This window comes from Vigna unguiculata, chromosome 1, assembly GCF_004118075.2.
Source record: "Vigna unguiculata cultivar IT97K-499-35 chromosome 1, ASM411807v1, whole genome shotgun sequence".
NCBI classification, from domain to species: Eukaryota; Viridiplantae; Streptophyta; class Magnoliopsida; order Fabales; family Fabaceae; genus Vigna; species Vigna unguiculata.
The window spans coordinates 932,788-1,004,876 of NC_040279.1; the positions used below are offsets into that span (position 1 = coordinate 932,788).

General features: G+C 29.6%; 9 protein-coding genes and 1 non-coding gene across 14 annotated transcripts in view; 5 read left to right on the forward strand and 5 right to left on the reverse strand.

Moving 5' to 3' along the window:
* LOC114177567 overlaps nt 1–255 on the reverse strand; it is a 4,434-nt gene extending 4,179 nt beyond the window's left edge. For 2 of the 4 annotated variants that reach the window (XM_028062971.1, XM_028062963.1), the window contains exon 1: nt 1–149. This exon is cut by the window's left edge and continues 168 nt beyond it. Coding sequence is in view for 1 of the 4 variants with exons in the window: in XM_028062963.1 (XP_027918764.1) it covers nt 1–117 (117 nt within the window). In the remaining 3 variants the exon portion in view is untranslated. The other 2 variants (XM_028062981.1, XM_028062988.1) reach the window with 2 other exon arrangements.
* A 1,408-nt stretch (nt 256–1,663) lies between these two features.
* Nucleotides 1,664–4,116, reverse strand: LOC114179232 (protein FAM136A-like). The gene is made up of 4 exons (XM_028065498.1): nt 4,004–4,116; nt 3,222–3,360; nt 2,673–2,810; nt 1,664–2,057 (listed from the first exon to the last, which is right to left on the reverse strand). The coding sequence occupies exons 2-4, from the start codon at nt 3,348–3,350 to the stop codon at nt 1,869–1,871; spliced, it is 456 nt and encodes a 151-aa protein (XP_027921299.1). The 5' UTR covers nt 3,351–3,360; nt 4,004–4,116; the 3' UTR covers nt 1,664–1,868.
* A 4,770-nt stretch (nt 4,117–8,886) lies between these two features.
* On the reverse strand, nt 8,887–10,684 carry LOC114185297 (DNA damage-repair/toleration protein DRT100-like). The gene has a single exon (XM_028072956.1). It carries the CDS (start codon nt 10,494–10,496, stop codon nt 9,054–9,056), a length of 1,443 nt encoding a protein of 480 aa, XP_027928757.1. The 5' UTR covers nt 10,497–10,684; the 3' UTR covers nt 8,887–9,053.
* Nucleotides 10,685–15,546: 4,862 nt separating this feature from the next.
* Nucleotides 15,547–15,618, reverse strand: TRNAD-GUC. Its single transcript has one exon. It is a non-coding gene; the product is annotated as a tRNA-Asp (tRNA).
* A 3,812-nt stretch (nt 15,619–19,430) lies between these two features.
* On the forward strand, nt 19,431–28,090 carry LOC114179639 (probable glucan 1,3-beta-glucosidase A). Its single transcript, XM_028066056.1, has 8 exons — nt 19,431–19,709; nt 20,166–20,285; nt 20,370–20,567; nt 20,664–20,825; nt 26,279–26,448; nt 26,563–26,712; nt 27,425–27,765; nt 27,905–28,090. Exons 1-8 carry the CDS (start codon nt 19,527–19,529, stop codon nt 28,084–28,086), a joined length of 1,506 nt encoding a protein of 501 aa, XP_027921857.1. The 5' UTR covers nt 19,431–19,526; the 3' UTR covers nt 28,087–28,090.
* A 6,240-nt stretch (nt 28,091–34,330) lies between these two features.
* Nucleotides 34,331–35,164, forward strand: LOC114164417 (21 kDa protein-like). The gene has a single exon (XM_028049120.1). It carries the CDS (start codon nt 34,388–34,390, stop codon nt 34,955–34,957), a length of 570 nt encoding a protein of 189 aa, XP_027904921.1. The 5' UTR covers nt 34,331–34,387; the 3' UTR covers nt 34,958–35,164.
* A 17,668-nt stretch (nt 35,165–52,832) lies between these two features.
* On the reverse strand, nt 52,833–53,544 carry LOC114179090 (pectinesterase inhibitor 4-like). The gene has a single exon (XM_028065307.1). The coding sequence runs from the start codon at nt 53,519–53,521 to the stop codon at nt 52,871–52,873; it is 651 nt and encodes a 216-aa protein (XP_027921108.1). The 5' UTR covers nt 53,522–53,544; the 3' UTR covers nt 52,833–52,870.
* A 4,534-nt stretch (nt 53,545–58,078) lies between these two features.
* On the forward strand, nt 58,079–60,229 carry LOC114179081 (pectinesterase-like). The gene is made up of 2 exons (XM_028065295.1): nt 58,079–59,055; nt 59,410–60,229. Exons 1-2 carry the CDS (start codon nt 58,143–58,145, stop codon nt 60,102–60,104), a joined length of 1,608 nt encoding a protein of 535 aa, XP_027921096.1. The 5' UTR covers nt 58,079–58,142; the 3' UTR covers nt 60,105–60,229.
* An 844-nt stretch (nt 60,230–61,073) lies between these two features.
* Nucleotides 61,074–63,619, forward strand: LOC114164858 (pectinesterase-like). Its single transcript, XM_028049633.1, has 3 exons — nt 61,074–61,965; nt 62,102–62,398; nt 63,234–63,619. Exons 1-3 carry the CDS (start codon nt 61,080–61,082, stop codon nt 63,617–63,619), a joined length of 1,569 nt encoding a protein of 522 aa, XP_027905434.1. The 5' UTR covers nt 61,074–61,079.
* Nucleotides 63,620–67,428: 3,809 nt separating this feature from the next.
* Nucleotides 67,429–72,089, forward strand: part of LOC114179857 (NAC domain-containing protein 7-like) — a 5,221-nt gene continuing 560 nt past the window's right edge. The window contains exons 1-4 of one of the 2 annotated variants that reach the window (XM_028066339.1): nt 67,429–67,994; nt 69,890–70,073; nt 70,164–70,435; nt 71,689–72,089. The exon at nt 71,689–72,089 is cut by the window's right edge and continues 559 nt beyond it. In XM_028066339.1, coding sequence (XP_027922140.1) covers nt 69,914–70,073; nt 70,164–70,435; nt 71,689–72,089 — 833 coding nt within the window. In that variant the 5' untranslated portion in view covers nt 67,429–67,994; nt 69,890–69,913. Of the gene's footprint in view, nt 67,995–69,889; nt 70,074–70,163; nt 70,436–71,688 lie in introns of those variants that run through there. The other variant, XM_028066347.1, reaches the window with a different exon arrangement.

Here is a 72,089-nt window from a genome sequence, read left to right on the forward strand (position 1 = left end):
TACAGAGTATGCAAAGATAAAATCCACGAACTGAACCCATGATAGTATCTTGTTTGTTCTTTGAAACCAAATTGAAATTTCACACCGACGTGTTGTAACAGTGAAACTCATTAACATAGTTTCGGTTTCATTGAATGTGAAAGAGAGAAGTTATCACCTGCGAAGGGCTCTACGGCGAGACTCTGCTGATGCAGCTGTGGCACTGCCTTATCTCTGTTTCGCTTTGGGAAGTTCCAATTTTAAACAACTTTCTTTATGACTTAACTGCAAAAAGAAAGAAAACGTTGAATAATTTATTTTTTAGAACAGGGTGTGTTTTTATTTATTTTTTTTTGGAAATTAATATCTGTTTAATTCTTATTAATACACTTTAAATATTTCTTTTAAAATATTCATATTACGTTATATAATTAATTTTAATTTATATTATATAATATATAAATATATGCAGCGTAAGCAGATAATTTTAATTTATATTATCCAATACCAGCATAAATACATGCGTATAAAACTTTATATGATAATCAAAAATAAAAAAGTATAATTAAATAATTAAACATATAATAACTATTAAAACAAAAATATCAGTAAAATTTATATGGAAATAATAAAATAATTTAAGTGATTAAAATGTGTATAGAAACGGTTAAAAAGTTGTTATTACTAATAGTTAGATGAATTTTTTATAAATAATAAAATAGATAAAATTGGTTGTATTTATAGGAGTAGTGTGTAAACAAATATTGGTGACAACAATTTTGATTTAGTTATAAACTGGCCAAATAAATGTGTCCGCATTTGTGCTCACTGTCCACACTTTTTTCACTAAATATAATGTATTGTAAACTTATCTTATTGTATTTAAAAAGTATTGATATTAATACTACTTAAAAAAAAAACTGAGTGAATATTTAATAATTAATAAAAATGTCATTCAGAACTGTTACTCCACATTAATACCTTATTTAATCATTAGTTATTTTAAATGTCCACACTTTTTTCACTAAATCTAATTTATTGTAATCTTATTGTAATTAAAAAGTATTGATATTGATTCTACTTTTAAAAAATAAAAACAGAGTAAATATTTAATAATTAAACATATTGATAAAAATATCATTCAGCACTGTTACCCCACATTAATACCTTGTTTAAGCATTAGTTATTATATATATATATATATATATATATATATATATATATATTAAAATATTTAATTATTAAGTATTAACAACTTTCACATTGTGAGACTAATCACTGTTTTGTACAGTAAGTTTGTTATAATTTTCTAATTCTAAACACTGGTGAAATAAAAAAGATATTGCCCTTAATTTATAAAAAAATAAATCATTTGAAAGTTTATTAACATGTTTGAAGGAGAAAATGTTTCAATTCGTTGTTTCACTTTCCTTTCCTCTCCTACACCTTACACTCATTTCATCTTTTCTTCCCACTCATGAGAGAACACACATGGTGTGGTGGTTTACAGAAAATAAAAGAGGAGAGAGAACCATGTTTAAGTCTTCCACCCTAACCTAAGTGGGATGTTCTATCTTAAAACCACATGCTTGGCTTATACACACATCCTTTTTTTTGATGACTACAACCTGTACTCGAATGTTAACCATATATATATATATATAAAATAAGAGTCTATAGGAAGTGTTCAGCTAAAACTCATTTTGCAAATTACAGCATCCATCAGTTGATTGAATTTCTCAAGTATTGAGTAAAATACCCTTATGATTTGTTTGAGAGGCAAGATTTAATTGCACCCAATTTGATTCGCATATGGGATTAAATGTATGGATGAATAAAGAAGCTACAAGGAATCAACAACAAAACAATAATATCCCACTAGGAGTACCCTACATTAAGTCATTGTCCCTAATTCCAAAGGAAGATTTCAACTTGTTGGCAAGATGTGGCAGAGTCTCGATACTTTCCTGGATTGCTTTGTCAGCACAGGAAAGCAAATCATGCTTAGCCTCGGTACGCTGGAGCTTAGCTGCCTCATACTTATCTTGACACACCATCAGAGATCTATTCAACCTTTCCTGCACCATGTTCAAAACACTGTCAGACCAAAGAGGAAGGTATTATATGTCAAAATGCTTTCAGGATATAGAACATGGTGCGGATATCAGATAAGGAATTCATACAAACAATTTGGAGCAACGACTAGCAGAGCAGATAACCTAATCGGGTGTGAGGATAACACACCAGAATCCATTCTACCGCGCAAAAATCACAGTAATACCATGAAAAAGTAGAAGCAAATATTTTTTGCACTACCTTTACCATGAAAGAACAATCGATTATTTGTCAAGATATTCAATAACACTGTAAGCAGCTTGAATTCATAAATAGTTAACCATAAGCCTCCATGTTGATGCAATCTACAACTTTGAAATGAGGATTAGGATAAGGATAAGGATAAGAACAGAATCCTTAATCTTCAATAAAAAAAAATGTGTACATGCCATTGACAGGTAGTCTTGGTTTTCCTATGCATATTGCCCAAGATCTTGAGGCTATCATTCTACATTTTCAACAATTTCATAAGACATTCCTTAACAATTTTATACATATTAAGGAAGTTTAAATAATAAATTACAGATAATAAAACACACACACACAGAGTAAGATAACAAAATCATGGGGTAGCTCACCTGAAACCTTCCCATCTCAGCATCAAATGTCTGTTGAGCATTATTAAGAGGTATGTTGCAATTTTCGACACAATTGCTTATCTCTTCCTGCCTTTTGCTTCTATCAAAGCACTCGTGGGCGCATTTAAAATAAGCTTTCTGCAACAATTCAACCAAACAATGAACTACATGGAATTGAAAGTATGCTTTATCACAGAAACCAAATACCACCATTTACCAATTGTCTGCAAAACTATATCAATCCAGTAGAACGAAAAATATAGGACTCAGGGTACAAAAAGTCAACTCCTTTGATACCAAGAAATTTAAAATCTATGGCAACTAATATTTTGCATTTATGACTTATTATACCAAAAGAATATCATGGCATAATGATTTGAGCTAAAACTAGAAATGAAGATATAATGTGAAACAAAAACCAGCTAGTTATACAATTTGTTATCAAGACATAAAACCATTTTCAAATCTTCTGATGAAATATTCAGTACTGCAATCAAATAGCAAAAACAAATACTAAATTACTTGTTACAGAAAGGGACCAGAAAGAACCTGAAGAGTAAAATTGACATAGTCTTGCACAGGGGCGAGATTAGTTTGAGCAGCCACATTTACTTCTTCAAGTTTTTGCCTCATTCTCTGGGAAGCAAGTTGCTCTTCTTGTGCTGCAAAGGGATCCATCTGATATTCACTGTCAACAATGAGGTCAGCATCCTTAGTTTGGTGATGACAAACTACAAAATTTGGTTTGATTTGCATTTTAAAAGGGATGTCTACCATAGGTAACAGAAATTCCTAAAGCTAGGCTTCGAAATACGTAATGCAGAGTCGTGTCATACACCACAGTTTTGTGCAAAGTAAAGACATACACCGATCAATTTCTCTATAAGCTCTTCTACAATAAGAAAATTAAATTAAAAACAAAAAAAAACTTCGTATTTTCTCTGAAAGTCCATTTCTTTTTTGTCCTATTTTCTCGTAATGATATTATCCAACTGTGTATACTCCTAAGAAAAGAAAAAAAAACATTTAAGACCTAAAAATATAGTTACACGAATCTCAAATGTCCCAGAAATCTTTCTTCTCTGCGCATTTAATTTTTTTCCAATCACCTAGTCAGTAACAACATGCAATTATAGAGAAGAAACCCGAGAGAGAGGATGAAAAAATTAGGAGCAAAGAAGAAATCAACGAATCCAGTATCAGAGACCATGGATATAATTGAAGCTCTTGCAATCATAAGAAAATTAAAAAGAAAATGAAATTGAGAAAAAAAGAAATCGTTTTAGCGTAATGAAGAAGAGAAGGAAGAAGCAGGGAGCGATGATAGTCACCTGAAAACGTGGATGGCGTTGGTTGTTGCAAATTCTTGAAATCAAATCGTTTTGAGAAAACTCTGAATCTATCTATGGTGACTATTGAAACTGTTTTACAAGGGTTTAGTGCTATTTAGGGTTTAGGGCTCTTTTAGGGTTTATCCTCACGATTAAATACCATTAAAATATAACAAAAATAATAGTAAAATTATTAAATAACGGTAAATTATGAAATTAATAATAAAATATAAAGTAGTATTTAATTAAAATTATTTATATTGACAAAAACAATTTGACCGTGTTATAAATATATTATCTTATATATTTTTAAAATTTATATGTTTATAATTATATATGAAAAGTAAATTTTTTATAATTATTTATTTTTATTTTATTTTTTATAATATAATTATTTATTAATTTTTAAGATTATCAATTACTTTTATATGTTATTTATAAAACTCTGTAAATAGTTTATATTTTTTTTTCATTCATCAATAATTATTTTTCCACTTTTCTTTTATCTATTTAACTTTGTTTTTAATAAATAAAAATGTGTTTTATATATTGATTTAATAATATTATAATATTATTTTTATTAAGATAATATCATAACACAACAGCAACACCTGTATTTATATTAATATTAGTAAAATAATTATACTTATTTTATTTCTAGTTACTTTTTAATCTATTCTCCATCCTTTAAAACACGTCCATTAAAAAAATAAGTACAATGGAATGCAAACTTTTGTATTTCTTTTTTTTCCGAAATACAAAATGGGATTTTTGTATAAATTTTTAAAATTTGTTAAAATTATTCTCTGTCTCACTTGTTTAAAATTTATAAAAGAAACACTTTATTTTAGTATTAATTGCACCGAATTTTATAACATTAATAATTTTTATTTATACATTACATAAATAATTATTTTCTTATAAACATTTGTTTCTAACGTTTATCTTTTCAATAATAATTTTTTAAAACTAAAATAATCATTTTACCAATTACATATATTTTTAAAATTTAACCATTATTTTCGATTTAACTGTTTTTCAATTTAATATTTTTTAAACTTAAATAATTATCTATAATAGAACTATATATAAGAAAACATTGAATTATGTTTTAATATAAATTATAATTTATTTTCAAAAATATAGTGTGATGATTTTGATTAGGGATGTTAATGAACGGGTAGGGTACGGATACTAGTTCTCTCCTACTCAATCCACAGGATAAATATTCGCTTCGTACCTGTACTCATATTAATGTGGGTATTTTTTAGACTAGTACATGCACATTTTTTAATATTCATGGATATCTACATGTATCCACGAATATGGATATTTACAAAAAAAAATATTTAATAAGATATTTTAACCATAAATTCAAATAAAAATACAATGCAAAACATGCATAAATTTCAAATAGAATGCAAATAACCTATTTAAATAGTGTTAAAATGATAGTTTATAAATAAGTGGAGACTTTTTAAAACCAATCAATAAAAGAAAACTCATTCAAAATCAATGTGTTAATGTTTTAACATTTGTTTTAATTTAAATTAGAGTATAACGGGTATACGGGTACGCACTGTCCCGTTAACATGAGGATATAAAGAATACTCGTACTTGTTCCCTGTGGGTATCCATTCACAATATTCATTTTCTACCCGTTGCAGATTTTATATGCGGATATTCGTAAGTACAAATTTTTTTGACATCCCTAATTTTGATTTGTGTTTATGTATATATGTTAATACGTTGTGTGTTTGAATGGTTCAACAATAATTTTAAATTAATATAGAATTTTATATATAAAATTTCGATGAAAAAAAAAATGTTGCATTGAATTATAAATATATTTAGTATTCTAAAATGTATTTGGACGAAACATTTTAAAAGAAAATGGTCCAGTACTATTTTTTTTTTCAAAATTATATTGAGATGATTTTATATGTGTGTGGGTGCGTGTTAGTGTCTATGTGATTAAATGGTCCACTAATAGTTTTAGGGTAATATAGTTATGGATACATAATTTAGGTGAAAAAAAATGTAGTGTATATTATTGTATGTGTGTTGTAACATCCCAATTTGAGCAGCTTAAAACTAATAAAAATAAGGAGTTTCATCATAGTTCCAAAACAGATAATCCAGTGTACCTAATATATTAATACAGTCTTACAAAAGGTATGACTATAAAAATATATCACTTATACACTTAAACTAAACTAATAAACTATGTACTACTGACCACTGCTAAAGCTCCCACTGGAAACCTCCTTTTCAACACTAACACGATGGCTCTTCATCCTCCAGAAGTGCCTTTGACACTGCAACCACATCTGCTCCCACCGAATAGGTGATCATCGCAAAAGGAAACGTACAACACAAGACAGGAACACAAAAAGCAAGGGTAAGCTAATCTGATTAAGGAATCATGCAGTTCAATTATAAACAGAAACCACGCAATCTTTCTCATTATCACCAGAATCATATAGACCACCACAACACATTTACATGACTCTAGACTCAATATCCGGATGATGTAAGCGACATCGGATCTCTTGGTGGCTTGCACCTATGATGGTTCCCAAACTCCACAAGGGGTTATCACCCAACCACTCCCAAGGTAAGTCCCATCACCTCTATGACGGATCGGGTCCATAGACCAGGACCTCCTGCTACTCCCCCCGACGTAATCCATCATACTCTACATGAGTCTTAATGGTTACTAGGAGCGTCAAGATACCAACCAAAACCGAGTCCTTATGTCCTTACATACACTAAAACATTCCTCTTAGAATTTCCCTTGAAATCCTAGTTCAACCACTTCTTCTCATATTCCAACTTCATGCAATTTCACCGCACATATTACCAGTCATAACAATTCATGCATATCATACTAAGTTCATATTTTAACATTCAAACATAGCTTCATCCATTAGAAACAGAGAAATAACACTCAGTTGCAGAAGTTCTCGCCCAAGCTAGAAGGTCTCGCCCAGGCGAAAAAGGCTCTCTCGCTTAGGCGAGTCATTCTCGCCTAAGCGAGGCTCGAAACAGAGAACAACCCAAACTCTGGGCGAATTCTCGCTCAGGCTAAGTTGTCTCGCTTAGACGAGAGTGACTCTCGCTCAAGCGATACTGGCTCGCCTAGGCGAGATCTTGCACAGAAACAGGGGATGAGTTTCTGGTGTTTTCGCTCAGGCGAGAGCTGCTCGCTTAGGCGAAAATACCAGATTCCCAATATGTTCTCACATGCAACAGTAAAGAAATCTAGCACAATCCAAGCATACACTCAATTACACAGTTCAAGCACTCATACAACAATCAATCATGCAATTCAAAGTCATCAGAATGATTTCTATACGAAATTCAAGTAAAACAGTTAGCTTCCCTTACCTGTTATCCTGTTTAGACAACTTTATAAACGTCAACGCCTTAAAAACATCAACACCTCTAACTCCACAGGATGCTCTATCTACACATAGAAACATCACAAGAACGATCAGGACATACCGTTATAATCACTGATCAGCAGAGACTCATACTGATGATTAAAACGTCGCATGCAAGCGGAAGAGGGCCTGCATGCAACAGAAAACAGAAAAAGACTAAAATAAAGAGCGAAAACTCAACTTACGCGAACGGAGAAACTGATCGGTCCAATTTGAAAAGCTCGCCGAGAGGATCAATCCTACGGTCTCGGTTCTTCAATCAGACGACCAGAGAGATAGAACCTCTAGAGAGAAGTCAGAGAACTCTAGAAAAGTGGTTTCTAAAGAGATGGTGTGTTTTAAAATAATGAAACTCGTTTATAACAATTCTATTTATACTAAAGCCTTTTAATATTAAAATATTTGAGTCTCACTATTTTTAAACCACTATCACTTTTAAAACGTCATTTTCTAGGCTAACGTCTCACCAACCCTTAATTAGGCTAGGTCTTTCCTAACCTTGGTCGAATTGGGTATGATTTAATCTTGATCGAATTAAGATCCACTTTATTTTGTGTGGGCTCAACTCAACTTGGATTTGGGCTTACTCATTTTGATATGGGCTTGAGCCAACTTGATTTAACATATACCTTAACTAACTTGGTTAACATGAGTCTCATCTAACCTAATTCAAGTACCAAATATACTTAACTTTAGCCTAGTTAACTTGAATCAACATAGACCATGACCAATTTACCTTATTTAACTAAAGTTAGATCCATACCAACTTAAATTAACCTTAGTTTAACTTTGAACTAATTTAACTTTGGCTAACTTTACATACCCAATTATATCTTACATGGATATAACTGGATTTAACATTTCATAACTTAAAAAATAATCCCATTTAATATTATTTGTTTTTTCTTAAATATAAAATAAAAAATATAGAAAAATTGTAAAAAAAAATAATAAGATTAATTACAACTACAATATATTATCACTATCAATATTTCTTTTAATTTCTAACAATTATTTGATAATTTAATAGTTTTTGATGGTGATTATAATAATTTTTAATTTGGTTACTAACATATGTTTTATAGATATCATAATTAAAATAATGTTGTGGTAAAATGTATTAAAAATCCCAAAATTCAACAAATGTAGAAAAGTAATAATTGAAAACAAATTATAAAATTTATATATATAAAAAAGGATTGTTCTTATTATTTAATTTTATTAATGTCTTTCCAGCATTAATAAATGTTTGACTTTTATTTTTCACACGTGTTTTTAAACTAATTTACTAACAATATTAATAGATTGATTTTTATATATCTATTTATTTGAATGAAAATAACACACGCTTATTAAAATAGTACAGTCATTTAAAAAAAATTATATTTACTCATTTATGCGTGTTCAAAAGTCTTAAAAAAGAATAAAGTAATCAACTAAAGATACTAATTAAATTACAGCTTTTTAAATAAGTTTATTTATTTGCTTAGCATAGCAATATCACAGGTCTGGCTTTAAATCACCTGATTATTTTTAAACTAAAATAAAACACGTCTAAACTTAAAGCACCAACTTACTTAAGTGTAATACACTATTAACCAGGCTTATTTGCAAGGTTTCAGAGGAGAACCGCAGAGACAATCGTTTCCGACAAAAGCACTTGCCGGAAACGTGTTTTTCGGAATCTGACCACAGAGATGGTTGTAACTCACGTTCAACTTCTGAAGCCCAACGACGCTGTTCGGAATCTTACCAAACACGGCGTTATGCGACAAATCCAGATACCTAAACCTCTCCCCAAACCTCAATTTCCCCAAATCAAACTTCAAGTTGTTCCTCGCAGCCCAAAACCCAATCAAATACTGTGTGCTGTTCACCAAACTAATCGCGTTCCCCGATATCTCGTTTCCCGAGAGATCGATGAAATCGTAGAAGAAAGTCTCCGAAGGCTTGAAATCCTCGATTCTCATCTTGATGCCGCAGTTCGCGAGCTTCAGGGAGAATATTATCGGCGAAGTAAGCACCCACTTCGGAATCTTCCCCAGGTGAAAACTGTTGTTCGACAAGTCCAACGATTCGATCCCCTTCACGTTCATCACTGGAAACGGGTCCACGAGTAAATTGTTCGAGAGGTCGAGGTTGAAGATCTTGGTCAAATTCGCAAAGCTCGCCGGCACGGTTCCCGAGAACCTGTTCCACGACAAGTCCAGCGTGTCCAGCGCCCTGAATTTTCCGAGAAAATCGGGGATTTTCCCGGAAAGCGAGTTGTGCCCTAGCTCTAAGTAAGCCAAATTGGACGCCAGAGATGCAATCGAGGCTGGAATGTTCCCGGAAAATTTGTTCCGAGAGAGTCTGAGACTCCGAAGATTCGAGGAAAAAGCAGGTATGGTTCCTTCGAACTGGTTCCCTTCGAGGGAGATGTAGTTTAGGTTAACGAGTTTGTTGATGGCTTTGGGGAGCGTTCCCGAGAGCGAGTTGTTGTCGAGTTTGAGCTGAGTTAGCTGAGTCAACTCGGTGATCGAACTCGGTAGGGTTCCGGTGAAGCGGTTCCCCACTAAGCTGAGCGCGTATAGTTTGGTAAGTTTGCCAATGTTCTCGGGTATCCGACCCGAAAGGTCGTTGTTTTCCAAATAGACGAATTGGATGTTGGGAAGTTGGAAGAGGAAAGTGGGGAAAGGACCCGAAATGTTTTTGAGGTCGAAGAGGTAGAGTCCATCAAGAAGTCGGAGCTTTGAGAGGGAGGGTGAGATGGTACCCGATAAGATGGACCTGGGGTTTTCTTCGGGTTGACCCGATAGAGTCAATCTCTGGACCCGGGTGCTGTTGAAGTGACACTCTACTCCGTTCCACTTGCAGCAGTCTGTACCCGGTATCCAGTTGTTGAGGAGGCCGGACGGGTCGGATCGGATGCCGGATTTGAAACCCAACAGACCCGCTTCCTCGTCGGGGAGACACGTGGCGGCGGTGGCCTTGTGGGGTGTGAATGTGAAGAGGAAGATGAATAGGGTGGTGGTGGTGGTGGCTAAGGGAGAGTTGAAGAGATTCATTTTGGGGTATGAGGGTTTGTGAAAGTGTGGTTGTGTTGTGTCTTTAATGGGAAGGGTTGTAGTGTGAAGCCACCAAGTTTGGCTAGACAATACGGGTTCTAGATTATATGAATATGGTTTTTACGTGTACTACTAGATCACTAAACTTTGTGGTTGATTATGATAGATAAGTAGCAAGTAAATGTTCTGATTATAATCCAAGTAATCCAAGTTTCTCTGATGGTCATAGTTAGAAATAACAACTCTATTTTTAAATATTGTTTGTTTGAGAATGTCTGAGTTTCATTACAATTTTATTTTTAAAAAATATCTTGAAAGATAGAGGAAGATAAAAGTATTTATATTTTACTTGATCTCGATTTTTAAATGATGTAAAATTTATTGGGTCAACTTTTTAAATGATGTGAGATTTATTGGATGAACGGTAAAAAAGTAAACATTCATTTTCATTTTGAACATTATCTAAATCTCCTAAAAATACCATTCTATAAATAGTTATAGTATAGATAATGGTATAAACTTTACTTGTATTTTTGATTGTGGAGAGTATTTTATAGCATTTGTTTGTGGGTGGGTGATATTTATCTGGAAGCAGCCACCATATTTGACTCACCGTTCTGAGCATGTGCAATAGTTGTTTCCATAAATTTGGCACAAAAGTATATGTACAGATATGTATTAATATCATGTTTGTGTGTCATAACAAAAACTTAAACTTGTAATAGACTCCAAAGTTTATCACCGATAGGGTGTATTTGGATTTCATTTAGAAAAATTAAGTTTGTTTGATTGAAATTGAAAATCTAATTCAACATAACAATTTTATGGTTTTGTTTGGAAAATAATCCACATTTAAAGCTCAATAAAATAGAACAAAAAACTATTTCAAATATCATTTGTGATTTTAATGTAAAGTAAATTTGGATTTAACTCCACTCTGAGTTTGTCTGGATAATATACTTAGAGTAGATTATTGTATTAGAGATTTGTGTATATTTTAGAATTGAAGATTTTGTTATTGAAAAATATCTTAGATAGTTAAGAAAAAGAAAATGAATTTATAAATTTCACTTAACTTATGATGTTGATGTGAGTTTGTGTCTTATTTATGTTGTATTTTCTAACTGAAAGGACATGTATGTAAAGGATAGGTTATCGGAAATCTAAATATAAATTTAAGTTTGAGTAAAAAATATAAGAAACTTATGTTTTAAGATTTTGAAATTTTGGATTGAGATATGTGAGTGAATGCTGGTCTAACGAGTAAATCTTATTCATCAATATGTTATTACTTAATTTGTTTATTGATGTTTGAATAACTTCTATTGCATCACTCAGATAAATGTATGCAAATTACATTTTTTGTTTTTAGTGATTTATGTAATATATACATATATATATATATATATATATATATATGTAAAAGTAATCTTAATTTTGGATAAATATTTTAGTCAAAAAAAAAATTCTCTGATATTTTAGTCAAAGTTTATTGAATCCTAAGCTTGTGTTTTTAGATAGATAGATACAACTATAAACACTTTTTGAAGCAAATGAGAAGTGCGTGGAGGTTTCGCTTTCTACGGATCTCAATTTATTTTTCAGTCACATGTTTCTTAGTGTGTTTCACTTTTCCTTTACCTCTTTGATTATCATACATACTAATATATTAATTATTTTATTCATATATTACTTGAATATTTAATAGGATTAAATATATTTTTGGTCTCTCAAGATTTAGTGAATTTTGAAATTAGTCTCTCCTTAAAATTTTATATCAATTTAGTTTTTCATCTTTAGAAATACGTAAATTTAGTTATTCTTACCAAATTTTGTTAAGTTTAAACGTATTTTATGATAATATTTGAGTTAACATTGAAGCAAAAATGTGATGGTATAAATAATTCAAATACTATCATGAAATGTGTTTAAAACGTCATATAAACTTAACAAAATTTGGTTAAAACAACTAAATTTACATATTTTTAAAGATAAATAACTAAATTGGTCAAAAGTTTTGGAAATAGACTAACATCAAATTTCACTGAAATTTAAGGGAGCAAAAACATATTTAATCCTATTTAACATTAATAATCATGTATATGAAGTCTTGTTGTTGTTTACTTGATTTTTTCTATTTTTTTTAATGTTTCTCGAACTAAATACTTTTAATTTTGAATATATTTCTCTTCCATTAAAAACAAAATCAATACTTTATTTCTTATAAATTTCACTCACTTCGTTAGTTAAGTCATTTTCTATCTTGTTTTATGTCTTTCACATCCTTTTCTATCTATTAATGGTAGAGCTAATAAGCACTGACCAAGTTTGTTGTGTAGATATAAAGGGTATTGGTAGCTTGAGTATAGAACTTGTGTTAGAAACTTTAATGTGACTACTTTCTTATCAATTTAATCAACAAAACTTTTAACATAAAATTCATATAATTGAGTGGTAGGTTATCCTTAAATGCATATATATAAAATAGAAAAAGTATAAATTCTAATACAAAATATTAAAAATATTATTTCTTAAATGCATCTTGCAATATTATTTGCTAAAGTGTTAATACATGGTCATTATCACATGTATAAGGCACAAATTTATTAGGCTAACTTAGTTCACTTAAAGTTCAATTTTATAAGGGAATGATGTTTTATTTTAGGGCCCGTGAAGTTGGATTTTGAAGACAAAACAAGAAGTTTTTTAAGTAGCTATTTGTACCTCTAGCAACTTGTTATTCTTACCCCCTCTTCATCTCTTTTTTATTTATCTTAAAACTATATATTTAACTCAATGACTCAAATACCAATCATATTTATTTTATACATCACCTACCTTTATGGATTACGTATACAACATTAAACAAACCTTTAAACGATCTAAAGTTTTAACATATAGTAAACTTAAGGCTTAATTGCATATTTTATTATTCAATTTTTTTTATAACATTATTAATGACAAATGTTAATCAATAATTATGATAAGGTTATTTTTTTTATTCATTTATCTAAATTTTTAGTTAGAACTGAAATTTTATATAAAAAGAAAAATATTTTCACAAGAAAAACATAAGAAAAGGCTATGAGAAATGAAAAATAATGAGGAAAACGTTTAAAATTTTATCATTTGTAATTAGGAATGAAACATTAGGTTCTTCTGAATTGATTTGATTCAATATGCGTGTTTTGAAATCCATTTAAGTTAAATTTGATTAAACTTATTATTTAAAATATCCGAGATAGCCCGAGTTGGATTGAATTAACTTTCCATAATTTAATATTATAATTGAATTAAACTAAAATTGATTACTAATTGGGTCTAGTAAATTTGGTATATCTAAAATGTTTTATTTTTCTTAAAAGTATCGTATTTATATTTTATTTAAACATATTAGTGAACTATTATATTTGGCACAAATTTTATGTTGGTATGTCTTATAAAAGTAAAAATAAATCTAATATTCAAATTCAACACACACACACACATATTCTTAAAAAGTAAATCAAAAGAAAAAAATATTACGTGGTCAAAATGGTTACGTACTTCCAATTCGCATTAATTATGATACATAAACCTTTATTAACGTACGTGTTATATAAGAACTCAATTATTAGAACGTTTGAGATGTTGCTTTTGAGCCACACACGTGTTTATATATATATATATATATATATATATATATATATATATAATATTTTTATATAACTAGTTTTTATTATATTTTTGTAATAATTTAAAGTAAACAATAAATTATTAATAAAATAATAATAATAGATAATAAATAATAATAGTCATATAAATAATAATAATAAATATTTATTATAATAATAATCAATTAAATTATTTTTTTATTTATCAAACTTATCACATGTTTACTAATTTTCATCTCAAATTTCTTAATTTCTCACCATGTTCTTCTTAATTCAAACGATCACACTTTCACTTCATTTTCTTTAAATTTATCTTGAAATTCAAACACACCCTAAATTATGTCTAATCGTAATAGTCATTAGAAGTGATAAGTGTTACTTTTATTTTTGTTTAATTAGTAAATTAGTTTTTATATTTAAGTTTTTGATTCATTTTGATTTTTATATTTTTTTTAACTCAATACAATCTTTATTTTTTTAAAAAGACACGATTCGACCAATTTCGTTAAATTGACGGCAACAATATTTATAAGTGATATGTGTCAAAATCTAAATTTGTCACGTGTCAAAAACTGAGTTATAATCTACAATAAAACTCCTATGATATATCATATGACACACCTAGATATTGACACCAATATTCTTTTATAAAACTAAACTCAATTGAATGTTTTTAAAATATAGGAAATCAATTAATTAAAAAATTAAGAACCAAAATAAATCAAAAGTGCAGGACAAAATTCATAATTAAACATTTTTTTCGAGAATAACAAAATAAGTCATTAAACCATTAGCTGTTAATCTTTTTATAATTTTTAATTAATTAATTAGTGTAGATTATGTACTATAATATTTAATATTTATACTTACACAATTGAAAAATACGACTTTAACTGAAATTCTACACATGTCGACAATTTAAAAGTTATTATTGATATACTCGATGTTAAAAATAGAGGTTTTATAGAACAATTATGATCATCATCATCATAAGTTTTACTTACATCATTAATTTTGTACTCAATCATTATCGTACAATATATGTATGGAACAAATCTCAGATTCATTCATGAGAAGCATAGATATTTCAAGCAAAACATTGATGCAAAAGGAGATGAAAGTGGATTCATCACTGGCTTGTGGTGGTTGAAAAAATCACACCAGTTTCTTAGCATTCATTGCACTCCAACTTTCAACAATACTTTCTATTTCAATCACAGCCTGAAAAACCTTGCTCAGCTCTCATTGGCAAAACATCAAACCCATAGACTTCAACATTTTTTAGGTCAAAAAATTAAAAATCTATTTCAATCACAGCCTGAAACCTTGCTCAGCTCTTATTGGCAAAACATCAAACACATAGACTTCAACATTTTTTAGGTAAAAAAATTAAAAAACGCCATTGCCGGGGATCGAACCCGGGTCACCCACGTGACAGGCGGGAATACTCACCACTATACTATAACGACTTCGTTGATTTCAAACTGTGAATGTCTTTATTTCATAGTTTAGCTTCATTAAGTTTTCAAACATATTTTTGGAGAAATATATATAGTATTGTAAGTGAGTACTAAATTTTCTAATTTTAGGTCAAAATTATTTAAAATTTTAGTTATTCGTGAAAATTATTTTATATTTAAAAGTGATCTTGTTAATCTTTACATATAATTTTAATATATTTATTCTGCATGCAATTTTTATGTTCTAATTAAAAGAGACTTATAAAGTGGATATGTATATAATAAATCAATTACAGGAATCAAACAAGAAATTAATCGTTATTTTCACAAGTTAAATTAAATGAAGAGAATATGTATAAATTACATAAATATATAGCATAATTTTAGTTTCTAGTTTATTAGTTGGAAGGTATATGATGAATGAAGAATATTAGATATTGGGAAGTTTCTTCCACAAGAGGGAATGACTTTTGTGTTCTCAACCAAACAATTATTCTATCAACACCACCAACAAGGTCAAACATTACTTATTAGGGTTTTATTTTGACTATGTCTACAAAAGACTCTATTGAAAGATTGCAATAACCAAAAATAAAATATTCATTAATGAAATTAAAATTATGACATAACAATTGTGAATATGGACACAAGTGCCATTATTGTTATGTACCACACTCACTTTCATCCATCAATCATTGTTGACAAAAATACCTAATTAATTCTAATTGACAAAAAAAAAATATAATGAAAATGGTTTTCTTTTCAGTCATAGAAGATCTTAAAATGGATAATTATATTTTTCATGGTTGAATTTGGATAGAAAGAGAGACTTTCACAATATTATTCTTTACTTCGCATATCTTATTACTAGAATTTTTTATATTACATGAGACTTTTTTAATTTGTTAAAAAAAAGTGTAAGAAAGTATTGTTTTTTTTAAATTTTAATTAACAAATAATTTCTTTGTGAATAATTATTTTCTACAAAATTATAGAATTCACAAGTATTTTTTACGATTCTTTTTTGCCAAAAGTGTTTTATACAAAATATTTTGAAAAAAAAAATTGGTAAAAATTTCTTACAATTTTTTTTCATACCAAAATTTATAAATATTTCCTACAAAACATTTTTAAAATAAAATTGACAAGATATATGAGTTTTTTTAGAAATGCCTCCTTTGAAAATTTTGAAAAAAGAAATCTAGACTATATAAAAATATTAATAATTTAGACTATGTAAAAAGCCTAATGTACACTTGTCTTCTCTTCAAATTCTTGTGTTTTATGAAAATGAACTTGAAGGGCTAGTGCTAAATTCATTCCAAAACTTGTGTAAGCTATTTCTTCTCAAATACTTTGGTATGCCAACTAAAAGATTTAATGGAAAAATTACTTTTTACGAAGAATATCCTTGAGTTACTATAGTTAAATAACAACTCATCTGTAAAGAGGTTCTCTATCTTACAAGTCGGTTTTGTAAAATTGAGTTAGACTTGAAGTTCACCTCTTAACATGACATCAAAGTCATGGATTATAGTCTATTATAGCGAAATTTGTTATTTGTTGAATTTATTGTGAAACTTAGCATAAAAAACATATGATTAGATATTGTATCAACATTTGAACAATAGTAACTTCCTCGAAGGATTGTTCTTCCTAAATTGCACAATTACAAACTTACTTACGAAAATATGTTTAGATAAAAAAAAAGGTTTTATCGCCATTGTCAGGGATCAAACCCGGGATACCTGCGTGACAGGTAGGAATACTCACCACAATACTACAATGACTTGGTAGATTTTGAGTTGTGAACTGTTTTAGTTGATTAACTATCGATTTTGAGTTGTGAACGTTTTAATGTGTTAATTATTGTTTCATAAAGTTTTCAAACTTCCGTATATATATAAAATATTATAAGTGAGTATTAAATTTTGTAATTTAAGGTCAAAATTATTTAAAATTTTAATTATTCATAAATTTTGTATGCTTAAAAGTAATATTTTTAATTCTTACACATACATATTTTATTCTCTAACCAAAAGAGGCTTATAAAGTGAATATGAATATAATAAATTAATTAGAGGGATAAAACAAGCAATTAATCTTTATTTTCACTAGTTAAATGAAGAAAATATGTGTAAATTACATATATATATATATATATATATATATATATATATATATATATATATATATATATATATATATATATATATATATATATATATATATATATATATATATATATACCATAATTCTAGTTTCTAGTTTATTAGTTGGAAGGTATATAATGAATGAAGAATATTGGATATTGGTAAGTTTCGTCCACAAGAGGAAATGAATGACTTTTGTGTTCTAAACCAAACAATTATTCTTTCAACACCAACAACAAGGTCAAACATTACTTAAACATGGTAATAGGGTTTTATTTTGACAATCTCTATAAAAAACTTTATTGGAAGATTGCAATGACCAAGATTAAATATTCATGACTGAAATTAAAATTATGACATAAAAAATGTGAATACGGACACAAGTGTCTTTATTGTTATGTACCACATTCACTTTCATCCTTCAATCATGGTTGACAAAAGTACCTAATTAATCAAAAAACTCTAATTGAGTAAAAAGAATACTAATGAAAATGGTTTTTTTTAAATTCAGCCATAGAAGATTTGTAAAATGGGTAATTATATTTTTCATGGTTCAATTTTGATTGAAAGAGAGAGGCTTTCACAATTATTCTTTGCTTTGTGAATCTCCTTTGAATTTTGGAACAAAAAAAATATAGACTATATGTAAAATATGTAAAACTAAAAAATATTATAATTCAAAACATGCGAAATAATTTGAATGATAAAATTTATCAAATAATAGCAATTGAGTGATAAAATATATAATTATTTTTTTATGTTGATCCTCTTGTGTGGTTAATGTAAGAGCAACTTTAATTATATTAATTCTATGTTTGAATTTTTGTTAACTAACATAAATATGTATGTACCACCTCTCAAACAAATTTCCAAATCTCGTAATAGAGTTTCATAATGAAAAAGATAAATGAACATCTCCAACGCCCATCTTACATTTTTATTATAATAACAAAGAAAGAATGAACAAAAATTAAAAACTAATATATAAATTCTTATACAAAATATTCTTAGAATTTTAATAAAATGTTACAATCTAAAAAAATATTAATTTTCTTGTCTTTATCAATAAGACTCTTATTAATTAACACATTTAAACTCAATTTTATTAAAAATCTTATATGGGATAGAAAATATAAATAAATGAATACAAATTTTTTATCGTTTTTAAGTTAATTTTATAAAATTAAATTAAATTTAAAACTCACATTTTAAGTTAATATACGAATTTATTCTAATAAAATTTATCAAACCTATCGTACTATGTATTATCAAATTACTCTCAAATATCAACTTCTCAACATAACAAGTTATATACACATAGCTTCTGAATCAATTTTATTATATTAGGTTAAACTTAAAATTCTACCTTTTTCTTTTAAAAAAAAAATGTTTTAAGTAATTAATACTTTAAAAAATCTTATGCATAGCTATATGTTGAAATATAACTGAAAGTAATGAATGACTGGTCCCATATTTCATTCTAGAACAGTACATGTTAGATGTATTTTCCTTCTACTTTGGTTCAACTCATTCTTAGTCAAAGTCTAAGTCTTCTTCTGTCAAATTATTAGTTATTATTCAGTTCTTAGAAAATAAGAATGTTAGCGAGTGAAGAACGCGTAGAAAAAGTGGCAAACTTTAACGTTATAAATCTACAAACATCTATGCCCATAAACATCATTTTAATTCTTCCAAACTTTATCTTTCGATATCTAACAATCATTACTTTGTTACATCAGAATTGCAGCAAACTGTTTCATCAAGATGGGTTATGACAGATACTGGTTTAGCAGTTTCATGTTGAGTTTATTTCTGTCATGTGCTGTGAATGTTTTGCTTGCTCAAAATTTGCCATACAAAGCTGTGAATCTAGGAAACTGGTTGGTTGCAGAGGGGTGGATGCAAGAACCCTCTCTCTTTGATGGAATTGTCAACAAAGATCTTTTGGTATTATTTTTTCTCCTAATTTGAAGTTTTTGTTTGGTTTATAAGAGGGGGTTTTGTTGGGGTGATACAATACCAATAAGATCTGAACCTAACTATATAAGGTATTGACACCACTCTCAACTCAAAACTCTAAGACGATGGGTTTATGGGTCTTTATTCTTATATAATGCTCTATTTTTTCATTTCTAGCCAATATGAAACTTAGACTCACACTTGGATTCCTAACAATCTCCCCCTCAAGAGTGAGTCCTTCAACCACATTGGTACACTCCTCCTCAAGTGGAAGTATTTCCAACCACAAATACTCATTTTCTGTCCTTTTCTGTATAACCGTTCTTTTTAACGGGACACACACTTACTTAAAACTCTTGCCAGAAAGATTTTTGATACAAGAACCATACCACATTTGTCTGAGTCTGTTTTAAAATACATTTCTGAGAGTGTTTGATATTTCAGGATGGAACTCAGGTGCAATTGAAATCCACAAAATTTAACAAGTATCTCACTTCTGAAGATGGAGGAGGAGCTGATGTTGTAGCAAACCGTGATTCAGCTTCTGGTTGGGAAACATTCAAGGTAGATTCAACTTCAGCTTCATTAGGATTCATCACAATCTTTTGATCTGCATTAGGAATAATCACATTCACTTTTTCTATGCAGCTGTGGAGGGTGAGTGACTCATCCTTCAACTTGAGAGTCTTCAACAAGAAATTTGTGGGGCTGCAAAATCATGGGGGTGGAGACAAAATTGTAGCTGTTTCAGACTCACCTACCACACCAGAAACATTTCAGATTGCAAGGGATCATAATGACCCCTTCAGAATCAGAATCAAAGCTTCAAATGGCAAGTTTTTGCAGGTACATGTTACTCATTGCAAAATCATATATACACTCATCCTTCATGTCACAAATCTCTGTCATTTTTAAAAACTGTGCATTTTTGTGGATGTTAAGGTTCGATCCGAGACATCAGTGACTGCAGATTATGAAGGCACAAATTGGGATGAAAAAGACGCATCGGTGTTTCGTATGAATATTGTACCAGGCACCACTTTACAAGGAGAGTACCAACTTACTAATGGTTATGGTCCTGATAGAGCTCCTCAAGTCATGAGGGTGAGAAAATTTTGAATCTTTCAATCGTTGGGAATCCAAGTGTGAGTTTAAGACTCACATTAAGTAAAAATGAAAAAGTTGAGCACCATATAAGGACTATGGACGAAGACCCATAAATCAATTGCTTTAAAGTTTTGAATTAAGAGTGGTGTCAATACCTTATATAATTGAGGTTCATGTCTTATTGGTGTTTGTATCTCCACTGTTGGGCCTTGACAGCAATACACAGGCCCACTCCGCTTTTCTCTTATTTCTCCTGATGCTTCCACACCAACCACGTACACACTTTTCCTCACCTACCTTTTTCACCTTTTCTCCGTTCTCTCTCTTCACACTAAGCTTCTGTTCGAAGCTTCTTCATCTTTCTCCACAAAGCTTCTTCTCCATTCTCCACTCCACCGTCAAGCTGAGTCCTCCTTCTAACTCTCTCTTTGATAGCCACGTTTCTCTCTATTCTCACTCATTCACTATTTCGTTTCTATTTTTCAGGACACGTACCAGCTTTCGTCAAACTGGAATAATGAAGAAGAAAGGAAAACAACGAAGAAAAGATACTTTTAGAGAGAAGGTAAAATTGTTTTTTAATATGCGTGTGTATCTATCTACATTACATGAAACTGAAGCCAGTATTTATATGTTGTTAGTTTGTTCTATTTCTAACAGAAACAAAACTGAAACTGGAACTAATTTTTTTGGTTACAACTGTCAACACCCCCCCTTAATCCAAAAAATTCTAAGCTAGTCATCCCAAGATCCTTCCTCAGTTTGGCGAACCTTGCTTGCTTTAGAGGCTTGGTAAAAATGTCCGCTGTTTGCTCTTCTGTGTGACAGTACGTTAGCGTCAGCTTTCCTTTGCTCACTTGATCACGAAGAAAATGGAACTTCGTGTCAATGTGTTTGCTCCTTCCATGTAGTGTAGGATTCTTTGATAGGTTGATTGCAGATTTGTTATCAATATTGAGCTGAACTGGTTTCATGTATTCCAGCTTCAACTCCTTCAAAACTTCTTCCAGCCATATACTCTGACAAGCTGCTTCTGCGGCAGCTATGTATTCTGCTTCGCATGATGACAAGGCCACAACATTTTGCTTCTTTGAGCACCAAGAGATTGGTGCACTCAAATATCTGAATAAGTACCCATATGTACTTCTTCTCTCAACTCTATCCCCACACCAATCTGAGTCTGAAAATGCCTCAAGCATTGCTCCATTCTGGTCATCTGCCTTTGGGAAGAAAATTCCCCAATCTGTAGTGCCTTTTAGGTACCTTAGAATGTGTTTAGCAACTGCCAAGTGGGGTGTTCTGGGGTCATGCATGAATCTGCTGATCAGACCTACTCCATAGCTCAAATCTGGCCTGCTATTACACAAAAACCTAAGTGAACCTACTATCTGCTTGTACAAAGTTCCATCTACCACTTCAGCCTCCTTTTCTTCTGTCAGTTTTATTCCAGGCAGCACTGGAATTACAGCCTCATTGCACTCTTCCATCTTGAATCTCTTCAGAATCTCCTGTGCGTATTTCTTCTGGTGTAGAAACACACCACTGAGAGTGTGTACAAACTCTAGCCCAAGAAAATAGTTCAGTGTTCCTAAATCTGTCATCTCAAACTCAGCCTTCATCTTTTCTTTAAATTCTCCAACCTCTGCATCTTCATTTCCTGTAATGATTAAGTCATCAACATACAAGCACACAATGAGTGTATTTGTATGACTTGTGTGTTTCACATACACACCGAATTCAACTGTGCATTTCATAAATCCCAGTTTGGCTAGAACTGCATCAATCAACTTGTTCCAGGCTCTAGGGGCTTGCTTGAGCCCATACAAAGCCTTTCTTAATTTGTACACAAGGTGCTTTCTCCCTTCCTTCTCAAAACCAGGTGGTTGTACAATGTATACCTCCTCTTCTAGTGGGCCATTAAGGAAGGCTGACTTCACATCCATTTGAACCATCTTCCAGCCTTTAGAACTTGCTACTGCTGTAACTAGCCTCACGGTCTCCATCCTAGCTACAGGGGCAAATACCTCTGTGTAGTCAATTCCTTCTTGTTGTAGGAAGCCCTTTGCTACCAATCTGGCCTTATACTTGGCAACACTCCCATCAGGTTTCAACTTTAGCTTGAAAACCCACTTCACATCAATAGGTAGTTTATCTTGTGGCAGTGTAACTAATTCCCATGTTCTATTTTTCTCAATTGCCTCCAACTCCTCTTTCATAGCATTCCTCCATTCTCTCACCTTTAGAGCTTCCTTCCAGGTTATGGGTTCTGTATCAGCCATCAAAGCTTGGTGCACTAGTTCACCGGTTCCTGTAATTACACCATCTCCATAAACTTCATGTCCAGCAAGTCTAGTGGAGGGAAACCTCATCCTTTGAGTCCTTCTGTTTTCTGAAACAGCAACTGAATGCTCAGTTTTATCCTCAAGAACACATGGAATATGTGTTACCGTATTCTCCTTCTCTTCCCAACTCCAGCTGGCTGTCTCATCTACTACCACATCCCTGCTAATCACCACTGTTTGCCTTTCTGGGTCATATAGCTTGTATGCACCTGTTGGATGGTACCCAATCAGGATCAGGGGCTCACTCTTGTCATCTAGTTTCTTTCTCTTCTCATCTGGAATATGTCTATAGCATATTGACCCAAAAATCTTCAAGTGTTGCACGTGTGGCTTGACACCAGACCAAGCCTCTTCTGGTGTCACAAACCTTAGTCTTTTGGTTGGGCACCTGTTAAGAATGTAGGCGGCAGTAGTTACTGCCTCTCCCCAATAGCCATTTGGCAAGCCTTTACCTTTCAACATACACCTTGTCATATCAACCAACATCCTGTTTCTCCTCTCAGCCAGCCCGTTGTGTTGTGGTGTATAGGGGGCAGTCACTTCATGCACTATCCCCTTTTCTTCACAAAACTTGCTGAACTCTCTGGACTTATATTCACCACCTCCATCAGTCCTCAAAATTTTTAACCTATTGTCAGCCTGTCTTTCAACACGGGCACAAAACTTTTCAAAAACAGAAAACACCTCTCCTTTCTCCTTTATCAAGTACACCCATATTTTCCTCGAAAACTCATCTACAAATGTGAGGAAGTATTTGTTTCCTCCTAGTGATGGTGTGTCTAGGGGACCACACACATCAGAATGCACCACTTCCAGTACTTGTTTGGCTCTTTTTGGTGCAGAGTCTGTAAATGCCTTCCTGGGTTGTTTGCCAATCACACACCCTTCACAGATTTTGGCTGGTGACTCGATCTGTGGTAGCCCTTCCACCATTTTCTTGCTACTGAGTTGGTTCAGGCTTTTAAAATTCAGGTGACCATATCTGTAATGCCACAACCAACTCTCATCCTCCACATTAGCAGCTGCTAGGCACTGTATTTCAGTAGTGTCTAGATTCACCTTAAATGTCCTGTTTTTGGATAGCGGTGCCCTAATCACGAGCCTCTGCTGTGAGTCATAAATCTCAATCAATTTTTGCTGCATGTTCATGGTGTAGCCCTTCTCTAAAAGTTGTCCAAGGCTGAGTAAATTATTCTTCATGCTTGGCACGTATAGAACATCATTCATGTAGGCCACCTTGCCATCCTTCCTTGTGATCATCACCTTTCCAATTCCTTCTGCCACAATGGAGCTGTTATCTGCAAATTTAACACTGTTTCTCATACATGGATTAAGGTCAATCAACCAATTCCTGTTTCCAGTCATATGATTGGAGCACCCAGTATCCAAGTACCAAGACATGCTATCCTCTTCACTGCCTGTTGTCGCCATCAGTAGTACTTGGTCTGAATCAGACCCATTTCCTTCCTCCTGTGCCATATTTGCTTCTTCTCCTTTTTGCCCCTTCTTTGATCTGTCCTCCTGCCAACACTCATAAGAATAGTGTCCGTATTTTTCACAATTGTAGCACTGAACTCTTCTTTTATCATATGGTCTCCTGCCACCTTTTCCTCTTCCTCTGTTTTGACATCCGCCTCTACCTTCAGACCCATTGTTCTCAGATTTTTCTTGGGTCTCTGTTTCACTATTTCTGCCACCACTTCTGCCTCTAGATCTGCCTCTAGACCTTCCTCTACCTCTGCCTCTCCAGCCACTTCTACCTCTGCCTCTAGCCCCATAACTCAACTTGGCCTGTAGAGCCTGTTCAGTCACCTTCTCACCATTCTTCCTTTCATTCACTCTCTGTTCATGTGCTTCAAGAGAGTTTTGTAGTTCTTCTATTGTCATAACATCAAGATCCCTTGACTCTTCTATGGCCACCACCACGTGGTCAAACCGTGGAGTTAAAGTCCTCAAAACTTTCTCTACAATTCTGTTGTCTTCTATGTTCTCATCACACGCTCTCATGGCATTGGTGATCACCTGCAATCTGTCAAAATACTCTGCCACAGTCTCCTTTTCTGTCATAGAGAGAAGTTCATATTGCCTTCTCAAGGATTGCAGTTTCACCTTCTTCATTTTCCCAGAATTTCCATACCCATTTTGTAAGATCTCCCAAACCTCTTTTGCTGTAACAGCTTTTGAGATTTTCTGAAAGATAGGGGCAGCAACACATTGATGCAGCAATACACGAGCCTTGCAATCCAACTTCTTCATCTCCTTGTATGTCTTCTTGACTTCTTCATCAGCATTCTTGGGTGGTTCTTTGAAACCCACTTTCACGACCTCATCAATTTCTTGAAATCCAAGAATAGCGTCCATCTTTACACACCAATCATCATAGCCCTTTCCATCAAATATGGGTAAGCTTCCCGGGATCAAACTTCCACTAGCCATGAGTAGAGTACACAACAATATTCCCAAGATTCCCTTTCTTGAACCTTGCTCTAGATACCACTCTGTTGGGCCTTGACAGCAATACACAGGCCCACTCCGCTTTTCTCTTATTTCTCCTGATGCTTCCACACCAACCACGTACACACTTTTCCTCACCTACCTTTTTCACCTTTTCTCCGTTCTCTCTCTTCACACTAAGCTTCTGTTCGAAGCTTCTTCATCTTTCTCCACAAAGCTTCTTCTCCATTCTCCACTCCACCGTCAAGCTGAGTCCTCCTTCTAACTCTCTCTTTGATAGCCACGTTTCTCTCTATTCTCACTCATTCACTATTTCGTTTCTATTTTTCAGGACACGTACCAGCTTTCGTCAAACTGGAATAATGAAGAAGAAAGGAAAACAACGAAGAAAAGATACTTTTAGAGAGAAGGTAAAATTGTTTTTTAATATGCGTGTGTATCTATCTACATTACATGAAACTGAAGCCAGTATTTATATGTTGTTAGTTTGTTCTATTTCTAACAGAAACAAAACTGAAACTGGAACTAATTTTTTTGGTTACAACTGTCAACATCCACAATGAAACTTTCTCTATAAATCTAACATCAATGACAAATCATCATGAACATATCTTCATTCATAGTGAACTCAAGCTGTGTAATTTGGTGTTGTAGGAGCACTGGAGCACATACATAACTGAAGATGATTTCAGATTCATGTCAGAAAATGGCATAAATGCAGTGAGAATACCTGTTGGATGGTGGATAGCTAAAGATCCAAACCCTCCTAAGCCTTTTGTTGGTGGATCATTAGCAGCATTGGACAATGCTTTCATTTGGGCACAGTAAGTCTGCTACTTTAATGTTGTAACAGATATAATGTGAAGCATTTAATTCAGCTTCAATCCACACCAATTTTTTTCATCACTTACCAATAATCTACTCTTCATGAGTTGCAGAAACCATGGAGTGAAAGTGATCATAGACTTGCATGCAGCTGAGGGTTCACAGAATGGTAATGACCACAGTGCCTCAAGAGATGGATACACAGAATGGGGAGAATCATACATACCAAACACAGTTCATGTCATAGACTTCTTAGCAGAAAGGTTCCTTTTATACTTCTTAGCGTTGTCGACTTTAATCCTAATTCAATCTAACAAAATTGATTTATAAGATGAGATTTGCAATTATACATGTATTATAAATACTATGAAATCGTCTTATCTGATTAGGATAGGCTCAAACTTATGGTTTTGATACTAGGTTAGAAGTGAACTTTAAGTCTAATTCAACCTTACAAAATTGGCTTTTAAAGTTAAGTTTGCATCCACTTATATATTATGAAATCGTTTTATTTCTAATCGATGTGAAACTTTTGACATATAATATAGGTTTAATTAGTCGGATGGTGCCTACTTTTGTTTGAATGTGTCAGTTTGGTACCTGTTTTTTAAAATGTGTCAATTAAGTTCAAACTTTTGAAAAGATGCGTCAATTAAGTTTCTTTCAGTAAAAAAAATATTAACGCTGTTAACAGTATTAATATTTAACTGACTTAATTAAGTATTGCTATTTATATTAGAATTTAGTGATAAAAGTCATGAATAAAGTTAACAGTAATGATTTTTGTTTGAAAGGGACCTAATTGATACATTTATTCAAAAATTGGGACTCGATTGACACATCTTTAAAAGCGGGTACCGAACTGACAAATCTGAACAAAAGTGGGTATTATCTAACTAATTAAACCTATAATATACATATGGTGATGTATGATTATTTAAGACTTAATATATGTGCAAATGAAATTGGTGACAGATATGGTAACAGACCAAACTTAGGAGGGATAGAGTTGATGAATGAACCAGTTGGTGTGAATTTAGAGAGCCTGAAGAAGTATTACAAGGAAGCTTATGATGCTGTGAGGAAGCACAACCCAAGTGTTTATGTCGTAATGTCAAACCCTTTGGATGCAGATTCCAAAGTGCTTCTCTCATTTGTGAAAGGGTTTGACAGAGTAGTCATTGATGTGCATTACTACAATCTTTTCTCTGACAAATTCAACAACATGAATGTTCAACAAAATATTGATTACATAAGAAATGAACGAGCTTCGGATCTCAGTGGGGTCTCTTCCTCAAATGCTCTCAGTTTTGTAGGTAAGAAAATGAAAAATAATCGTATTAATTCTGTTATGTTTTAAAATATAATTCATTTTTAAAAGTAGACAGAAGAAAAATAAATGAGCAATTTTCATGCAAATATAATTATGATTTATTTATTTATGTTCATTGACAGGGGAGTGGACTGGTGCATGGAGTATACAAGGTGCAACTAAGGAAGATTACCAAAAATATGCCCAGGCCCAATTGGACGTGTATTCTAATGCAACTTTTGGATGGGCCTATTGGGCCTACAAGTGCAAGTTCAACCAATGGAGTCTCAAATGGATGATCCAAAACAATTACATAAAGCTCTAGATTTTGGGGAAATAATAATAATTATTATTATTATAATATATATATATATATATATATATATATATATATATATATATATATATATGTGTGTGTGTGTGTGTGTTGTGCATCCAAAGAAGTGATTTAAATTAAGAAATTTTAGAGCACATCAATCACTTGCAATGTACTTTGTTTCACGAATAATAGCTATATATGTATATTTTAATCATTAAACTAAACCTTCTAGAAACTATATCAAGTAGATTTTGAAATCTTAGTTATATTTTGAATAATTCCAATATAATCCAATGTCTTATATTCTTGAAAAAATATTATAAATTACCATATATTATTAGTAATTTTTTTATCATAAAATATACTTAATTTAGTGTTTTGGATATCTTCATTCCAATTTTATCAACTTAGAAAAACTATACTTATTAATAAAATGGATATATTATAATTGAGCTAATACAATGTTATTACAGGTATTACTGAATTTTTATCAAATTAATAATTTTAATTTTAATATATCAAAAATCTATAACAATATATTAAGATATTCCCCTTTTGTATCTATATTTCATAATACTAATTTTACTCTTTACAATATAATTATTTATTATTTTTATTTAAATTTAACTGTTCTTTTTATCTATTTTTTACAAAATTGTTAACTTTTTTCTTTTTTTTTATTAATAATTAATTTCTCTATTCATTTTATTTTATTTTTAATAAATATAAATTTATTTTATATATTAACATAATAACATTACATTATTATCACCTACTAACATATTATCATTTATAATTAAAAAATATATATAAACAGGTGCGATAGTGCCTGTATGTAAATAGTTTTAATAAAATGCTTTAATAAAATTTCTTCAAAATATACTAATTTTAGTATATTTTAAAATATTAAAAATAATATATTTTTAAATTACAATAAAAAAACGCCCAAAAACTTAATAGAAAATTAAAATTCGTAATTATAGTCGCTATTTGAGAGTTGAATATTGATAATCAAGTGTCATATTCATTGATAAGAATTGTTGTTCTATTTAACAACGATTGCTATTAATTCGTAATCTCTTTCCATTTTTATATGGGAAAGGTTGTAATCAACAGTTCAACATTAAATTTGAAAACAAATGTTTGATTATTGAGAAATCGAATCTTTTTATTGGTTCTTGAATTTCTCCAAATCACAATCTTCTTTCATGTCACACTTATTATTTTTCATTTGTAATTAATTACCATATAACACGTGAACCACTAACAAGAGAATGCGACGTACAAATAGCTGAAAAATAATTATTATATGTATTCTAACGTTATTATTCATTTTTAATTAAATCCCATACTAATCACATTATAAACATTGTTTTCACGTAACAAATATTTCTCTATTCTTATTATTTATTTATGGAATGGAATTATACTACTATTTATCAAATTAATTACTTGTCTCTCTTATCGTTGGTTTGTTTTGTAAAAGGAAAACTTTTCTTTTATAATAACAATTTTGTTTAAGTTAAATAAAATTGAAGGGACAATATTACAAAGTTTACTATTTTTTAATATGTAAACAATCTTACTCAAATTATGAACAATTATTATGGACGAGACTTAATTGTATATTTAACACAGTTATATAATTAATAATAACAAAATTAGAGATTAAATTGAAAACTTTTTACATTTACTGGTCAATGTATACTCACCAATAACCAATTTTTAAACATTAATTTGAATTTACTTATTTTTCATAGATAATTATTTATAACTTTGTTAGGGAAAATCACATATCAATAAATTATAATATTAGCAGGATGATATGTAGTAGCACCTCATTAGTTTTTTATTTTTTTTTTCTGTTGCAGAAGTTTAATTATTTTATTTTAACTTAATAAGAATGTTACAGTAAATGCATATTCTAAGTGAATAAACATACCAATCCTCAATAAATTTTATGTTTTATTATAATATTTCCCTCTTTCTTGATCGATTTTCATTTATTCTCTAACTCAACTTTCACTGTTTTTCTTTGATACTATTTTCCTCTTCTTGATTAATCCTTTGCATCTTCAATCATATTACTCAAAATTTAATTTTCTTTTTTCATCAATTCTCCCTTAACCAATAAATCATTATAAAATTTTCTTCACATTAACACCTATTATTTATTATTAGTTAAACCCTTTGATTTAATAACATACATTTTTTTCTATTTTATAAATTCACAATGTTAAAAAATTCACAAGTAAACTTTAAATTTAATTCAATCATAAATTAATATTTATATACTATAAATTCATTTTATCTTTTGATAATTTTGAATCTTCAATACACGTTAGCTGAATCATTATTATACATATTGTAGAAACTTACCAAACACATACACTTAGAAATTACCAACACCTCTATAATGTCCCAATAAACAATAATAATAATAGTAATCATAATGCACCTCTTAATATTAAAAAGGTATTATCATTGATATTATTATTATTATCTTAACTTTTTTTTCTTTGTTTATTATGAAAGCAATACAAGGAGATGAAGAAGGTGATTTTGGGAAGCCATTACAGGGGATCACACCTCTTTTATATATAAAATATGTGTTCATTATATTTTAAAATGAACACTATATATACAATGAGTTTATTTTATGAACATATTTGTGGCTGACACAAATCCAGAAAAGGGGAATATTATGTGGTAAATAGCTTCGTCACCAAAGGTATGGGTAGGATTGGAAGACAATAATGAAAATAAAAAATAAAAAATAGATCCTTCAATTTCAATTTGAAGGTGAAAATGACATTCATCGGCATATTTGTCTTCGCATGCATGCAATGCAACTTGGCACAACGTGTGAACAATTTACATAATGTATATTATATTAATTTTTATGTTAATATTTGAATTGAAATATGTATAAATATATTAAATTTGTAAATTTGAATGTTGGATTTAGTTATACTCTTTCTATTTGTATGAAATCATAGATCTTGTTTTTACAATACTCGATAGTGTTATTTCGTGTAGAAGTTGAAGTTTAAAATAGTTTAATTTTTTTTTATTTACTGAGACCTTTTTTAATAAAAAAATCGTAACGAATAATATTTAAATAAAAATATTGATCATCGAATGTATATATATTTTAGGTGAAATATGATATTTGTATGTTAAGTTTAAGTCAAATTTAGAATTAGTCTATTTTTAAAAATTTTGATTAATTTTGTCTTTTATTTTTAAAAATGTGTGAATTTAATCTTTTTAATCAAATTTTATTAAGTTTATTTAATGTTTCATGCGCATCTTATATAGTATTTGAATTATTTACACTGTTTGACACATTTTTGCTTCAATGTTAACTCAAATATTATCATAAAATACGTTTCAAATATCAAATAAACTTAAAAGAAATTGATAAAAGGGACTAAATTTACATATTTCTATAAATAAAAAATTAAATTGATATAAAGTTTTGAGAAGAATTAATTTTAAAATTCATTCGAAAGAAAAAACATATTTAATTTTATATTTTATTCATACATGGTTATTAGTTATTTTTAATAATTGCCCTCTGGTGGGGTATTTTTTTATTAGGGGAAAAGAAAAAAGAGAGTGTCCATACTTTTAGGGGACAGTTATTAATTGGACATTTCACATCCCATTATACCAACAAGTGTGAACTTGGACGTTTCATACACTCATTTGTTGTTGCCATATTTGCTTTTCTTTGCATCATTGAATTGGATATACGTTTCATTCTTTCTTTTGTTTTTCATTTTCCAGCTGATATTTTCTTAGTTTCTGTTGCGTCTAATCAAGACTCAAACTCTAATAATTTTTACAATTTTGCTTTTATTGCGATAAATAAATAAAAAATTAACGACTTATGACTTTCTTTTAAAACTTTTCACTTTCTCTTTTCTTTGTCAATATAAAATTTACTTTTTCATACCATTACATTCATGTTAAATTCTGTTAAGACTTGTTTCCATAAACACGTTTTACGACAACGAAGGAAATATCCGATTGTCGTTTTCTTAAACTTAGCTTAATCGCGAACGAATACAAGTAATTAGTTAACTCAACATTTATAAAAAAAAATAAAAATATATTTTTTCCTTTAACTTTGAATGAATTTTAAAATTAGTTCATATCGAAACTTTGAATAAATTTAGTTCTTTATTCTTCAAATTATATAGATTTAGTTATTTTAATCAAATTTTGTTAAGTTTATTTGATCATCTCAGAATTTTATTTGAGTTGTTTATACTTTTTGACACATTTTGATTTTAAGGCTTAAATACCTTTTTGGTTCTCATTTTTGTAGTGTTTGTTGCGGATGGTCCTCATTTTGACAGAATGTTTAAAATGGTCGTCATTTTTATCTAATGTTTAAAATAATCATCATTTTCACAATTTGTGTTTATTTTATTTAATATTTTTTGTAACACCGTCATCATTAACGAAAAATTATTATATAAGTTGGACGATTTATATTAAGGATCCTGTGCAGGTGTGCTAATTAGTTAATTACAAAAAATGAAAATTTAACCTGTGAGATCTACAAATTAGAAAATGATGAGAGAAAAAAATAATAATAAATAAAGAAGATAAGATACGCAGGCACGCATCTTGATGAGTCCAAGTTGTAGTAATGAAAGGATGTGTGTGACAGTCACATGGGTGCAGTCACCACTGTGTGAAAGCTACCTTAAAATAATGTCGACCAGGTGGGACCATTTTGTTCGTTAAGAAACCATTAATCCCACATTATCAAATTAACCAAATCTCATTCAGGTAAGAGGTGTCTCCACATTGCATTTTTTTAATCACACCTATGTAAATATCTCAAAAGTGAATACAATATCAACTTTATCTTAAACAAACATATAATTCATTAACAACTGCTTACGCCACTTAAAAGAAAAATTACTATTTCTAAAAAAAATATTTTATGTAAAACATTTTGTTATTTAAATTTTGGATTAAATATGTTTGTAGTCTCTTAACTTTTTTAACGAATTTTAGAATTAATTTATTTTAAAATTTTAGATAAATTTAATTTTTTTATCTTTCGAAATACGCGGATTTAGTCATTTTAATCAAATTTTGTTAGATTTATTTAATGTTTCGTATGTATTTCAGGATTGTATTTGAGTTATTTATATTAGTTGACACATTTTTGATTTTTGTTTTAATGTTAAGTTAAATACTATTATGAAACGTGCTTAAAATATGAAATAAATTTAACAAAAATTTGATTAAAATGACTAAATTTACATATTTCGAAACGTGCTTGAAATATGAAATAAATTTAATAAAATTTGATTAAAATGACTAAATTTACATATTTCGAAAAGATAAAAAACTAAAATAATTCAAAATTTACTAAAAATTAAAAAACCAAAAATATATTTAATCGTTAATTCTTTTATTTTTTTTATCTTTAATCCACGTAAGGTACGAGTTAGTTAGAATATTGCAAATGTAAGAGTTAACTAATACCATAACTTCTATTTTGTTTTTTTCTCTCTAACAAGAGTTTATTCTTGATCGACATTGAAACACTTGTACATTTCTCATAACTACAAACAAGATCTCCACTCTGTACCAAAACCTTAATCTCTGATTTTTTTTTTTTCACAGGAAGACACTTCACGTTCTTAGAGAAAAAAAAATAATGAGAGAGAGAGTCCCGTGTGAACGTGAATTTGTAACATAGAGTGTTCACAATGTCGGTAGGAGCCATAAACTTAAAAAAAGAAAAAAAAACAAAGGCTCAGTCTCACATGCGAAGTTAACAAACAGAGTCTACATTAGTCAATTCTTCTGCCACTCCCACTTAATTACACTTGTATTTTCGAGTTCAAATTTTTTATTGATTTTTTTTCTGTCATGTGTTGAGTAATAAAAATATATTATATTAATATTTTTTTAATATATTTATTTTAAATTAGTGACAATTAATGTATTTTAAAAAATAGAACAACAACATAAAAAATCAAAAGAATCCAAATTCCATATTTTCATCATTTAGTTAAAACAAGTTATAACATTAATCATTTATTATTGCTAATAAAACAGAAAAAAAAGGGAAAAAATAAAACTAAAATTCCCTAGATTTGTGTTGTGTTATGTTAAGTTAACCAGACCCCACACGAACAATGGTAGAAAGATAGACACGGACACGGGGTTGTGGTGTTTGTGTTGTGTTTTTTTCTTCTCTTGTTCTATAAATTCAGATCCAAGTTCCTTTTTTTTTTCTCAAGTCTCAATTCTCTGAACTCTGAAACAAAAAATGGCGAACTTTTGGGTTCTTCTTCTCGTTGTCCTCTGCAGCTTCCACAGTTGCCTGAGCGCCTCCACCCCCACGAACTTCATAAAGTCGTCGTGCAGCGCCACCCAGTACCCCGCCCTCTGCGTGGAGTCGCTGTCGGTGTACGCCGCCGCCATCCAGCAGGACCCTCACCAGCTGGTGCAGACGGCGCTCTCCCTGGCCCTCAACCGGACCGAGTCGACGAAAAGCTTCGTGGCGAAGTGCAACAAGTTCAGGGGTCTGAAGCCGCGGGAGTACGCCGCCCTCAAAGACTGCGCCGAGGAGATCAGCGACAGCGTGGACCGGCTGTCGCGGTCGCTGAAGGAGCTGAAGCTCTGCAAGGTGAGCGGCGAGGACTTCGCCTGGCACATCAGCAACGTGGAGACGTGGGTCAGCTCTGCGCTCACCGACGAGAGCACGTGCGGCGACGGCTTCGCCGGAAAGGCGCTCGGCGGAAAGATCAAAGACGCCATCAGGGGCAGAATGGTGAATGTCGCTCAGGTCACCAGCAATGCCCTCTCTCTCATCAACCAGTATGCTGCCAAACACTAGAACAACTTTTTTTTTTTGTCTTTTTTTTATCCTCTTTTTGTTCTGAAAAAAAAAAAAACATGAAAAACCGTTCTGTGTGGTGTGCTTGGTCGGTTGTTTTTTTTTTTTTTTGTGTTTCATCGATGTGTATGTAAAATCAAGTATGTAAAATCAAGTGAGCCAGATATATGAATTTTGTTATAACGGTGATGCTTCATCTTCTCAAAATAGATTGCACGAACAACATTGTAAGATCAAAACTAAGTTTGATTGAACATTATTAATGTGTTTTCCTGGTTTTCTCACTTCAAACTCGATCTTGATTTCGATGTAAAATGGAATAATTATCAGTGTTTAAACAATTTAAATTGTAATTTTGTTGAACTAATAATAGTAATAATAATAATTTAATTGGAGGAAATTGCGGACAGCGGGAAATTAATGTTGGTAAGTAACACACACACGCTTTCTCAGCGCGTAAAACTCAGTTGATTATGGATGAACGGCGTTCGGAGTCAGTGTTCCGCGTACATTAGCTGTGAATTTGTGAGAAATTATTATAAATAAATAAAATTCAGAATAGAGAAATAAGATTATTTGAAGTATAGCTAGAAGAATAGTGAGAAGATTCTAGATTTATGACTTGGGATTTTAATTTATATTTGGAGGGAAACATTATAGTTGATGAGAATATACGATATTAATAAGCGGTGGAAATACTTATATAAGAAATAAAAAATAATATTTAATTAAATATGTTTAAAATAATAAATTTGAAAACTTTTTAAATCTTATTATTGTTTTATAGTAAATGTGAGTTTAAATTGGTAAGGTGATCATAATAAGATTTAAGACGAAAGTGGTAGCATGGTGGTGAAGCGTAAATTATGGATGAAAAAAATGAAATGGAAGTCTAAAAATGTGAGCAATGAATACGGCAGAAGAAGAGGAAGAAAAAAAAAATCACTTGTTCAAACGGACCCTATAACGTTCCATCACACTAAATAGTCTTACCTACTAACCTACTTTCTCTTCATCTTTATTGTACAATTTGCATTATGGTTATAAAATTTTAAGTTTTTTTTTTTTCTATAGAAAAACCATGGTGGAGGACAGGTATGAATTTCAAGTATTTTAAGATTTTTAGGTCAAGTGTGGTCATAAGACATTACTTTAAATGTGTTATAATGTTTAATTTTGTTTCACTTATGTTATCAAAATTGTTAAGATCGATTATTGTATTGAAAAGATTGAATGTTTTAGAATTTGAAACTTCTTTATAATTTTATCTCTTAAAATGTTTTAAAATTTTGAAAAAGAAAAAAATATTTAAATTATTTTTAATTTCAACTTTCTATGTAATATATAATTATTGGAACTACCAAATAAGTCTTAAATTATGTTTTAAATTCATCTTTTAAGTATTTTTTTTTCCATCCTCAAATTATGTTTGAAAAATTATGTTAGTGAAAATCTTGTAAATGTTTCTTCAGCTCTTATTAGCAATACTTTGATAGGTGTCTTAGAATCTTCTAATTATAGTTTTCGGGTTTAAATTCACTAATTCACTTTATACAAAAAAAATTAATATAATATATGATATATCTCAGAGGTATATATATATATATATATATATATATATATATATATATATATATATATATATATATATAATCTTCGATGGATAATTGTAATTTTATTAAATTTTATTTTAAATATTTATAAAATATTTTTTTAAATATTTGTGAGTATTTTTTAAACAGGTACTTGTACGAATAATAAGACGAATAATAGATAGATTTTTTTTTTGCATGTCCGGTTGCAGGTAGACATTATTCATGGTTGATTCGATCCATTGTCATCCCTAAGTGCACTAATGTCCCAGAGATTGTGGGTCAAGTCAAAGTCAAATTTGTGACGTTTGGATTGTTACATTATTAAATAGAATGAGTTGCACTTTGATACTTTGATTAATAATTATAGTTTTTAGTCTAGTGATGAATGATCGATCTAACAATAAATATCAGAGTTAATGTTACAAGTTTATTCCTATAGGACAATTACTTATGAAATTGCACATATCAATTATTTTGTGGTGGTGGAAAACAAATAAGTCGGTTTACAATCGAATCATAACACTTTAACTATCATACTCTTATATATAAAGAGTTGCATCGTGACTACTTATCGACCAAAGCGTTCCATTAAACAATATATACATTATTAGTATTAATATTTTCTTTCCTTTTTTGTTTTTTTTTTTAACTTTTGTCTTCATGTTTCCAAACAATTTTCTTTAGTTATTTTAGGTCTAAATAATTTTCTTTGTTAACCCTACAAGTCTTTATTTAGACGAAGATGATTAATGATATGTTGGGCCAAACTTTATTATAAAATAATTTCTTACAATATATTTACTCTATCTATTTTAAAAAAATTAAATCATATAACTACTTTTCAATTTTCTTTATGTAAATTTGTTCTTTTGTTCTTAATTTCGAATTATTTATATTTTTACTGATGTATTTATTAAAACTTAAATCTATTTTAGTTACCTTATTTAAAGTTTACGTAAAAGTACACATGCTGTACTAATTAATTGTTTAAAACAAGAATGGGACAAATCTAACTAACCCAAATAGACTATAAACCGCAATCAAATTATATATATGTAACCTCTTTTGTTATTTATTGTTAATGTTTTTGAGTTTGATTTTGCTTAAATCATCAATATGCAGGTTCAATATTTTATTTAATTTTAAAACTATTTAAAACATCACTAATGGAGTTTGTTACAGAGAAACAAAAAAGAAAAACTAAACAAATTATATAACCTAGTTTTTTCCTTTGCATTATACTATCAATATCTCTTGCAGCAAGAGTGGTGGCTTTCATTTGGTCTTTCAAAATTCTTTATTAAACATGTTGAGTTAGTTATTGCCAACTTCTTTTAAGATTTTTTTAAAAAAAAATTAATATTCAACTCACATTGTTTCAAAGAAAAGAAAACGTATTAAATTACGAGTTAAATATGTTTTTGATTCCTTAACTTGAAGTGAAAATTGTAATTAGTCTCTCCTCAAAACTTTGGTCCAATTTAGTTTCCCAACTTTAGAAATGCGTAGATTTAGTTTTTTCAATCAATTTTTTTAGTTTATTTAACGTTTCAAATGCGTTTTATGGTAATTTCTTAGCTAACATTGAACTAAAAACGTATTAAATGGTATAAACAACTCAAATGCTATCATGAAATGCGTTCAAAACATCAAATAAACTTAAGAAAATTGGATTAAAAGAACTAAATTCATGCAATTTTAAAGTTGGGAGACTAAATTTGATCAAAGTTTCAAAATGAACTAATTCTAATTTTTACTTAAAATTGAAAGACTAAAAATATATTTAACCCTTAAATTATTATATAAGTAAAAAGTCAATGAGTTAATTTGAGTATTATCATCACAAAGACTATTGAAATATTAGTGATTTATTTTATTGGAGTATAAGAATTGAATATTTAATATTATAAAAGGATTTACAATTTATTTTTCAAAAGAAATGAGGTAAAAAATTTGCATCGTTAATGAAATATAGAAAGGTTTATATACTAAATAATAATAATTTTTTGTTGAATATTTGTAAATACCGGTCAAGTCAAGCTACATCAAATTAAATTTGTGTATTTTTTATTTAAAGTTATGGTTTCATACGAAACTGCGTGCTTGAATTTGTTGGGACATGAAAAGCTTAATCAAAATTAACGCTTGTCAATCCGTGATTTGCGTGAAAAAGAAGAGTCAGTAATACATTTTCCAACATTTAATAATTAGTTGACAATGGTTGAAATTACAAATTTTTGAGATAAAAAGTCATTGTATAAAAAAAAACAATCAAAAAAATATGTTTTAAAAATATGCAATATCAGCATTTTTCTCTTTGCATTATTAACTTACTAGTGAAAATTGTGTGTTCATTGTTTTATGCTAATAAAAATGGATAAAAGTATTATTACTATTGTTTATTATAATTCTGAAATTTAACAATAATGGTTTTTATTTATATAGAAGTTTTATGATTAAAAAATAACTAAGTTGAAAAAATGCTTAAATTAAAAATATAGTTATATTTAAAGAAAAAGGCAAAATTTATAAAATAATTATTTTATTTTTTTTTAATTTCAAGGTTAAATTTGAGAAACAAATATGGACATTAAAACCAAAAATCTCTTTTATGTATAGGTATAGATAAATGTGTATCTATATCTATGTTGTAGCCTTTTATTTTATAATATATTTTTAAATATTAAAATCAGCATTCATTACAAGAAAATTATTGAATAATGATAATTTTAATGACAACAAATTAATTATATTATAATGATAATTTTTTATACCAATTTATAAACTTAAAATGATTGATAACTAAAATAATTTAACAAAATTATAATTGATCTCTAAATTTGTAACTAAAATAGTTAAAAAAATTATAATTAGTTTAAATTAATTATAAATTTGTAACTAAAATAGTTTCTGTTATAAATTGATAATTAAATTAATCACTAACATTAGCAATTAAGATTTTGACTACCAGAAAAATTGTGTATTACCAAGATTTATGATAAAATATTTAAAATAGATTCCAAATTTATTTGCATCTTTTTAAGTTTTAAATTAAATCAAGCAATGATTATATTTTGAATTTTTGTTACAGCTGGGTCATGATCAATGGAAAATAGGTCAAAGGTTTTCATGGGCATGAAGGCATGCAAACATGGCTTAAGAACCCTCACATGGAGTTGTTGGTTTTGTTATGAATGAAGTTGAAGAATTGTGTGGTGTGAGACAGAAACATGTTGATTCAAAGACAAATTCAGCACATTCATTGATGTTGATCAACAACATGTGACTGTTTCGATTCAATGTAGCATCATTGTTCTTACCATTCCCACTTGTCAATTAAGAAGAGTTTCACTGTGATCATTAGGAATTCATTTAAAAAAATATCTGAAATTAATTCAGGTTTAATTGGTTAGGTTTATAGCATAAACATGTGATACTACTTGTTAGGTTTACAGGAAGAGTTTTATTGGAGAGATATAACACTAATGAGATATGAGTCCAACCACATTGATATCACTCTCAATCAACCCAAAAATTTAAAGTAACGAGCTTATGAGTCTTTATTCTTATATAGTGCTATATTTTGTCATTTATAGTCAATGTGAGACATAGACTCACACTTAACATCATTTAGTTTTAATTCAATATAAAATTTAAATTATTTTTTTCAGTTCAGTTTGATATTTATGCAGTTATTTTATTATTATAAAATTTTCAAACATTGAGAAAACTATAAATGGAGATATTTTATTAATTTTTTTTTATATAATTGTTATCATGTTCATCATTTCAATTTTTTCTCATCTTCATAAATGCATTACGTAATGTTACGGTTAAACATTACAATACAATTTCACTATCATATTATTGCTAAAATATGATTTTTTTTTTTTTGTTGATGGAGGGAAACCAAGGGAAGTTTATTTTAGAATTAATTGACGAATTAATTTTATTAGTGACTCATTTGAAATATTATGATGAGCCCAATTGTGATTTAAAAAAATTTAAAGACTTATTGGTTATTATTATGGAAAATGATAATAAAATAAAATAAAGATAAAGATAAAATAAAAACTAACTTGATGGACACGTTGGTTTATAAAGGGATTGAGGTTCTGTCTCTGGCCATAAAGTTTTTTTTTTTTTTTCACAGTAACCCATCAAGAACGTGTGAGAAAAAAAAAAAAAAGGCAAAGAGATAGATTGAGATACGGTGGTCGAAGAGCACACAAGATTATAAAATAGAAAACACATATTCACATAATCTCTCATGAATTAAGGTTATTGTTCTAATGTGTTTTATCGTGTAAAAATTATAAATATTAAAGATCTTAATTAGTTTTACAGATTATGCATATATTAATGATGAAATATATATTTTTTGGGAAGGTACAGTAATTAACTCTTAACGTATAATTTTATATTTAAATATAATAATTAGTTTAGTTCGTTAGTTTGAGTTTCTAACTTTAATTTAAAATCTAAACTAAATCAATCGGTTAAAGAATAGTCTAAAAAATTAAAAAGATCAATATTTGCTAACATAAGATTGTTGTGATTATGCTGTTTTCAAATTATGTTTTCTGAAATTAAGTTAGAACTTTTTTTAACTGTTTTCTTTTACATTTTCGTATATGTACTTTCAGAAGAACAAAGTGTTTAGAAATAAAATGAAGTTACCTAAATTTCATATTTTAACATACAGAACTATTTCTATGATATATTATATATTTTTTGTTTCAATTAAGCAATTTTATTAAATACTATGACCTCGCATATATTATATAACCAGACCTTAGAACAAATAAATATAAGAAAATGTTATTGCAAAAGGAAAATGAACTTCGACAATAAAAAAAAAATGAAGCTTTGAAACCTCTATTTTCTTTATCAAACATTATTGTTTCGTACTTTCACATGGTTGGTTTGTTTTTTATTTTATTATTTAACTTCAAAAGAATGAAACAATGTGATATTTTTTTATAAAGATAATTAGAATTTTAGAGATTCATATATGATGTTATCAATGTTTGTGATATTATGATTGAAACTGCAAAATAAAAAATGTCACGTCTCTTCATTTAACAGTATAATCAAATGTCATAAATTTAATTGAAAAATATAAAATTTTCAATTTTCAATAAAACACAAAATTCAAATAGAAACTTAATTTAAGACGCCATCCCAATTAACAAAATATAAATAAATTCAAATGACATATACAAATATTAAATAAAAACATTTTTCATCCTTTTATTTATTATTATTATTTTGTTATATTATGTTGATGCGTTTGGATAGAGAGCAAATAGCCTACGTGTAATAGAAATAATTAACTTTTAATATATTATTTTATATTGGGTTAAATATTTTTTTTGTCCCTCAACTTTAAGTGAAAATTGGAATTAGTTTCTTTTTGAAACTTTTATCCAATTTAGTACTTCAACTTTTGAATATATATAGATTTATTTCTTTTTACCACATTTTGTTAAGTTTATTTGACATTTTAAATACGCTTTAGAATGACATCTGAGTTATTTACATCGTTTGACACATTTTGCTTCACTATTAGCTGAATAACACTTTGAAACTTCAAATAAACTTAACAAAATTGATTAAAATGACTAAATCCATGTATTTTTTAAGGTTGGAGGACTAAATTGGAACAAAGTTTCAAAGATGAACTAATTCTAAATTTCACTAAAACTAAAAATATATTTAACCTTTTTATATTTGGTTAGATGTGTTTTGCGTCTTTTAGATTTAGAATTTGTGTTCTGCGTCTTTAGATTTGAAAGTTGTGTTTTGAGTATTTAAATTTGAACTAAAATCTTTAAATTTGAACTAAAATTGAAAATTTTGTTTGTTTTAAATTTTAATACAAGTTGGTTATGTACTTTAAAAATAATATATATAGTCATTTTAATCTAATTATATGATTTTTTTTGACATGTTAAACAATATTTGAGAGTGACATTTTAATTATTTACACTATTTTACACATTTAAATTCAAACGCCAGTCAAAAACATTATTTAATATGTGAAAAAAAGTTAATGCAATTAAGTTAAAATGACTATAATTCTTTTTTTTTTGAAAGTTTGGAGACCTATGTATCATAGTTTAAGACAATGATATATTTTACTTTTGCATGCAAATTTATGACTAAAATATATTTAACCTTAATTCTCTTATATTTAAATATAATAAATTATGCTTTTAATTTAAAATCTAAAATAAAACAATCGGTTAAAAAGTTATCTAATTATAAAGATAAATATTTGCTGAGATAATATTGTTCTCAAGTTATGTTTTCTAAAGTTAAGTTAGAACGTTTTTTAACTTTTTTCTTTTACATTTTCCTATATGTATTTATTTAGAAGAATAAATTGTCCAGAAATAAAAAGAAGTTACCTAAATTTCATATTTTAACATACAGAACTATTTCAATGATATATTTTTTATTTTTTATTATCAATTAAGCAATTTTATTATATACTTTAACCTCACATAGATTATAACCAAACCTTAGAACAGATAAATATAGGAAAATGTTATTGCAAAAATAAAGAAAGAGTTCTTTCTATCTATCTCTTTCACGTTTATGGTTTATTAGACGTCACAAACAGAGAGATATTGACACATTAAATAATTCTTAGAGTGTGTCACTTTAAATAATAATATAGAGTGTCGTTTTTGTTTTTTTTTTTTCAATTTTAAAATATGTGCTATTCTTATTGGTAAAAAGAGGAGGTTTATAATTAAAAAAAAAAGATTCTTTAACGATCAACTTACGTATAGAACTTGGACTCTTGTACTTCATTGAAAATGGTTTTTGTGATTACTGTGATAAAAAGATGAGGGCTTCATAACAAAACTTATAGAGTTCAATCTATATTATCAACTTAGATTTAAATATGCAAGAAGATTTCGTATAGGTTTAATTACGTGTCAGATAAGTTTTTAATAAAAATAATGAAACTAACTTATTGTTTTACACTAATCACAACACTACTTTACATAATACACAGAGAAAAGGAAGTAGATAAAATAATACGGTAAAATAATAATCATAATCAATTAAAATGAAAATTAAATAAGAAAAATGTAATCAAAAGATACAAAATTTTAATGTTCAATAAATAATTTTTATTATTAAATACTGAATTAAAAATAATCAGTTTTACAATTGTTTCGACCCCGCCGTGTTCCACCAAAGGTAGAATGGAAGAAGAACTTTCTCGACTTAGGTAAACTTAAGAATATTAAACTCAAAATAGTTTTCTTCTTAGAATGTTTTATTTATATAAAAAATGGTCATACATGATCTTGATTTTCCCAAAGTCGAAAATCTTCGCGTTACAAAAAATATCCAGTAACCTTATCCTAACTCTTTGCTGATAAACTCGGCCTAGATCTTGCTCGGATTTCTTGCTAAGCCCAGATCCTAATCGGTCCAAATCTTACTCGGATTTTTTGTTTGACCCAGATCTTGCTCAGATTTCTTGCTTGACCCAGATCTTGCTCTACTCAGATTTTACTCGAATTCCTTGCTCAGTCCATGACAAATATTTAAATGAAAAATAGTGTTTTATGACAAATATTTATTGGGTCGAAATCAAAATAATTAAGCTAAGGTTGACTATTCCCTAAACCATACAAAAATGTAATTAAATCCTATGTCCAACTGAATATATATATATATATATATATATATATATATATATATATATATATATAATTAAAAAAAATGAGAAAAAAAAGGAAGAAAAGTGGTAATGAAAGCTCAAGTTAAAGTTGGAGGATAAGAATACCGAAATTTCGGACTTATAGCATGATTTTTGGTACTTTTCCTTGTTGCGGGTCCCAAAACCATGGAACAGATTTTGTTGAAAGTTTAATGAAGTGATTGTGGCCGAAAATAAGGTACCCATTTGCGTCGAGTTCACCTTGGGAAAGGAAGAAAATAAAAAAAAAGATGGCCAAATATTCAAAGTTTGTTAATGGAAACTAAAGATTTCAATAATGTGAATATGACCTAATTCCTCCACCCGTACACTTTAGGTTAGGTTAGGGGTAAGTCCAAATTTCCACCTTTAAGAGATTAACACCAAACTTGGGATCTTTGTTCCTTTGTCCCATTCTGCGTTCTTCTTTCATTATTACTATTGTCGAAAATTCAGTTACATTATCATTGTCCTTTCTTCTTACTTTGCTCCTCGTAAAGATGTTTTCTTTGGCGAATAAACAATTTATTATAAGAATAATATGTAGTGTCTCAACCTTTTATATATATATATATATTTTGTTTGGATGATGAAGATAATATATGTCTTGAAAAATTTTACATCATTTAGGACAAGATGATTGCTAGTGATTATATATAATAAACTTTAAGTTTATGATGTTTCTTGTCCCGAAAGATATTTTAAATTTATATTTGACTCTTCTTATTTCTTAACACTCTTGTAATAAGAATATTGCGAGATTTGAATTAAATTATTATTTTCGAGAATGTGGGTACTTGGGACCAAAGCATAACATAGGTGTGTTTTTTATGGATTTCTTTGTGTTTATTTTATTTCTTTACTAATAAAATAATTCTATAAAATTTTCCATATATATATATATATATATATATATATATATATATATATATATATATATATATAACTTTTCCGTCAATTTCGTGATATTTCTTCTAGCTTTCCGTTCACCGAGCAAATTGGCTATTGTGCCTTTATTCCCCATTTTCTTACCATGACAAAAATATATTCCTTAATTAAGTTGTTAATTATTCACGAAACAAAATGTTGGAATAAAATCTAAGATTGAGAGTTTTTACAAATGTTGTTTTTAAAGCTTAAGAAAATGAATATCTCAAAGACATATTAACAAGTAAATAAATCAAAATGACCCACAAAGATTGCTTCTTTTATAAAGGAGGGACAAATATTATCTACATCACTTTTCATAATTTCTTTTATGTTAAATAACCAACTTTACAATCACCTTACTAAAAAAATAATGGTCGTATTTCTCAAATAATTAAGAATCATGATAACATCAAATCTAAAAGAATTTTTATAAAACTCTCATGAAAAGTTCATAATTATTCTACGCAAACAAAAATTTCTAAATAATGACCCATAGTGACTGACTAATTCTTATTACCAAAATATTTACTATTTAATTTTTTTTTTATTGTGATAATATATGGAATAATACAATGACATGTATATGTCATAGTCATCTTACAAATTAGTCTTAAGGTGATATTGAAGTTGTCAACATTGAAAATAATACTCAAATTATAGTCTTAAGTATGATAGTTGTCAACATTGACAATAATGTTTCAAATTAGTCTTAAGGTATTATTGTTGTCAATATTGACAGTAATGCTTAATTGGAAGAACCTGCCCTACTTCTAATTTTATTATTTAATACAAAGTGATATTTTTGTTATATAAACTCAATTTATAACTTTAAGATTATTGGGTAGGTTCTTGAGTTATTTCAAACTTTATAATTCGGTATTTAATAAAATTTTAATTAGATTCCTAAATTTTATTTATTTTTTAATTAGGTATCCCCATTGATTTTGTGAATGAAAAAAAATCAACCACAAAGATCTAATTAAGAAGAAATAAAAGTTACAAAATCTAATTGAAAAAAAAAAAAGAGTTGAAGAGTTGAATTAGAAATTATGGAATAGTTCGAAAAATTGCATAATCATTTAACTAAACAATTTGTTTTTCCTTTGCATACGAGTTTCTTTTGTTGACATTAATTTTTCTACCTTTTAAATGGATCTCTTTTTAATTATGTTATTATTTTATTAGTTTTATACTACTAAAGAGGATTTACATATTTCTTTTTAAAAAAAAAAGATAAAATTGGGAAAAAAATGTTTTTTTAGAGTGCACACTATAATAATTGAAATTTTAAATTTCTGTTTACGATCTATTTAGATATTTTTAATCTTTTGTAAAATTTATATGTGTTTTAAATCTATGGATATGAGTTTTAGCACCACATTACAGTCATACTTGTTATAAATTCGGGAATTGCAATAATCTCTTGTCTTTATATTTTAGTTAATTTTTATCTAGTATTGATGAATATTATGTTCGAGAGGTGAAAACTTTAAATCTCATACAAATGGATCAGAAGTTTAGGTATGAATATTAATTAAGGTATATACAATATGTGTTATTTTTTTGTTGATATGATAGAACTTATGATCCACGATATGTGTATTAGATACGATAAGTATCTGATATATTTATTTTTAAAATGATAGGATACGATACATGATAAATATGTAATATATGAATATTGAAAAATATAAAAATAATTCTTAAAAACATAATAAATATATGATTGTTTTTGTGTAAATCAAAATTAAAACTATATGTACTAAAGTTGTCAACATAAAAAATATAAATTATTGTCATTATAAAAGTACCATTTAAAGATAACTCTTAAATAACGATCAATTTTAGTAACCAAAAATACCTTAGAGAGACTAATTTTCTAATTAGAGATCAATTTATAAACTAATTATTTTGGTAGTCAAAACCTGACAGCTAATGTTAATGATCAATTTAGAAACCAATTCACAATTGAAACTATTTTAATTATCAATTTAGAAACCAATTATAATTTTTGAAACTATTTTAGTTGTCAATTTGATCACTATATAGTGACTAATTATTTTGTCACTAAAATTGTTGATCACTATTCAAAAATTGTCTTGTAGTATATTATGAGTTTATAAATTAAATACTTTATTAATAAATATCGATAAAATATCTTAAAATATAAGATGCTATATCGGATACGTGACCCAAATTGTAACCTATTTTCGAATTTTAAAATTTTGTATCCGATAATGAAAAAAAAAATGAACAGAAAACTTAGCAAATCTGTAACCCCGTGGGTTGTCTTGTCCTTAGTCGACCAATTAATGAATTATTTAATCAATTAGTTAGACCCAATTTTTCTATTTGTACCATCAAGGAGAATATTTTATATATGTGAGAAAAGGGACAATTTTTATACTGTAGTCCACGTCAATTTTTTTGGGAAGATTTTTCAATATAGGTTGTTTTTATTTATGATTCTTTTTTAAAAAATTCACAAAAATTAATTTGTTTGTGTTTGTACGTGGTCTTTGAAAAGTATCTTTTTCTTTTTAAAAACTGATAATTTCTTTTCATATTTTAAAAATAAAGTATCCTTATGATTAAGGAATCTTATTCAAAAGCATCATAAGAAAAAAATAGTACTCCTTTATACGAGAGAAAAACATTTGACGTGTGAGAAATTCTTGTCATTAATATCTACAACATTAATAATACTTATATTCAATATCTGCAACATAAAATTTTCTTCGACTCTTGATCATTATCATGTATGTGAGTTCGGATTTTTTTATTTTTATTTTTTAGTGTTACTTTTCTATCAAACAAACCTTTAAAATATATTAATATATTAAAAATTTAATATATTTTAAAATATCAGAATTAATGTATTTTAATATATTTTGAAGACAGTAAAAAAAATAATACTTAAAAACAAATTACCAAATTCCATAAAATTTCATTTTATATTGTCTTAGTGAGGGTTCCTTCACTTGTTTCAATCATGAAAAACAATTTTATTTTACAATTATCTCAAATTTTAAATGATTTTAAAATACAAAGAATTTTAGATAATCAATTCTGTAACATATGTTATAAAGGGTTGCGTGTATTTTATATAAATAATTGAGGGTTATTATATAGGTGGCTCTTAAAACTTGGTATACAATTCAATCTATATTTGGGTTGAGATGTAAAAAATTTAATATGATAGAGAAATGTGATCAGTATGATTTTATATTACTTGATTTCTAGTTAATATCTATTTTTTTTCATAATATTATTTTTAACAAAACATAATTTTGTAGGTGTTTGATGTAACATTTAAATATTTATTAGGTTAGGAAATCAACCCATATATTTTACCACTTGTAACTCCGTTGTTTTCATTTTCATACCTATTTGTCAATGGGATAACAAGCCCATTACATTTTGCACTAATCACATCCCATTTTTCTCTTTTCAGCCCACTTACATTGTGGACTATTGACATAGGTCCATTCTTAATCTTCTCACCCCTCTACATTTCTTTTCACACTCCTTACAAATTCTCTCCACTCACAACTCATAAACCGTCGCGCGTCACGTGCTACGTGTCACTTCATTTCTTCTTTCCTAAATAACTCTCACTTTTTCTCTATTTTCTCTGCTTAGTTTTCCAACCATTTTATTTGTTATTTTCCTCCAACAATTTTTTCCATCTATCATTTTTAATTATTTTTTCCACTTACCTTCTCTATCCATTTTCTTTGCTATTTATACCCCTCAACAAACTTTAACCTCACACAATGCTTTTGTTTCAACACACACATCTTCTCCCTCACTCTCATTGTTTTATCATCCTCCTAACTCCATCACTTTCATCAAATCTTCACCATTCCATCTTTGATAACATTATTTTCTACCTTTTATTAGTGTCTAATTTTGTAAATAAAATCAACTTCTCCATGACTTTTATTTGTTTAATTCTGCAGTTGTTTTTGCATTATTTTGTATTTTAGTTGTTTTATATATTTTTTACCTCTAATCTCTATTACAAGTATGTGAAATAAATCAATAAGAAGTAATCATGGGGAGGAAAACAAGTTGAAACTCAAGAAAACATGATTGGACAAAAAATATTATTTTTTAGACAAATACTCACGTATGGACACTAGAATCGCACACAACACTGCAAAAATGGAGAAAAGACTCGCATGCGGGTATGTATTGCCTTGGACCACTCCTAAACAACCAAAAAACCATCGTTGAGCTCCAGGCTGACTCGCTAGACGAAAATGACAACCCAAATCTACAGTATTAGAGTCGCTAGGCGAAAATATGGCTTGCCCAGTGAGTTACAAGTCAGAGAACAATAATTTTTAGGCCTTATTGGACGAGAATAAAGTCATGTTTCTATGAGAATTTTAGGGCATTCCTCATTTTGCACGAATAGACACACCTTGGGTGCTTGGGAGAGGCTTTTGAAGGCTGCTAGGGATGTTAGGAAACTCTCCCGTCTCATTCTTGGGTCTCCTTCTTCATCCATGGGAGGTGCAATTAGCGCATGGAGCAGTTGTCAAGAACCTTGGGAGAGAGATTGCTTCTACTTTATAGTTCCAATTTCTTCCCTATTTTTCAAATTACTAAAACCCTAGGTTCTCCACCATGGAGAGCAATTTATATTTGTTGAGATTATATGTAAAACACTGAATTCTTGTATAAAATTGTGTTGTTAAAATATATATATGTGTTTTCAATTTAGGGTAGTGTATGATTTCTTCATGTGGATTGTTCCCATGCTTGATTTATGATTCTTGAGGTGTTGAAAAATATCTCTAGAATCTAGACTTGAAATTGAATATCTAATGGATGCTTGTATCTAGGAATAGAACTTGGTTCATTAGTAATCTTAGACTCTTGAAATGAATCTCTCTTTGATCAATATTGTGCAAACTACCGTCGTGTAAATCTGGTCCTATTTTATGTTTCATCTCTCTCTCCCTCTAACCAGTATTGTGTAGACTATCGACTGATTTTTGCAGCTTTCGACGGATAATGCCTTTTGGTAATTCTTATTTTTTTAAATATATAAATTACCATTGTCACGTGGCACGATTGTAACTTGACATGTGACAGTTTATATATTTCTAAAAATGAATTAAAAAATAAATAAAAAATTGAAAATTTCACAAATTGACACATGGCATGTACATATACGGTGTTAACATCAACTTAATGGAGATTACCAAATTGAACATTTTTAAATAATTGGAGGACTAAAATGAACTAAACCAAAAGATTAGATGACTAGATCAATAATTATACCTTAATCTTATTTACTAATTTGGTCTCAAATTGGAGAGGACAAAATTAGATCGTTTTAAAAGGATAGAGGAACTAAATTGAAACAAAAATTTAAGTAAATGACTAAATTGAAAACAACCACTACCAAGTGACACGACCGTAACCTGACACATGTCAATTTATATATTTCTACAAAGAAAAAATAAAATTTAATAAAGAATTAAAAAAAATAGAAAACAATAAATTTTTTTAAAAATTTCATAAATTGACATGTGACATGTTTGGACACAGTGTTAACGTCAAGTTAACAGAGATGACCAAACTGATCTTTGTAAATAACTGGGAGACTAAATTGAACCAAAAGATAATAAAGGGACCAAAATGAACCAAACCAAAAGAGTAGATGACTAAATCAGTAATTGTACCTAAGCTTAATTATAACGTATATGTACATGTTAAAGTAATTTTTTTGAATTTATACATCAAATCACTACACCTAAATATTCAAATTATTTTATTATTTTTACATGTGTAAAAAATTATAAGTGTAACAATGTAAAAGTAAAATAATTTGAGTATTTAGATGGGGTGATTTGATGTATAAATTTAAAAACAATATTTTAACACGTAGCTAAGTTGTAATTAAGCTTAATTACTAATTTGTTCTCAAATAGAAGAAGATCAAATTGGATCGCTTTAAAGAACAAAGAGACTAAATTAAATAACAAATTTAAATAGAGAACTAAAATGAAAATAACCACTACCACTACCACGTGGCACGACGGTAACCTAATATGTGGCAATTTACATATTTTAAAAAAAATTAAAAATTGAAAATTCTACAACTTGACATGTAGCATGTATGAACACGGTGTTAAGGTCAACTTAACGGAAAGGACTTGAATCTTTTTAAATGATTGAAGGACTAAATTCAACTAAAAAAATAAGGAGACTAAAATAAACCAAACCAAAAAGTTAAATGACTAAATTAGTAATTATAAAAAAAATATAAGAACCACATTCAGTCAAAAATAAATAAAAAATAATAATTAAATCATTGCTACAAATATAAATATAAGAAATTAATCCTATTATTAATTTTATCATTAGGATTTATTAATTTATTGTTATTATTTATTATTCTATTGTGAATTTACTTTTACCATTAACATTTTCATTGGTATTATATAATAAAATAACAGAAAAAGGAAGAAGTGTCATAGTTCTTTTGCATGAAACTTATCACTTCTAAAATAATTTCACAAATTTTTCAAACATCCTCTCATCTCTTTTTTATTTATTTTTTTATTTACTCCCTATCAAATGTAGGAACAAATTGTTGAGTTCTTATAGAAATATATCATAGATGACGAGATTACTTTTAATTTAAATTCGGGGCATAAACCTTGAAGTCACACTTTTGTTTAACTCTAACATAAACAAAAGTTTCCTTTGTTTACAATAAAAATCATTAAGAGATTGTCATATAACTCTATTTTCCAACTCATTATTGTTTATAAATTAAATGACTCCATAATTTGCAGCTTAAGGAACAACATTGGCTCTACGAAGCTCCATAAACCTCTATAATATACATACTTCCAATAATTTAATTGGAGTTGACTTTGCTTATCCTCAAAGTACATGATTCTATTATTCTTCAACTTCTTTAGCTTAGTTAAGTTTTCTTCTCTGATTCAATGTCACAATAAGAATTCCCTCAAGTTGACTTAAGAGGTTACACATTCTTTTATTTCTGCATTAATTATAACTTGGAATGGAATCTAGTTGGAAGTGTCACGTCGAGCAGAGATAAGATCATTTCATAATATATAAATGAGGTGCAAACCTCACCTTACAAGTCGGTTTTGTGGGGTTGAATTAGGCTTAAAACTCATTTCTAACATGATATCAGAGTCAGGTTAGAGTCTATCCTAGTGAACTTTCTTGGACATTCTGTTCCACCTACTATCGGACCGCTAACTTACAAATCAGTTTTGTTGGGTTGAATTAGACTTAAAGCTCACTTCTAACACTTGTTGATATATGAACTTGATCTCAAACCCTTTTAAATACAATTAACATATATCATAATGCAAAGACTAAAGAAAATTCTCTTCTGAATCTATATTCAACTGAACTTAGCCATTAATTTTCACACTAATCACTTCATTTCTTAGTACAACACAGAACCTGCTGCAGGCTCAATGCATGGTTCATAGGAAAATTACCATACACCGAACACATACATAAGTTTCAAAGCAATTTCATCACAAAAACAGTATAAATACAAATCAACACATCACAAACCAAATACAACAAAGTAAAAAGTAAAGAGAAAAAGAAAAAGAAAAGAAAAGAAAAGCCAATTATTGTAACACTAATCAATCAGTACAAATTGTTGTTGATGAAATACAAAGCATTGCTGGTTTTTCTTGCCACATCCAAAACACCAGTTCTGATTTTTGCCGTCAAAGATGAATCAACATTCATCTCATCAAACCCATCAGAACAAGTTTGGTCATTGGTGATGGAAGCACTCACCCATGTCTTTATGTTGCTGATCTGAAACTTTCTGTCTGCACCATCCAAATTTCCCAATGAATCAAGGGAATCTTTGAGCTCACCAATGGAGTCCTTCACATTTCCAAAGCAATCTTGCACCACTTGTTCAGCAATCCTTGTCATGTTGTTTTTCTTCAGAATCTTTGATATGTTGGTGGATGCACTTTTTGCTGCCTTATATGCCATGGAGAGAGACACACTGCACAGCTTCAATGGATCTGCTCCAATTTTTGCAGCATATGGGGATAAAGTGCTGTAGCATATTGATGGATATGTGGTTGAGTTGCATGAGGTTTTGATGTAGTTTTTGAAGGTTTGTGTAGTGCTTGTGTTTCCATAATTGCTGGCACTGTATTCAATCTTGGTTTGGGTGAAGTTGGTGGAGATGGTAGAATTTTCACAAGCTGAAGTGGTGCTAGGTTTGGCTAGAAGAATGAAGAATGCAACAATGGTGAGAATTTGGAAGGAAGCCATGTTTAGATCTCAGCTTTTCTATTTCTTCTATGTTTTAATGCTTTCTTCACCTTGATTTGCATGATTTTTATAGGTGTATTTCTTTGAATATTTTATAAAAGAGTGAGACTTAAGAAATGTGCCGGAAAATATGAATTCTTCTATTATTCTATATATTTGATTTTTTACAAGTTTTGTTTCTGTATGTACACATATAATTATAAGTAGTCTTATGCTTAAGGAAAAATTATAATATAGGTTGAAATTTTAAACTGGTTATTAAGGAACTTTTCATGCATTCACTGTTTACTATAAACTTTTGGTAGAAAATATTTATAGAAAACCTAACTGAAAAAAGGGTTTTCTTCTTTAAAAAAAAGTATAATATTCATAATAACTACTCATAATCGAGTAAATTAAAATTTGAGGTGAATATATCACTACTAAAAAAAATTCTTATTTCTTATTAATTTTGTTTTGAAATTTTTTTCGTAAGAAATACCTATAAATTTTGTTGTGAAAAAAAAAATTGCAAGAAATTGCTACTAATTTTCTTGCAAATTTTTTTGTATAGAATACTTTTCACAACAAATTTTGTAGAAAATACTTTCAAATTTTATGATTTTGTAGAAAATGATTACCCATAAAAGAAGGACCTGCCAATTGAAATTTATAGAAAAAATGGCAGAAAAAAGTTTTTTCTTACAAATTATTTTAATAAATTTGTAAGAAAATTTCATATAATATGAGAATTTCTAACCGTGTATGTAAAAGGGAAATAAAAAATATTGATTTCAAGTTAGAGAAAGTGTAATGTGTTTTTATATTGTTATCTTATAGGGTGTTGGTAATTTTGTTTTTTATTATTTCTTCCTTCAAAGTACGATAAATCCCTTTTACATGTACGTCTTCGTGACAAGAGTGAATATTTTCTTATTGTTTTCAAAAGAATCATCACTAGCCAAACAATGACAACTTATGATAAAATAAAATAGTGTGATTATTATATATACTATGTAATGAAATCCTAATTAATATTATTATATTGGTAATCTCTCATGTTTATAAGATACTAATAATAGAGGCATTACTATAGCAATATCAAAATAATCAATATTTTATTCCCATTTGTAATAATGTCTCAATTAATAATTAATATTTTAAACAAATAAAAAATCTTTTACCCATAGCATATGTTAAGAACACGCTCTTTTTTTATATCTTTATTTCTTATTTAGTTTTTAATTCATTAATAATTATGGAATTAAAACAGAAAATAAAAAATCTCCATGACTATTATATTGTATTTCTTGATTTTTATAAATAAAAGCCCAACAATATAGCAAAAAAAGAGTACCCATATTTGATTAATCAAGTAACTAATAACGTCTAAACATTTAATGTCTTATATATAGTTCACTTCCTTCAATATGAATATATTTATATAACAATTAACAATAATTATTTATGAATTATGCTAATATTTTTGCTACATCTTAACTCATATATTTATATTTATAGCCGGCATTTTAGAGGCCAAAACGAGACAGATAGGCACTTCCAACATTTACACGACACGTATAAAATTTTTAGGGTTTGAAAAGTCCTTAACCAGAGTAACGTGCAGGCATTTCACGTTCGCATGCGTGAAACGCTGCACAAACAAAGGAAATTAAGGCCTGGCTAGGGTTTCCATCACAAATTTTTCACTTAATAATAATAATAATTATTATTATTATTAATTTATTATTAATTATGTCAACAATATGGGAGAGTCATGATGAACAAAGAAACTTTGATTCGGATCATAAAGTCATGCCTTGCAACTTCTTTTTCCTCTTTAATTCCATTCAATAAAACTAAATAATTCACTCGAGTTTATGTTTTTTTTTTTCACTTTAGAATTAAATTCGAATATTATATATATATACTCTTTCAAGTGTTGATAAAAAAAAATACTTAGTTTTATCAACAATTGTAATTAAAGTGTTGGTGATCGAGCCATAATTATGAATTTGATTTAAGAAAAATAAAATACGTGCCTATGAATTTAACCTAATTTAGCTTCGTCAGCTAAGGGTATATAATATAATACAAAGTGCCAAAAATACATATTTTAAAAAAGAAAGTCAAAATACTCGCTGCTAATAAACACATGCGTCCCCCTTTGATGTAGGTTTTCTTTTTTTCTCTTTATTCTTGTTTACACACTGTTTTCCAGAATAATAAATGTAAAAGTGGAAACTAATTGATTTATAATTAATCTTATACTAGAATTATTACGTCAATTGTTTATACATTTGTAAGTAATATGTAAATTAAATATTCCACGTAGTTTTCTTAATTAATGGTAAAAAGTGTAAATAAGTATGAAAAGAGAACCTATTTAATTAAGATAATAAACATTAAAAATTTGGAAAAAAAAATTTAAAATACAAAATAAGAGTGAGGTATATAAATTTTATATTTATTAAGCATTTAATTCTGAAAATGTATTTACAAAATATATTTTAAACACATGTATATATAAATATGTTTTGTCTCCTTATTTGGTAGCTCTCCTGCTGCAATAACAACCTCATTTGTTCTCATGCTAATTACAACTTATGTACAGAAATACATAATATTATTTTCTAAGTCACATATGGTTTAAAAAAGCTCATTAAAATTATTATAAATTAAAAACACTATTAGATGTTTTGAATATGTTTCACAACTTAAAGTGAATTTTCATTATATTGTAATTAAAAATAGAGTGAGCATTGAGAAATAAATACTAAAAGGGGTATTATCAAATACTTAATTGTATATATATATATATATATATATATATATATATATATATATATCACCTATTCTACGCATTAGAGTGGAGGAATCCGATGAAATTTATACTACAAAAATATAACATATTTAACGTTGGTTAAAAGCTCACACAAAACAAAAAAGTTAATGTTAACAAAAAAGAATAGTGTTGACTTTGCATTACAAGTTTCTTAATCAATTATATTATTTGTTGATGTTAATAACATATGTTAAGAACATAATAAATTATGAAGATTAAAATGAATTACTTACAAATATTTCATGGACAACACTATCTAATTACATGAATTACTTACATAATCATGATCTCAATATCCCGTCACACTATTTTTTTTTCAATTGTTTTTATCTGACTTATCTCCCCCAAAACCTCCTTGTTAACTTATTCTTCAATAGTTATGCACTATTATTGTCTCGAAAAATGTAATGAGAAAAATAATTTATTTAATTTTTTGCATACAATTAATAAGAATTTTCGTAAAAAAGAATATAGTTAATAAAAATCTCAATTTTTAAAATAAATGCAAGAAACTTCACGTCAAAATGGGTGATTATTTTTTCGAAGTTTGAATATGTAATATTTTTTTTAATATCTTCTATAGAAAAGTATTCTCTATGATATGTTTCTATCACGCAATATATATAGTGTAAATCTTAATCCTTATATATTTAATGAAATTTGGACCCATACAAGCTGGTATCGTCTCCTTTATCTTTCTCTTTGAGTGTTCCCTTACACCATTTTCCATTTATCCATTTCAAAACATCCATTTAAATTAAGATTTTGTTGAATTTGGATTCTTTGCTGAGTTTTTTTTTTTGCTGTTCATCTACTGTGTCTATATAATACACTGATTAATACTAATTTTAATCTTTTAAAATAAATTAAAAATATATTTAAAATATCAACACACTATATTTTTAATGTTTAGTGGAAGACAACACTAAAAAAATCAGTAAAGAATTTGGACTCGATTTTGTATTCATTTGGACGAGTAAGCCACAAATAAGAAAAACAAAGAAACTACCAACCAAAATATCGTTAAAAAAAGCCTTCAACTAAACAAGCCATATCCATAAACACGTTGACACATAGTGCATATCTTAGCAATGTCATTAAAATATACAATGTTTTTTTTTTTGGTCAAAATGGCACATACATAATTTTGCTTATTCCTCAAACCACTGCACATGGGTTACCCTAAAAATTTCAGATAAAACACATATGCTTGAAAATGAAGCATGCGATAGTACAAACTCAGAAAGTGAAAATGCCTCCTACGTTCAAAGAAACTACTCCTTCTCCTATTCCTCAACAAGTCTCCTCAATAAAGGATAATATATTCAATTTTTCTTTTGCCACATCGTACATGCATGTGAAACCGTAGCATACAACTTCAGACCAACTCAACCATATTATCCTCAAAAATCAAAGTTTAATGTTGTGTTATGCCTCTGTTGTCACAGCCGTCACCGGAACATTAACAAGTAAGCTTCAGAGAGATATCTCTCTGTCAAGATCACAAGACACTTGTTTTTCTTGCAAACACAGTTAGCAAACCCTAATTCACTTGCACTCATTCAAGCAATTGAAAAATAACATTGTTGTGATCCTTTCATTCTTTCTTGCAACTTCATTCACAGTTTGTATCTGTGTCATTCTTCTATTCAGCTCACACGTTTACCCCTTCCACACTCCACATAAATATATATATACATCCAACACAATCTCATCACCATAACCATTACAAATCAAAAACATATCAAACATTCTCTGTTGTGCAAGTACTACAATTCACGTACAACTTTGTTAATTATGGAAACCCTTATTGCAAAACTATGCATCACACTGCTATTCATGTCTTCAATCCTCTCGGTAGCATCATCAAGAAGAGAACCAGCTTCATCCAGCAACGTAGATTGGTGGTGCAACCTAACTCCACACCCTGTGCCATGCAAATACTACATCACCACCACTCAAACCAAGAACCACGATTTTACATTGATCAAGCACAGAACTATCTTCCGAGGAATGCTCGTTGAACATGCCCTGAACCAGGCTCTCATCATGCAGAAAGAAGCACTTCACTCTGACCAAACCAGCATGCCAACAAAGAACCACAGAACCGTTCATGGTGACTGCTTGAAGCTCTATGGAAAAACCATCTTCCACCTCAACCGCACCCTCGGGTGCTTCCACGGGAACCAAAACTGCTCCTCCGTTGATGCACAGACATGGCTCAGCACCGCCCTCACCAACATTCAAACATGTCAGGACGGAACCATCGAACTAGGTGTCGAAGATTTTAAGGCTCCCAACAACAACAACAATGTGACGGAGATGATAAGGAACAGCTTGGCCATCAACATGGACTTCATGAAACACGACCGTCACACCGAAACGGCTCACGAAGAAGCGTTTCCAAGTTGGTTTTCGAAGCCGGAGAGGAAACTGTTGCAGTCCACAACGATAAAGGCTCATGCAGTGGTGGCGAAAGATGGTTCTGGGGATTTCAGAACGGTGCAAGATGCCCTCGATTCTGCGGCAAAGAGGAAGGTGAAGACGAGGTTTGTGATACATGTGAAGAAAGGGGTTTACAAGGAGAATATCGAGGTTGCTGTGCACAACGATAACATCATGCTGGTTGGTGATGGAATCAGAAACACTGTAATCACCAGTAGCAGAAGTGTTCAACAGGGTTACACCACTTATAGCTCTGCAACTGCTGGTGAGTCAGTTTTCATCTTTCTTTTTATTTTTCTTTTTGTCGAAGAAGTCTCTCATCGACTAAAGATAAGATAATTTCATAATGTAAACAGGTTTTGTAAAATTGAGTTAGACTTAAATCTCACTTTTAACATGATATCAGTCCATTTAAAGCTTATCGTAGTATCATCGACTAATTTTTAGTTCCACGCACGAATATACTCAGCATAAGGACGTATATGATGCAAACCTCGTTTTACAAATCGGTTTTGTGGAGTTGAATTAAACTTAAAGTCCACTTCTAACATTTCTTTTTTCTTTAACGTTGTTCTTAGATGAAAAACCCTAACTTTACTCTTGAATTACCGAATTTCAGGCATAGATGGTCTCCACTTCATTGCAAGGGACATCACGTTCCAAAACACCGCCGGAGCTCAAAAGGGTCAGGCGGTGGCGCTCCGGTCAGCCTCCGATCTCTCCGTCTTCTACCGGTGCGCCATCATGGGCTTCCAAGACACGCTCATGGCCCATGCACAACGCCAATTTTACAGGCAATGCTACATCTACGGCACCGTTGACTTCATATTTGGCAATGCAGCAGTGGTGTTGCAAAACTGTTACATTTACGCAAGAAAACCCTTAGAGGGCCAAGCCAACATGATCACGGCCCAAGGTCGAGGCGACCCATTTCAAAACTCTGGGATTTCGATCCACAATTCTCAAATTCGGGCCGCCCCGGATCTCAAGCCCGTTGTTGACAAATATAACACCTTCTTGGGTAGGCCTTGGCAACAATACTCGAGAGTTGTGGTCATGAAAACTTTCATAGACAGCTTGGTGAGCCCATTGGGCTGGTCCCCTTGGGATAGTACTAATTTTGCCCAAGACACACTTTATTATGGTGAGTATCAAAACTATGGGCCTGGTGCATCTACAACCAACAGAGTGAAATGGCCCGGGTTTCATGTGATCACGAGCCCTGCTGAAGCGTCCCAATTTACCGTTACACGCCTCCTTGCAGGCCCAACATGGTTGGGCTCTACCACTGTTCCATTTACCTCTGGGCTTTGAGCTTTGATATATTTGGAACTAAGTTTTTATACGTTGTAGTTTGTGTAAAAACGCATACTATTGATATTCTTTTGTACGCCATTTGTACTGTATTTTATTTTATTATTGTTATTCATTTATCGTTGTGAGAACATACATAATTTTTTATTTTTTATTTTTATTTTTTCTCATTTCTCCCCTTCACAACTACGGAATGTTGTTTCTTTAGAAAAATATCGGAAATTCATATTATTCTGCTAAGAAGTTTGATTAAGTCAAAATTGTCAAAAAAGCAATGGTGAACGTCTATAGAACTTTACTGTGAAAAAAAATACTAATGAAAGACAAATTAAAAAGACTATTATGTAAATGTTCATATTCCAATCCAAATTCATCTAAAAGGTCATAACAGCTCCTAAACGATGTAGGATTTATTAGATATACTTTGGAACGATAAACTAAACCCATTTTTTAAAATGCTTGATTTAATTGATTAGCCTATAGTCAACCATAGTGGTATGTGACTACCCTTTGGCAACCCCAAGAAATCTGCTTAATAGAGTTTATATATAAGTCAAAATAAGTTTAACATTGCTTTAACCAGTTCATATGCACAGCCTTCAACGTTCCTCATGAGGTCAAAACATAAATTAATTATATTTATTCAAAAATTAACTCAAACTTAAAATAAAGAGTTTATATGCTTTGTTTTTTATATATATTATTTAACTTTTTGATTTTTAATTAATATAATATAGAATTTAAATTCATACTCCCATCTTCATTCCAAGAGGGTATACATAATTTTCAAGTAAATCTTATTTTGACTTAATTATGGATGTTAAACCATCACTTTCATCTCTACAAATTAATCTCGCCGGCATTAATCACCGAATTGCTTTTGATTCTTGAGTAACTTTTAACATATATTTGTACATTTATATAAGAACCCTAATTCTACCATTATTTACCTAGCCAAGAGAAATCTCAGCAACAATGGCCAAACAAAGCCTTACCCTAATCACTGTCTTCATATCCTTGTTTTCTTTATCTTCCCCATCCCCTTCAAGCAATATTTTCCCTAACACCATTGATTTCTGGTGCAACAAAACACCACATCCTCAAACATGCAAGCATTTTGCCTTGATAAATCGTGAGCCTCGTCAAGATGATATCCCTAAAACGGCATTTCAGTTCAAGAACCTCATTCTCAGAATTGCAATGCAGCAATCAGTGGAAGCCCAGATTCAGATCATGTGGTTGGGAACCAAATGCAGAAGCAAGCAAGAAAAAACAGCATGGTCAAACTGCATAACCCTCTACCAAGACACCATCAACCTTCTCAACCAAGCACTTAACCCTACCAAACAAAGCTCAACCTATGATCTCCAAACATGGCTCAGCACAGCCCTAACCAACATCGACACGTGCCAAACAGGGTTCCACGAGCTCCGAGTTGTCAACAACGTTCTACCCTTCATTCCCAACAAGAACATCTCAGAGATCATAAGTGACTTTTTGGCTCTCAACAATGCTTCTTCTTTCATTCCTCCAAAGACTCACAAAAATGGCTTCCCCACATGGTTATCTCCGAATGACAGGAAGCTTTTGGAGTCGCCACCATCGTTTATACCAGATGTTGTTGTGGCCAAAGATGGTTCTGGGAACTTTGAGACCATCAGAGAAGCTTTGAAAGTAGTCCCCAAGATGAGCCAGAAGAGGTTTGTGATATATGTGAAACGTGGGGTTTACAATGAAAACATTGAGATTGAGAATTCCATGAAGAATGTTATGCTGTATGGTGATGGTATAAAGCTCACCATCATTTCTGGTAGCCGAAGTGTCGGAGGAGGTTTCACCACTTTTGATTCGGCAACCGTCGGTAAGAATTTTCTTTGAATACAAATCTATTTTACAAAAGTCAATTTTGTGAGATTGAATTAAACTTAAAATTCAAATCTTAACCAGAAAAATACTGGGTTTAGAACTGCTTAAAAAAGTTACTGTATCTTTTACAGCGATCAGAGGAGATGGGTTCATTGGACGTGGCATCACATTTCGCAACAGTGCAGGTCCAGAGAAGCACCAAGCAGTGGCGGTGCGTTGTGGTGGTGACTTCTCAGTGTTCTATCGGTGTGGGTTTGAAGGGTACCAAGACACTCTGTATGTGCACTCTCAGAGACAGTTCTACAGAGATTGCTACATCTATGGCACCGTGGATTTCATCTTTGGCAACGCTGCTGTGGTTTTTCAATCCTGCAACATTTACGCAAGAAGACCAATGCAAAAACAGAAAAACGTCATAACAGCACAAGGTAATAAGGAAGAGAAAGAAAAGAGAGAACTAAATTTTATCAGAAAAATTATCCTTTCATTTCTATTTTTTTACTTTCATATTTTATTTTTTGACCTGATTTAGTGAGACTTAGTGTGTATAATTAATTCTTTAAAAATTAAAGATAATGATATATTAATCAATGACCCATTCTAAATCATGTGAGAGAGTAAAATATGAGAATCATAGTATCATTATGGTTTTATTAGTTAATGTCCAACTTATTTTACTCCTATTACAAAAAAAAATTGAAATTATTGACGGATTTTTATAATTACTAACGGATTTTGACAATTACTGACAAATTTTAACTGTCAGTAATATCAGTTTTTCTTATAATATACACAACTCACCAATATATTAGATGTGTGTAACAAAATGAAGAATTTATTTTATATAGCGTTAAATATGTTTTTGGTCTCTCAAATTTGAGTGAAATTTGGAATTAGTCAATCTTCAAAACTTTTAATTAATTTAATCTTTCATCTTTAGAAATGCTTGAATTTAGTCTTTTCAACCAAATTTTGTTAAGTTTATCTAACGTTTCAAGTGCATTTCATTATAGTATTTGAATTGTTTACGCCGTTCGACACATTTTCGCTTCAATGTTAACTCAAATATTATCATAAAATGAGTTTAAAATGTCAAATAAACTTAACAAAATTTGGTAAAAATGATTAAATCCACACATTTCTAAAAATAAATAACTAAATTGGTATAAATTTTCAAAAGAGAATTAATTCTAAAATTCACTTAAACTTAAGATATCAAAAATATATTTAACCGTTTTATATACTTTTATATACTGTGAACAGGTAGAACAGATCCAAATCAGAACACTGGGATCTGCATTCAGAATTCACGTGTTATGGCTGCTCAAGACCTAGCCCCTGTGTTGAGTTCCTTCAAGACCTTCTTGGGAAGGCCATGGAGGGAGTATTCAAGGACAGTGTTCCTGCAAACTTACCTTGATGAATTGATTGAGCCTGCAGGGTGGTTGGAGTGGAAAGACGATTTTGCCCTTGAGACTTTGTACTATGGAGAGTTCAAGAACCTTGGCCCTAGGGCTTCCACAAGAGACAGAGTGAAATGGCGTGGCTTCCATGCCATAACAAGTGCAACCGAAGCTTCCAAATTCACAGTTGAGAATTTTATTGGTGGAAGATCATGGTTACCAGACACAGGCATTCCATTTTTCTAATTAAGGATCACATGATTAAGGGGTGATTAATTAATTATTTATGTTCTTTTTTATAACTTGTTATAATACAAACTTGTTATGTAAGCTTTTAATCAAATTGATTACTCAAAAACCACCACCAGAAGTTCTATGTATTTAATTGCATTGAAATGATAACATCGGTTATATATGTGTTTTAGTTCTTATAGATAAAAATTAAAGAAATGTCATATTAAAAGTATGTCAAAGAGGTGGCTATCAAAATACATAATTTTGGTTATTTTGTATATCTTTGTATCAGAATACAATTATTGAATAACAATAAGTTTTCACCAAATTTCTCACCAAAACACTAGCTATTCTTGAAAACATCCTTCGGTCTCTCGGGTACCAAAACATATATTACGTATTTGGTCTTCTCTGTTAGATTTGTTGTCAATCTGTCAAATTTTGTTGAGTAAGGATGGACATAAATTGATTTTTTCAAAATCCACTTTAGGTCCAATTGGATCTATAATTTATATCTATATATTAACCAGATAACATTTTTATTTTTTCTTTCGATTCAATTTGGTTTAATCCATTTTTTTCAATTAGATTAAATCCAATGAGATCGATCTAACATACTTGAATATTAGATTTATTAGACATGCGTTAGCTGATTTAGCTTGTCCTGGACTTAGGTTAACTTTTGTCAACTAGTAGAGTTCACTCAGCTCAATCTTAGTTGGGATCAACTTGACTTAATCTTCAACTACAGTCGACTCAACACAACGTTCGACTAAGATTCACTTGACAAAACCTTCATTTGGGATCAACTTTGCTCGACCTTTGACCCAAGTTGATTTGCTTGACTTTCGATAGTGACCTCGCTCGACTTTTCGGTCTAAGTCTACTCTATTCAGCCCTTCGACCTAGGCCAACTTTGCTCGATCCTTCAACTTAAACCAACTCATACTAGATCAACTCGACTCAACCTTTAGCTTGACCTAACTTGACTTCACCTTCATTTAAAGTTCATTTAAAGGTTTAATTAGCAATCTATATTTAATTCTTTGATTCTTTTTTATTCCTATATTTTTTTATTTAACTAAATCCCTATTGGTCTCGTTTGTTAAATTGAGGTTAACACTATTTTGAAGTATCACGTGTCAAAATCTTAATTATCTTTCATTTTAATAGTGTCATGTGTAGAATTCAAAGATAGAAAATTACTCAAATTTTGATATGTAAGAGACTTAAATTTTGACACTGACATATTTAAATTGTATTAATTACAATTTTGACTACATTTAATCTCTTTACAAAAAAAAAAACTCAATTAAATATAAAACAAATACAGAACCAAAAAATATTAAAAATTTAAATAAAAAAACTAAATTACTGATTAAATCTTATTTAAATAAGAATAACACAATAATAAATAAAGGCGTCAAATTTATTTCCTTGCAAGAAATACATAACTTTCTTAAAACATTGAAGCTAACTTTCTTTTTTAATATACTTTTATGAAGAAAAAAAAATAATTTCAATATAAAATATTTTTTCTTTTACAAAAACTCTGCATACCCTTCAATATAAGAAGAAATTACGAGTGACATTACATGTTGATTACGTAGTGAGATACAATTTGAAAGTATGAGTAGACTTAATTACTAACTTTAAAGTATTGCATTCATCCATTACTTTTGTCTCACTACAAGTTAAATAATTATGGGTTTAAGATTTTCCACTTTTTACGAAGATAATGATTAAAACAGGTAGCATCATTGTAGTTCTTCTGCCTAGGAACCACCTTGAAAAATTAGGTGTCTGAAAGTATGATTAACCTAATTATATGTGGAACAACCATCACTTATGCAGAATTAATTAGAAAGAGACATTAACAGAAGAACATGAGATTCAGAGTCACTCATTCTCAGTATCATCATCACAACACTGTCATCACAGTTTACAAATATTCAACAACATTGTGGAAATGGTAGGGTCTATGAACACACTGGGAACATAGGAGGGGCCACCATGCCTCATTTGTGTGAGAATTAATTCACTTTTTTTTTGTTTTTTATTTTATTTTACTCAGTGTGGAAGCTGTTTCATTACGTCAAGCAGATTAAAATGTTTTTTTTTATTGCACATGGAATATGGACCATAGGAGATAGCAATATATAAGAAAGAATAAGGAGAAAAGATAATAAATGTAATAAGTGGTAATGTTTTGAGTATTTTTTGGTAGTTTTATTTAAAAAATTAAAGATTGGTATGAATTATTAAAGGTCAAACTTACTAATAGGACAATAATAATATGTCTCCCATCTTTTGACTCTCATTTTTTACGTCTTGATGTGTTTTAACGTGGGTCATTGATTAATATACCACTATATTTTTTTTAAAAAAAAAAATCAATGATCCATACTAAGTCATATCAGGAAATAAATGATGGGAGTCAAAAAATAGTAATCAAAATATATATAATTTTCTTATATAATATATACTTTTTTAAAAAAATGTGTTTTTTTCTTTTATGTAAAGTTGAGGTGTTATTAATGAATGTGATTACTGATCAACTCTAAACTTTAAACGCTTGTTTGATACATTTTTTTTATCTTTCTTTTTTTCATTTCATCGCATTGCTTTTTTTATACATATGTTTTCACTCTCTTTTCTTCATTACTAAAAATGAGGAAACTTAAAAAAAAAAATGGTGTACTTAAGGTGAGTGTAAAAAAGAGGAAATCAAAATGCATTGTTTTTTGTATTTTTTTTATTGAATTATAGTTTCCCTTATAATAAGTAATGTAAGTAAAAGATTAAACTTAGAGGTTAATGTATGAATTAAAAAGATAAAACTTAAAATGCTTAATTACTACCACATTATATCTATCATGGTGTAAAATTTATTTAAACCTAAATTTTATTTTTTGAATGTGTATTTTTTTTTTTGACAAAAACCGCATACAATCTCTGCAATTTTTTTAAGAAAAATTGTAAATCTTCTAATACTATATTATTAGACAAAATTATAAATATTTTCATGATGCATGTCTAAATCTAAATCTAAACTCCTATAATTCAAGAGATTTATTTAATATTTCTAGTGTCAACACTTCAATCAATTCTTCATTTTCATAACATTTTTTTGTGTTTATATTTTTATATTTACTCGATATGCTAGAAACTAACCATCTTCAATAGTTTTTAAGCAATTGATTTTTATATATATATATATATATATATATATATATATATATATATATATATATATATATATATATATATATATATATATATATATATATATATATATATATATATATATATATAAACTTATAATATTGCACAAAAGTTTCTTTCTGCATAAAAAATGGGAAAAGGTTTGGTAACACAATAAACTCTAAAAATATTTGGAAAAGAAAAAAGTGCAAATACAACATGTGATATGATGTAATAGAAAAAGAAAGATTGGGAAAACAATAAGTGTTAATAGATAGATATACTTGTATGCCATCACTCAAGAAATTAACGTGTAAAAGTTTAGGACACTGGTATTTTGGTACCACATTTTTTTTACTACTATTTGATACTGTTTCTTATTACTATTCACTTTTTGTTTCTTCTAGAAATATAAAAGTTAATTTCTGTTAAAACTATTTTAACTTTGTAAGAATTGTCAAATGGTCGTGAAATGGTGTCATACAACTTTTTTCAAAAGTTTATATGAATTGAATTTTTGCCATCTTTAAATTGGTGTTTGGTCCGAGACATTAGTTCCTCTTCTTCCTTCACCATTTGCACTTTGCCTCTCACACATAAATTCAGAAATAGTGAAACTTGTTTCTGCAGATTCCTGATAAAATAGACAGAAAGAAAAACCCTTTTCAGAGAGTTTTCCTTTGTTGCATTCTTCACTCTTTGTTAATCGGTTCTGTCTCTATCGGTTGCGGGTAGAGGTGGCAGCACAACACTCTTTTCCTTTCCTTTCTTCTCTTCTCTTCTCTTTCTCTGCCATTTTTTTCTCTCAAAGCTTTTCCACCAATTCAGCTCTCCCTGACAATGAGATCTATCTGATCTCACCCTTCCTTTTCTTTAAGAGAAAACAATCCAATAATCCAACAACAACAACTATATATATACTTCATCACTTGCTTTTTCTTTCCTTCACCCTTTTCTTCTTCTTACTAACCTCTCAATCTCTTCTTTCTCTCAACTTTCTTGTTGCATACAAAGTCTTCTGTCTTTTATATCACTACAAGAAAAACTGATATTGTCGACGATCAAAATTCATCGATAATGTTTAAAATTCGTCGGTAAATCAATCAGGGAGAAACTTTCTCATCTTTGGTGGAAGATTTTGTACTGCACCACTTGATCTGCTACTTCCAAGAGAGAAATCAAGGTAGATATTTTCATCTGTTGCTTGATCTATGAGATCTCTCACATCACACTTTTTTCTCTTTCACCTTACTTCTTAATATGGTGCACATACCTATATATGTATATTTTTGGTTCATTGTTGTACACATACTTACATGTTTGTGCTGCAACTAGATAGGTGCAAAGTTTTAGATATTTTGCAGATTTAGAACTTCTGGTGTCTGTGGTTGAAGAAAAGACTGTGATTAATTCATTTTTTTTTGCGTTTTGAATCTCCATTTTCTTTATGCTTGATGATATGGTTCATGAACTTTATCATTTGGGAGCATGGATTATGAATTAGTGGGAATCACAATGAGTGTGTGTTCTCTTATGTGTAGTGGATCGTGCATGTCTATTGAGGCATGTCTGCTGACTATGTAGGCATTTCACATGCATAATAATCATGGCCATCCATGCTTTTTTCTACATCTATCTATATCTATATGTATCTATATATTTCTATAACAAGAATCAAATTTGGATCACACGTTTTGTTGAACTCCACAAGTTTCAACATTTTCACATTCTTTATTAAATACTGACATGGAGAAAAGTGCTATTCCCTAGTCTCGTCTTGTGAATTAGGGAATTTTTTTTCATAGATCCAACAATCATTCTATTTTTCTGTTTCTACTCTTTTATGTTAATTATTCCGAGACATCTCTGATTACAAATAATGGTGTTCCTCATTTCTGTGTTGCATAATTTAATTTTTTTCGGCTAATCTTTTGCATATATAATAGCTAGCTAGATTGTAATTGCATACAAGAAATATGAGGAAATACTTTCATTTTATGCTATTTTATGCTAAGGAAATATATATTGAAACATTTAAGCTTTGTTATCTCTAACTATTGTTACTAATATTAGATATAGGACTGCTTTCAAACAAAAAAATAATATTATCAGATAAAAAATGCAATAATTATTTTATGATGCCCGTAAAAATTGTTTTATAAGAGTAAGTAATGTGTAAATATATATAATTGCTCAAAAGAAGAGAATTGTAGGAGTAATAAGTAAAACACTATTATGTTAGAAAGTTGAAAGAAATTATGGAAACAATTTTTGTTACGTCCTTCATGGTGAATTAGGTTAAAAAATTATTCTCTGCATGTTTCCAGAAATGAGCTAAGGAATAAACCCTAATGTCATTAAGCTGCTAGCAGAGTCTAGATCTGCATAAAATTTATAAAGTAAGCATTATATTAGACATAGATCAAGTATAGAAATTAATATACTTTGATTGGACTTTAGAGGTTTTAAACCTTCTGCATGCATTTCTTACCCTTTGTTCCATTTATTTCCTTAGAACAACACAAGCTTATGTTTAAAGATACAATAGAACACTATCTGCATGATGATCAATTGTTTTGGCATTCAGAAACATACAACTTTCTCTTGTGCCAATTGTTCTATTGTTTTTATGATGCTATATTTATAATCAACTTGTAGAAAATGTGGATTGAAAGCCAAGCATATACAAATTGTTAGGTCTATAGAGAGGGTTTTACTGGAGATATACAACATCAATGAGATGAGTCCGATCACATAAAACATTGATACCACTTTCAATCCAAAATCTTATAAGGCAATATGTTTATGGGTCTTTATACTTATATAGTGTTTTACCTTCTCATTTCTAGTCAATGTGAGACTTAGACTCACACTTGGATTCCTAACAAAAATATACTTGATAAAAATAAGTTTCCAACTACATCACTAACATTATAAATTAGGCATAGCAAGAAAACACATAAGATGATGGGTTTTTTCCGAAAGATTGATGTTTCTTATATGGTGTTTATCTTTGTTATTTTTATTAACGTCAGACTTATACTCACTTGGATTCTTCTTAACACTGTATTGATGCAGAGATAAAAAGGAGAGAGGGAGAATATGAATAATTTTTCTCATGTTCCCCCTGGTTTTAGGTTCCACCCAACTGATGAGGAACTTGTTGACTACTACCTGAGGAAGAAAGTTTCCTCAAGAAGGATTGACCTAGATGTGATAAAAGATGTTGACCTATATAAAATTGAGCCATGGGATCTTCAAGGTAATAGTAAAAAAATTGGATTGTAGAATTAAAACCTAACAAGAAAGACACTGATATATACATACATTTTGGTGTTTTGGAAATATGAAGAACTTTGCAGAATAGGAACAGAAGAGCAGAATGAATGGTACTTCTTCAGCCACAAAGATAAGAAGTATCCAACAGGAACTCGAACAAATAGAGCAACTGCAGCAGGGTTTTGGAAAGCAACTGGAAGAGACAAAGCTATCTATTCAAAGCATGAGTTGATAGGAATGAGGAAAACCCTAGTTTTCTACAAAGGTCGAGCCCCCAATGGACAAAAATCAGATTGGATCATGCACGAGTATCGACTTGAAACAGATGAAAATGGCACACCCCAGGCAAGTTTCAAAAATTATTTTACATTCATATATAACTAGTGAGAAACAAGTTATTCTTCTCATCGTTTACTTCAGTGCAGTAACACTTAGGACAATAATATTTTAACTACTAAATTTTGACAATTTTCTTTTATAACATGGTGTGACATATCCTAACAGGTTTTAGAAAATTGAAAATTAAAAAATGAAAAAATAAAAAACTACTTCAAGAATGACACCTAAGGTTGTAAGAGAAAGTTGTCAAAATTTAGTAGTCAAAAAATCATTTTTCTAAAACTTAATCATTCATTACATTGTTTTTTCATTATTTATGTATGTAGTTGGTGCATCATGTATCAGACAAAACTATTGCACTTGATTGCACCAGAAAGCATGTTGAGTGCTCTCATGTATATGATGTCTGTATGTCATGCTTATTTCTTTTAAGATTTCTTTAACTGGAAAAAAAGTGTACAAAACTCTATGATAAACATATAGGGCGTGATTAGATCAAAATAAAAGTGCTCTCAAGAGTTTCTCTTCTGAGAATACAAAAATTAAGAATGTGGATTTATGGAAGTAAGTGTAATTATTGTGATCCTTTGTTAGCTTTTGTAACTCTTAAGCCATAACTTTTTCTTGTTTTCTTGGTTACTTTCTACATGAATGCCTTTTTCTTTTGTTGGGAATGGTTTCTTTTTCTTGAATGAATTAACCGAAGATGGAGTCTTATGGATGGTTAATATATTAGTCGTTGGAGTTTTATCAATAGTTAATATATTGGTTTAATTAGTCGAATGGTACTCACTTTCATTTACATGTGTCACTTTGGTATTCGTTTTTAAACATGTGTTAATTGAATCCCAACTTTTGAAAAGATGTCTCAATTAAGTTATTTTCAGCAAAAAAATTATTAACACCGGTATTGATATTTAAAATAACTTACAAAATTAAGTATTGATACTTATATTAAGACTTAATGGTAAAAGTCATGAATTAAGTTAACGACTTTAATAATTTTTGTTTGAAAGGGACTTGATTAAGACACTTTTTCAAAAGTTGGGACTAGATTGACACATTTTTAAAAGCGGATATCAAACTGATACATCTAAACAAAAGTGGGTACCATCCAACTAATTAAACCTGATATATTAGTGAAGTTTTATGAATAGTTATATAACAATATTTGTAGTCGTTTTTGTCTGTTTTGAGTACAACGAACGATGATCGAATTGATTTAAAGATTTAAAGAAATGTGATGTGGTTTAAAGCAGGAAGAAGGATGGGTCGTGTGTAGAGTATTCAAAAAGAGACTAACAACCATGAGAAAACTGAGTGAGCATGATTCTCCATGTTGGTACGATGAACAAGTTTCTTTCATGCAAGACATGGATTCACCAAAGCAAAGTTCTCAACCTAATAATTTGCCCTACCAGTTTCCATATCCATGCAAGAAAGAGCTAGATTTGCCCTACCATCTCCACCTTCCATTGGAGAACCAAAAACTGCTTCAATCTGCATCCAACTCAATCACACCATATGCTGTAGTAGAACAAAACCATGTCATGCACCAAGTCTCAATCATGCACCAAGTTCAACACTCTGCTCAACAACAAAATTTTCAGACAGTGTTTGGAAACAGTGGCAATGAACAAGTTGCAGATTGGAGAGCTCT

Bases quoted from the DNA above. Each gene is read 5' to 3' on its own strand.
- LOC114179232 (XM_028065498.1), bottom strand. From the start codon at position 3,350: ATGGATCCCTTTGCAGCACAAGAAGAGCAACTTGCTTCCCAGAGAATG. The intron at 2,811-3,221 runs GTTCTTTCTGGT...GAATTGTTGCAG, and splicing joins ATGTCAATTTTACTCTTCAG to AAAGCTTATTTTAAATGCGC. The intron at 2,058-2,672 runs GTGAGCTACCCC...AACATGGTGCAG, and splicing joins CTGAGATGGGAAGGTTTCAG to GAAAGGTTGAATAGATCTCT.
- LOC114185297 (XM_028072956.1), bottom strand. From the start codon at position 10,496: ATGAATCTCTTCAACTCTCCCTTAGCCACCACCACCACCACCCTATTC.
- LOC114179639 (XM_028066056.1), top strand. From the start codon at position 19,527: ATGGGTTATGACAGATACTGGTTTAGCAGTTTCATGTTGAGTTTATTT. The intron at 26,449-26,562 runs GTAAGTCTGCTA...CATGAGTTGCAG, and splicing joins AATGCTTTCATTTGGGCACA to AAACCATGGAGTGAAAGTGA. The intron at 27,766-27,904 runs GTAAGAAAATGA...GTTCATTGACAG, and splicing joins AAATGCTCTCAGTTTTGTAG to GGGAGTGGACTGGTGCATGG.
- LOC114164417 (XM_028049120.1), top strand. From the start codon at position 34,388: ATGGCGAACTTTTGGGTTCTTCTTCTCGTTGTCCTCTGCAGCTTCCAC.
- LOC114179090 (XM_028065307.1), bottom strand. From the start codon at position 53,521: ATGGCTTCCTTCCAAATTCTCACCATTGTTGCATTCTTCATTCTTCTA.
- LOC114179081 (XM_028065295.1), top strand. From the start codon at position 58,143: ATGGAAACCCTTATTGCAAAACTATGCATCACACTGCTATTCATGTCT. The intron at 59,056-59,409 runs GTGAGTCAGTTT...ACCGAATTTCAG, and splicing joins TTATAGCTCTGCAACTGCTG to GCATAGATGGTCTCCACTTC.
- LOC114164858 (XM_028049633.1), top strand. From the start codon at position 61,080: ATGGCCAAACAAAGCCTTACCCTAATCACTGTCTTCATATCCTTGTTT. The intron at 61,966-62,101 runs GTAAGAATTTTC...TATCTTTTACAG, and splicing joins TTTTGATTCGGCAACCGTCG to CGATCAGAGGAGATGGGTTC. The intron at 62,399-63,233 runs GTAATAAGGAAG...TACTGTGAACAG, and splicing joins AAACGTCATAACAGCACAAG to GTAGAACAGATCCAAATCAG.